The sequence below is a fragment of the Bidens hawaiensis genome, unplaced genomic scaffold, assembly GCF_021521415.1.
Source record: "Bidens hawaiensis isolate Kalapana, Puna unplaced genomic scaffold, B.hawaiensis_p1.1 tig00007125_1, whole genome shotgun sequence".
NCBI classification, from domain to species: Eukaryota; Viridiplantae; Streptophyta; class Magnoliopsida; order Asterales; family Asteraceae; genus Bidens; species Bidens hawaiensis.
This window is the reverse complement of record NW_027491489.1, coordinates 638,442-699,389: the sequence shown is the minus strand read 5'-3', so window position 1 is coordinate 699,389 and position 60,948 is coordinate 638,442. Positions and strand designations below refer to the sequence as shown.

The following is a 60,948-nucleotide window of genomic DNA, read 5'->3' as shown; positions in this document are numbered from 1 at the left end:
CTCTTCTTTTGAGCAATTGGCTCTACAGACTTGAAGGTGTTGAGAGAATGTTGCGCCAGGTCTCGCGGAACTCCAGTCATATCAGAATGTTGCCACGCGAAGACCGACATATACGTTGTGAGCAATCTTTTCATTCTCAACCTTGTGTCGTCTGATATCGTAGCTCCAATTGTGATTGTTTGCTCTGGGAATTTTGGGTTGAGAATCCATTCCTCTGGCGCGTTATTTGCCATTGGAAGTTTCATTCTCCCTTCCCTCGGTATACTTGTCACTACGCACAAATGATCTCGGTACACAAATGTTACACCTGTTGGTGTTGGGAACCCCAGCGCGCCGTGCGCTGGTGATGGTATGGCGTTGAATTGAGCAATCGTTCCTCTACCCAAGATCATATTGTGGCATGAAGTGGTGGGCAAGACCAAGAAGTTGACAATTTCGGCTCGCTTGTGTTTCTCATCCCCCATGGTTAGTTCAAATTGTATCTGACCTAGGGGGTGAATGATTTCATTTGAAACACCCGAGATTGGTGCATTCACAATTTCGAGCCTTGCTTGGTCTGCTGGATCCAACTTTCTGAAACATTGCTCATACAAGATGTCTGATTCACTGCCAGTGTCCACCAGGACTTTTGACACTTCATAATGAGCAATGTGTGTAGTGATGACTAGAGGACTGCTGATAGACGGGCCTCCCCTGATTCTTGGGAAGATTACTTGTTGCTCGCGCCAATCTCCTTGGACTTGCGCGCTTCTCTTTCTCGATTTTTGCCCTTGCCTTCCTCCCTCGGCTACACAGATTCTTTTGAACTTTTTGCTGGCTGAGGCTCCATCTGGTTGTTCATTCTCTGGCCTTGGGTTTTTCACCAGGTGAGCCAACTTGCCTGATTTCACATCTCTTTCAATCGCATCCTTCAAATGGTGGCATGCATCGGTGTTGTGCCCTGTGGACTTGTGAAACTCACAATACTTGCCACTGTTTGATGGTCCCTTGTGGAGTAATGGCTTGGGGCTTTTAAACTGGACATTCTCTGTGCTTAACACTTGTGAAGGCGTTTTAGTGAGGGGAGTCCATATTCTTGGTAGAGGTCTGTTAGGCTCTCTGCCGCCTTCCATCTTGTCACTTTCTCCGCGATTACGAATGTCTTTTTGGGGCTGGGGTGAGCTTGGTTGTGCTTGCATTTCTGCGGGAGAAAAACTGGTTTGTTGCAACCTGGACCATACGGAGTTCTGTTTGCCCCTCCTTCCATTGTTGCGCGGTGCTTCTGTTTGATGCCCTCTATCTCTTGCTCTATCTTGGGCAATTTGTTTTTCATTTCGCGCGAAGACTCGCGATGCTTCCATTAGCTTGGCCCAAGTGGTTGGCATGCCATCTCTGCTCACGAGAGCTCTGCGGAGTTGATCACTGCGCGCACCTTGAATAAAGGCCACGCACAAGAGTTGTTCAGTGATACCTCCTATTGCCAGAGATTCCTGATTGAAACGGGTTATGTAGTCTTCAATGGTTTCATCATTCTTGCGCACGCAGTGCATGATGTAATCGGGGTCGCGCGTGTGTCTGCGCTGCTGTACGAAGTGAGCCTGGAACTTCTCCAATAGCTCTTCGAACCCATCGATTTGTCCAGTCGGCAAGCTTTCGAACCAGACACGCGCTGCGCCCGTGAGGCAGCGAGCAAACATGTGACACCATGTTGGCATCGTCCAGCTTTCTAGGTTTCCAGTGTTGTAAAAACCTTGTAGGAAATCGTCTGGATCAGTTGTGCCGTCGTACTTGCCCAAACCACTTGGCATCTTGGTTTTGTGCTGAATGGGAGCCTTCGCGATGCGCTCAGTGAATTTTGAATGCTTCACCAAGATGACTGGCCTGTATGGTGTGGTTACGTCAACTTGCCCTCTCGCTGGTGGGTTGTACGGTGTGTACAGATCCATATCGGCTTTGGCCCCAGGAGCTATGTTCATGTGCGCGCGGAGCTGTGAGCCTCCTGCATGAGTATCTCACGTCTTCCTCATGCTGTGCACTTCTTCATCACTAAAATCAGCGTGTTCAGTGTGAACAGAGTGACCATCTTCCGGCGCGCGCCCTTTTTGTTGTTCCTTGAATGGTTTGCTTATCAAACGCGAGCCTTTGTGTTAAATCGGCTAACTTTTTATGTTTGACCAGCTCATTGTATTTGTCCATTAAACGTCGTTGTTCGTTTATGAGCCATTCTTTAGGGTCATTGGTTTCAACCTCTGGACCCATTGGTCCTTTTTGTTTCGCGCCAGTCAGATTTTGGAACGTGAGATCGTCTGGAGGAGTTTCAGTCTGGCTATGAGGAGTTGTGATGAAGGGATGGTTACTGGTGGTGCGCGCAGAATCACGCGGCACCCTCAGAAACTGTTGTCCCTCATTAACATCCTCAAGCTCAATATCCTCCAGAACTTGATCGCTGTTTCGAACACCAGAAACCATGGTGAAGTTTTTCAGAGAGAACTGATGAGATGGTGATTTTGTTGCCGTTGTAACAGGTGATGGCGCCAATGAAGAAACGTGGATCGGCTCACTAGTAGACGATCAACTTTCCTCGGGTATGAGTATGCTATTTCACCGATGGTTCTCCGGAGTATGAATTCTTCCACCTACAAAACGAGCAGCACCGTGAACTTACCCCTCAGAAAGGGACAGAGGGGTCCTCTTTGGGGTAACCCTCCGGTGTGAGAATAAGAGATTGTAGGAGAAGATAATAATAACCTGAGAGTGAGTAAGGAATTGGAATGTATTTTCTTGCTTACCTCCCCTTGTGGAGGTGGTGTGGTATTTATAGTGTTAAGGTTTCCAATGATTGGGCTCAGATCCCATTAGGGCCTTTTTGGCCTTCTCCTATTGCTTTGCGCCACGTGTCCTTAGGACACCTGGTGCTTTTTCATTGATTATTCTCTGACCCAGGTATTTCACCTGACCCATGTGCAATCACGTGGTAGCACATGGGTTTTGCTGAGTTGTCCACCTTTCATTGGCAGCTGTCAACATCAGCATATTCTTATTCCTTAAAGGATACCTTCTGGAAGGTTGTCTGACGAGCACAATCAAGGTTGTCCTTATCCTGATTTGGATAAGGACGAGGTTGATTATGTGCATGTGTGATATGCGCCTATCCTGAGGATGCGCGAGGTCTTCTCTTTATTCTCACGCGCAGATGTTTCATGCGCAGATGTGATATGCGCAAGCATATGTAATATGCGCCACGCGCAGATGTGATATGCGTGAGCATATATGATGCGTGAGCATGTGATATGCGCCACACGCAGATGCGCCACGCGCAGATGTGATATGCGTGAGCATATATGGTGCGTGAGCATGTGATACGCGTGAGCATATGTGATATGCGTGAGCATATGTGATATGCGCCATGCGCATAGGTTTTGGCTTTGTGCCTTCATGATATCTTGATTTCAAGCCTCTTGTCTATATCTTGTGGGTTGACCCGCCCCGCTCGATGTTAAGGCGGGTACATACCTCTTCACCTACCTCTGCGGTATATCATCCTAACTTTTATATATATATAGATATATAGATAACAGAAGACAATAATGATATTGCCCTCTCTTCTGTTGGACCCTTTGATCTTTACTGGCCCTGATCATATACTTCGAGTTTGTGGACACCATAATCAATCACCAATTATAACAACAATATTGGAATAAGATATTAAACAAACAAGAACTTGATTAATTAAATACAACGTATGTTGATGTTGTGATTACAAAACTTCCTGAATGTTCTCCCTATTTATACTAATGAACAGACGCGATTTTTCACATAACGGTTATGAGATAACTGTTTGTAATCGACATCCCTAGATACATGCATCTAATAGATAATATTGTTTTTTGGCTTGCAGCCCAAACAAACAATAAAATAGCCCACTACTGGACTATCTAAAACAGCCTTACCGGGCCTAACCAGTTCTGCCCAAACCTAAGGCGGTTTACGAACCGAGCCGAACCGAGCGAACTCGGCTCGAATTGAAACCGAGTGGCTCGGATCGGTTCGAATTTAAGTAAACAAAGACGAGATGACGAAACTTTAGGATGGAGAACGGCCTGTGATTAACCATTAGAAGCGATTCCGGCGAGAGATTATGATTCTCTGGACTCCGATTCAGCGACGTGCGGCGTCGATAAAGTGGAGTGGAGTGGAGTGGAGTGGAGTGGAGCCGTGGCATGGACTGTGACACTATGAATAGAGAGGGTGATGTCCTGATGATGGACCAGAATTGATTGTGGCGGCTGTGGATGAAGATGAAAGAAAGACTCATATTAAGAAATTAGGTTTTGTGTGTTTACCCCCACGTTATTTTCTATTTCTTTAATATTGCAAGTACACTAAATATAATTAAATTAAATTTCTATTCAATATTCCAATATCATTATTCAATATACTTATAAAAATAATTACATCTTTGTACAAATGTAATAATATGTGTATATATATATTATTATATGTACATATATATAATAAAACAAATTAAAAATATTCGAGCCGAACCGAATCGAGCGAACCGTTGCTCGTTGCTTAGCTCGTTTACAAACCAAACCGAGCAGAGCGGCTCGTTTACAATCGAGCGAAAAAACGAGCGAGCAGTTTTCGAGCAATTTCCGAGCGAGCGGCGAGCGAGTTCGAGCGACAAGCGGTTTGGACGGCCCTAGGCCAAACCCCAGACATAAAAACGAAAAACAAACAAGACTCGACAAATAACGAAAGTATTAATAAAACAATAGCAAACCCAAATGAATTAAGGATTACATTTCCCCCCTAGTTCATTTGTCCTTCAAGTTCTTTATTCGTTTGGATCTTCATCACTGAATGTGGGGTATTCTTCACTCGGCTCCTCGTCTTCCAAACCCGGCTCACTTTTAACTTGAACTTGGACATTCCTTGACCCACTTGGTCCGTAACCTGGTGGAAAATCTTCAATTGCACTTGTAATAATTTCCTTCCATACATAGTCCATCACTTGGTTTGCATCTTTCTATCTATTATTTGTTTCCCCAAACTTTGTATCACTCTTAACAATGTGATAATACCAATCTATCAGATCGAGATATTTCACATAGGCCAACTGCAAAGTATTTCCATCCCCAAACTCATATTCCAACGAATAGCCATAAGATCCCATGTATGTTCTTCACATACGTGATCATAACCACCTTCAACATTTACTAGAACATATACATTTAAAAGATCAATCTTCTTACCGTTTGCCAATATCAGTAGACATTCTTCAAACTTTTCAATCTCCAAATATTCCTTCACTAACCAACTTACTATCTATCGAATTATTCTTGAAATACTCCTTCATTCTTAATGAGTCTCTCATGTATCTTCACCAAATCTAGAAAGTCTATTATACTTTCCCGCGAGATGTCTTCATCAAACTCTTCAATAGATAAATCTGGATCGTTTGAGGCAAATTTCCAAACATCGTCTCTAAGGATATAATGTGTAATATGAGGTTTCCCTTTGATGGCCTCCAAATACCTTAACAAGGCCTTCTTTTCCTTTACAAAATAAATATATTCCTTCTTTACGGATTCTTCTTCCGGTTCAATCTAAACTTCATTTGCATGAAACGAACCAAGTTCCTTCATTATCTCATCGAAATTCCGGTTATATGTTTCGGTTACAGATTCGTTACTTGAATCAATACCTTTTTGATTATTAACCTAACACATATAATCCCTTTCTAATTCAGATTCATTTCTACTACCGAAAGAATCTACCACCCTGTTATTCCTCCCGAACATCCTTCTTAACATACATCGATCATCAAGAATCACCGTCTCTATTCCTTGAGACAACAACTAATTCATACTTAAGAGTCCTTATCCGCTTCCGGGTTATAACTAACACATGAGATTTTCTTTAGCCTTCCATCAACCGGTACTTTTACTTCCCAAAGACCATGAGAAAAACACATACTTGCCTGATTTCTCTTGAACTTGAATTCCAAAAATTCGTTTAAACTTTAAAAACAAATATTTATTACTGGTAAAATGAATTTTGGCATGAGGATCAACATGCCAAATTTCACTCAGGTTTTTACCATTCGTTCCAATAACGGAAAAATTTATCTCGGGTGGTACTACACAATCATCAACATACTTACTTGGGCAGAAAGCAATGATATGACCGGTTGGCAACAGAGATATGTTGCCTCTGGTTTCCTTGGTCTTCCCACTCATCGTATTTTACTATTACCTACCCTCCATGATTGAACTCGAACATCTCTCTTTCCCAACCCTAGCATTCTCGTGACTGGTCTCTTCGCTTTAAACCCTAATGACTTGACTTCCGCGACATTGGCAACACCCTTGCCTTTCTTCGCGACCTCTACCCTTGTAATACCCAGTTTAGCCCCAAAGAACCCTCAACCGAATCCATAATTAACGGTTGAACACCCAACGGCCTCTTGCCACCACTTGGCCGCCTTGTTGGAAACTTTACAATCAGAGAGCCAATTAGCTCTGATACCACTGTTGGACCCCTCAATCTTTTCTGGCCCCTAATCATACTTCGAGTTTGTGGACACCATAATTCACCAATTATAACAACAATATTTGAATAATGTATTGAACAAACAAGAACTTGATTGATTAAATACAACGTAAGTTGATGTTGTGATTACAAAACTTCCTGAATGTTCTCCCTATTTATACTAATGACAGACGTGATGTTTCACAAAACGGTTATGAGAAAAACGTTTGTAACTGACATCGCTAGATACATGCATCTATTAGATAACACTGTTTATTGGCTTGCAGCCCAAACAAACAATAAACAAGCCCACTACTGGACTATCTAAAACAGCCCTAACCAGTTCTGCCCAAAACGGGTCCAGACACAAATACGAAAAACAAACAAAGTTTAAACGTACAGACTCGATAAATAACGGAAGACATTAGAAAAACACCAGCAAAACCAAATGAATTAAGGATTACATCTTCAAACTCAAAAGTAAGAGCATTCAAATCAAAAAGCATGTAAAAGGCATATGTGTATTGTTGTGTTGCCTTTTTTTCAGGTTAATTGTTTGCCATTTTTGGTATTGAAATTGAGTGTTATTGCAAAATAAAGATATTGCCAATTTTTTCAATTGACTTTTTTTCGAGTTAACTGCTGTGTGCACCATGTAAATGTTCAACATTTGGTATGTGCACTCTGGTGTAAATAACATTTATTTGCAAAAGAATGTTAGTGCTATAAATAGCCTTACAACATTTGGATGTAAATGCTTAACGTTTAAACTTTGTTTATTTTCATATCTTTGTTTATTTAAGAAACCAACTTTATCGTTTGTACAAGTGTTGACCAGTCAACTCAGGCTCAACAGTTGTTATTGTCAAATGAGCCAAAGTTTGAATATGTTATTTTTAATTGGGGAACAAGTTTAGTTGGGTTCCAAATCGATTTACCCAAACACGAACTCGATACTAGATTTATATAAATCACTATATTTGTTTATCAAATTCAGTACTATACCTACCGAACCGATAGCAGTACCGCTACCCAACCGGTATTTTCAGTACCAGTACCAAATATTTTCGAATTTCGGGATCGGTACCGGTACCATCCAGAGATCTCCCTAGCTTGGCTCATTTACAAATCGAGCCAAGCCGATCGGCTGAAAATCAAACCGAGCCAAAATCAAGCAAGCGTTTTTTGAGCATTTTTCTAGTGGTGTCGAGCGAGATTCTGAGCATTATTTTTTCCCTACAATTTTTTTATATAAAAAACAAGTTAGAATTTGAATATAATATACATGAAAATAAATTAATAGCTTTTAGAAAACTAGTAGTAGCTTGCAAATTTTTATTAAACTGAAGTTTTAAGTTGGATATAATGAATATAAAACAATTAATAGTTAAAATTAAATTATTATATATTATATTTGTACAAATATATAATTTTTTTTACAATTATCTTAAATATTGAATGCTAAATATAATTACTTTTACTTATTAATTATTTAAAGTACTTGAAAATACTTAATAACTAAGAAAATAATTATATTTAATATTTATTTTTTAATATTTTAATACTTAAAATAATTATAAAAACAAATTATATGTGCATATATCTTTATATATAAAATAAATTAAATATATTCGAGCCGAACCAAACCAACCAAGCAGAATCTTGCTCTTCGGTTGGCTCATTTACCAATCAAATCGAGCGGAGTCGCTAGTTTACAATCGAGCGAAAAAACGAGCGGACATTTTCTGAGCAACTTCCAAGAGAGCGATGAGCGATTTGAACAACCCGGTAACGGCTTTGCTTTTTATTTCATTTATTCTTAGCTTACAATTACATGATTTTAATGTAACGCAATTAACAAAAGATATCAATGGAGATTTTAAATTTGAAAGATAAGTTGTGGATAAAGTTGGTTACTATTCTATGAGATATTCTCTTGAATAAATCACGATTACTTACCCCCGTCGCAACGACTTTGTCAGAACTCCTTGAACAATTCATTGTTTACTTCTTGCAACATGTATAACAGATCTCAACCACCCCAACGATCCTTGACACGTCCAAACCTCGGAACCAAAATAATACTTTTTAAAGCGCTCCATTTAACCCAATAACAATTTAACTCCGCCCATTTTTTTGGACTTATTTGTTTTGACCAGTTACAGGCTCAGCTAACCCGTTCGTTTAACCAACCTTTTTAGACACCTGACATGAAACTTATCAAAAGTATTGAATTTGAGACAAGAGATAAAAGTTTTAAAAAGTCATATTTAATACTTCCTATGTACTATTATAAGTGTCCAGGTTTGAAAAACACAAAGTTTAAGGTGGATTGAATAATCATTTTTTTTCTTACCAAATGACAATAAGGCTCTTGAAAAGTGGGTCCATTAGTATTGTTTATTTCCAGAGAATAATAAAGAAAAGAAAAAGTTGTGACTAGTTTTTATAAAGGATAATGTCATAAAAAACCAACTTACTTTTTGTATTTGCTCATAAAAGTCCCTCTACATTTTTTTGCATATAAAGTCCCTACACTTGATTTATTTGAACAAAAATGTAAAATGTCCTGCAATAGCCCGTTATAATAATTAGATTAAAAGAAATTTATGGTTTTAATTTATCATCTCTATCTCCGGTAAATTACACCACACAACCATTAACCACGATACTCCGTTAGATAGGTTAATAATGGAATGAATGTAAAGTTTTGACTAGAATGCCGGATCTCTGTACATTTGAATGCTCTATATAAAAGTATTGTCCCTATCGTAATAGAGAATGAAGGAATCTAGAAATGTATTTGAGTGGCAGAGGGGTGGAAAGAGTTGGGTAAAGAGGTTGAACAACAGTGGAATTATAGCCTTATAGGCATAGTCAGAAATATGTATTCCTCCGCCATCAATAGACAAAAAAACAGATTTTGTTTCAATATTTCTTCATTGGTTTAACACCTCCATTGTCAGCCGCCGCGTCTGGCGTAAGTGAAATTCCCGGTGAAACCTGTTTAGGTTTCCAAAACATTTGTTGTCGATGCTTAGCTCCTGCAGAAATTCCAACCGATTGACGATTGCAAATCAAAGAAAACCATTTTTTTCCCTAATTAGTTCTTACTTTCTTCAAATAGCCCCAATTTTTCACAAGCAACCATATTCAACTCAGAACCCTAGTTAATATGTATAAACAGTTGGCTATTTATACATTCAACTTCCAGAGAAATATATCTTTGAATCCTTTTGCCAAATAGTATCAACATAATCTTAACACATACTCGATTTCAATGATTGAGTCACTCCGACGAAGAATCAAATCTAAACATAAAAATGGCAAGCAAAGGATTTTGCTATTAATTATAAAAAAATGACAATTTGAAGACAAAAGGGAATGCTAGAACACTATGACCAGAGAAAGGGGCATGGTGGTGAAGTAGAGAGACTTGAGGTATGATGGTGATGGTAACCGGAGACAGAGATAAACTTCTTTTAATATAATTATTATCAAGTGTAGGGGCTTTAATATGCAAAAAATTGTAAGAGGGACTTTTATGAGCAAATACAAAAAGTAAGTTGGTTTTTTATGACATTTTCCCTTTTTATAATCAAGGATAAATAGTTAAACCAGATTTAAATTTAATTAGTTGAGGAAAGAGGTATGAATAGAAATCTATAAAATTGGTTAAAAATATATATACAACATTTAACATCTTGAAATTTCTTCCGGTCTCTTCAAATCCAAAGTTGAAAGTACTTGTGGCATTGACATGCCACCAGATACCACAATTTCTGCAACCAAAACAAAAGCACAGTTCAGTATTTCATTACAGAAAACACACAACCATCCGTTGGTATTTGCTATACACTATTATGAGTTCACTTACCAATTCCTTCCCGAACAGATAAATTTGGCCTGATAACGTCTTTTGCATTCACTAAAAATATATCCCCAATGTAAAGATGGTTTGTCGGGACATATACCGTATATAGCTCCTCGTCCCCCGAAAAATTCTACGTTACAAACATTTCCATCAAAATCCTCAACAATGATGCAAAAACATAATATATATATAGATACATGTATGGAGTTTGGATGTCTTCAAAACTCCAAATAATTTAAGAACTCAAGAACTCTTAACAACCAATCATTATATTTCTTTTAAACATTTAATATTATTTGACGGTAATTTTTGTCATTCGTTATATGTAATTTGGTGATTACATAAAAAATATATAACAAAATTACTATTAGATAATAATAAAGATATAAAATAAATAAATAATATGATTGGTTGTTTAAGAGTTCTTAAGTTATTTGGAAGTTTTAAAATGATCCAAATCCTATATATATAGATACTAGCTTTTGAACCCGTGTATTATACGGGATTTGTCAAATAACCTCAATTTAGGTATTTAATCATATGTAATTTAGGGGGTTTCTTTTGAATTTATAGATTAGTTTTAATATTATCACACACTTTAAATGTTACATATTTAAATTATATATTTTTTTAATATTGAAATAATGTTTCTAGTATGACATAAAATCAATTATTGGTACATAAATATATTCAAGATGTTTTATATGATCAATACGAATGTAAGTGTTTTACAAATTGTAAGATTATATATATTGTATTTATTCAACGAAATTTGATGTACACACATAACTAAATATCTATTACACGATAATGTTTCGTAAATCATTATTTAACTACTTTAACAATTAACTGTTTGATTTTAAACTTATTATATATATTCAATGGTTTATTGTTTATATGTTTTTTTCAAAAAAATGATGGAAAACTTTATATATCTAGTAGTAAAATTAGATTTAATAGGTTAGTAAAGTTATTGTGAATTAAATTACATTAAATACCTTTTTTTCATATGGGTTACAACTAATGGGTCATACCAATTAAACACATGACCCATGGATAGCTTGGATTAAGGAGAATGAAGATTAGAAAATATTGAATGTGGTTAGGACACATCATTATTATTATTATTTTTGTTTATTAGTATAGGTAGATAAGGGTATGCAGTTTTCACAATTCTATACTTAAGATTGGTTTACATATGTATGTATATGCATAGTATGCACCTGTAGAGTGACCGATGAAGTAATAAACCCAAACGCATATTCACCAATACGAGGATGGCGAATTATCGCGACTTCCTTAAAAGCTTGCGTGTTCTGATCTGCATTTTTAATAAATAGACAATCATATTCATAAAACTAATTAGTTCAAAATCTCTAAACTAAGCATGAATTAACTAATTACCGGGATTAATTGCTGCACTGATCTGCTTAGACGCGTTATAAATATGACCCATAAATGGCAATCTTTTGATAACCCATTCTCCAAGACTCAAAACAGAAGCACCCAACCATGATGACATAAAGACCCCGACCAAAAATATAAATGTTACCGAGGTTATAAACCCCAAACCTGTAAAGGTAAGAGTTTTAGTCAAATATTAATTTGAAATAGAAAAGAATAGACGTTTCTGTTACCAAATATATTTATGCCAAGTTGATCGTATACTGGCGAGAAAAACCCGTCAACAAAATGTATGAACCACCATGTAATGTAGAAAGTAATAGCCATTGGTAATAATATGACACTGTAAAAAGTGTGAAAAAAAATTGAATCAAATAAATGAATAAATATATAAGAATTAATAGAAGTTTTTTTTGCTTACCATCCTGTCATGAACTTTTTAGAAGCCCAACTTCTGATAACTTTGACAAAAGTCTAGATGAAAATAATAAGATTGAGTTTATAGTATTTCGTGACTTGTCTAATTAGAAATTGAAAAGAGTAAAATGAACCTGAGGGGCAGCGGGATGATGAGAAGCAGACGAGGGTGGTTTTGAAGAAGCTCCATTAGCCGCCACAGGAATAATAAGAAGCTCCCGATCTTTCTCTCTACTAATCGGCACTTTTTCATCCATTATTACTATTATTATTACCCTAGAAAGAAACTTTACTTTTGCTTCAAATCAATCTCAAATGCACAATCCACCTGCGAAGCTTTCGAGGATTGGATTGATTAAAGATTAAGAAATTCTTGTTTTTTTAAACCCTCAAATCTATATACCATAGATTCTGAATATTATTATTATTTAATTGGTGCTGTTATCAGGGATGGTTGTTAATGAGCTGTGTCTAATCATAGTATGCCAGCTCTTACCTCCTTTTTTATAAAACCTACCCCGACATTTATGTTAAACGCCAGATTTGGTCCCTAAATTTTTAACTTTTCCATCATATCCAAAGACACTATATATATCAGGTTTTAACCTGTGTTTTCAAACCCGGAGCGGACCAACTTACGTTGAAGCTTAGATCCTATATTGTAGAGGTAGGGTACCAAACGCACCAATAAACATAATATATATAGGTTAATCACACCACACAACCATGAACACTATTAAGTGACAATATTTTCATTATTTAATTGATGATTTAAATAACAAGCCTGACAGGACAGGTGGCCATACCCTCTCTCTACTCACCAACGACTATTAATACCAACCCTTCTCCAAATGGTAAAGGATTGAGACTTTGACATACTCTTACTCTCTAAAAAGTATTATACATTTACCGATACTGATTCTCACGTCGGAGGGGGGTTACGAGAGGACCCCCACCCCATTTCCCTCGTAACGAGCTTACAATTTTCTGTTTTGTAGGTGTACTACTCATTTGCGCTAAGGAGAAATCTAACCCATCGTGGAGAATACTTAATCATCACCCTTAGACTAAGCAATTAGACTAAAGTGTGATTTCGTGTTTCTTCATTGGCGCCATCTGTGCATTTTGCTAGAACAACTTTTAATCAATTTCTTGGTTCAAATGAGTGTAAAAACACCCACTAAAGCGGTTGGTCAATCGTCAAACGCTAACCAGGATGAAAACCTGGATACATGCGTTGTGATGGGAAGCACCGAAGGCATCACTAACGCATCCACCCTTCATGGTAGCGGCTACAACCAAATCACGATCACGGTCACAATCGCAAACACTCCTACCACCATGAGTCTTGACTTGGTGGGAAGGGGAACAAGAGAAACTCATTGCTAGAATGCAAGAAAAGTTATCGTCTATTGTTCAACCTGGAAACTTGTTCGGCGGAGCCGCTAGCATTAATAGGGTAGATGAAGAAGATGAATCAACTCCTTTTGTGCGGAACACAAGAGAATAACCATAAGAGAAAACACGAGGTGGCCAGGCCAATAGCCAAATGGGATAGCGTAGCAAAGCACAGCGCTCGCGCCATACGGCTAACTCGCATATGGATGATCCAGACTATTAACAACGTTGGAAAGATCCTGATGCATCCATCAAAAAACTCATCAAATATCATCTAGACGTGAACGAAGATTTCTCAAAGCCATATAGGCCAATCGCCTCGGCCGGAAAGTCTAAGTTCCCCAGAAGGATCGCGGAGGCGGATTTACCAGAAAATCCAAAGATTCCACCAACAGTAGGCCAGTACGATGGTCTGTCCGATCCAGATGACCATCTACAGACTTACATTGCCGCAGGTCTAGTCTCGAGATGGAAAATTCCACTCTAGTGCCATATATTCACTCTAACGCTCGTAGGAGCATCAAGAGCCTGGGTTGAGCGCCTACCAGAAGGACAAATCGTCAATTGGGATGACTTGGCGAACAAATTCACCCAACAGTGGCGTCACATCAGTGACCCATCAGATATTCTCACTGTCACCCACAAAGATAATGAAACAATAGAAGATTTCATTACCAGGTTTAATAAAGAAGTGCTCAATATTGGTGGAGTAGGCGAAGAGCTCACGTGCGCAGCTTTATGCCAAAACGTCCAATATGATGTCCCTCATTCGCACCCTTACTGGGCATGATGGCATGCCTCAAAGTTGGGGATGCTATTATGACAGTGACGAAGCGGTATTCGCGGATAGAAAAAAACTTAGAAAAAGAACTTCCGCACTCTGACGCAAGGAATGATATCAATCGAGCCCGCCAAGGTAAAAAAGTCAGCTCAGTTTGGTCATGAATAAACCAAGAGCCTCAATCGAAAGAGACCACCTCGAACGAGGCGCATAAAAACAAGCAGAATGAGCATCCACATATATACAACAGATGGACGCCTCTAAGTAAAATCTCAGCACGGATCATGTATTCAGAGGGCATTGAGCTACAAAAGCCACCACCATACAAACCATGGCCGAACACTGATACAACAAGGTACCGCGACTATCATGAGCAGCAAGGTCACACTACAAATCAGTGTTCCAACCTGAAAGATGCCATCGAGGAATATGTGAGGAATGGAAAGTTGGAACACCTGGTAAAGAACATTCGTGGAGGCAGAAAAAGAACCACATGCCTTGAAGGCAGAAGACAACGAAAGAAAATCAAAGACCTCCACGCCAACATGATCCTGGTTGGCGCAAAGAACAAAAAGTGCCAGTAGACAGAAAATATCGTATAGAAAGAAGAACATGTCATCTTCCCAAAGGTGAAATGTGGCGTTAACAAAAAGGCACCACTGGTGATCACTGCCGTTTTTGGCCACTATAGGACTATCGTTTTTTCATCGACGCGGGAGCAACGTCCAACATAATGTACCAACAGTGTTTCGACCTCTTGGAGGAAGATGACAAGTGCCTCATCATCCCAGCCAATGCACCACTAACAGGCTTTAACCAGAACTTTGAATACCTGTTAGGCCAGTTGACATTTCCAGTCACTCTCAGTGACGGAAAACATTCAAGAACGGAGGATGTAGATTTCCTCGTCATGGAAACCCCGCACCCATATTGTGATATCATATTGGGAAGAGAAGCGATAGGAGACTTTAATGGTAACCCGTCCACAACGCATGGGATATTGGGAGTACCAACTCCCACACGGATAGTAATGATCCACGCCAATCGGGAATGCCATGTGGCAGGCACGAGCATTCCATTAAAGAAAACGATGAAGGCGACAGGTCAGGGAGAACCTGAAAAGTGAGTGCTCAATGGTAAATTTCCAGAGCAAAACATCACCATTGGGCCCACACTCTCAAATCCCACTCGTTTGGCTCTCAAAATGTAACACCCCGGCTAAAGCGGAATACGCCCGGGTGCGACGTACAGATTGTTCAAAACACATGTGACACTATTAAGTGACAATATTATCATTATTTCATTGATGATTCAAATAACAAGTTCTTTTTCAAATAAGAGAATTGCAAGAAAATAAAACATGTTAAACATTTTATTAATAACCCTATGTCTAGTGTCTTCTTTTGTTTCATCCTCTAATAAGCATACCTGTAATATTTGTATAAAATAGTGTCAACTAACTTAATAGTTGGTGAGTTCACACAGTTTGATATAATACATAAAAACCATACAATTCCATGAAAACTTGTGTAAAGCAAATAAAGTCCTTTCCCGATGGTAAAAACCAACGTACTCGGATAATGAGGCCCTTTTCCACTTATAACAACAAGGTCTTGAGCGCAAAGGGGGGCGTATGATTATACTATCTTGAAGTAATCCATGAGCAAGTAACAAGTAAACACACAAGTTCATGCAACGAATTGTAGTTTGTAAGCGAAATCATAAGTAATTGAATTTTGTAGGATACATATGTTACTCCCAAAAGTAATAAAAAGAGTAAAAATAGGGTGTGAGAAAGTTACCTTAGAACTTGGATGACAACTTGGAAATGAAACGAAAAACGCCTTATATGAAACTAAAGGATCGAATCTCACGAGCTAAAATAATAAACACGAGAATTGCCAACTAAATAATGGAAATAAATATTGGTTTTAAAGTTCATACGTTATTTTATATATATATATATATATATATATATATATATATATATACACACACACTAGTATTTGTACTCGCGCGTTGCCGCGGATCACATTTTCTACACCGAACAAAGCAAAGTGTTGGAGACAATCAATTCTAGAAGTAGTTTCAAAGAGATGAGACTCATGAAATCAATGTCCACAAAATCTTCATGTGGAGCAGCAACAATTTTTTCATGTATGTTAAGAACAAAATTAACAAAAAGCGGATTTAACATAATCCGCATATTAAAGGAAACTAGCATGTTTGTGTCTCTTTCACTAAAATAAGAATTCACAACATTCATCAACATCATCAAAACTCATAAACATATTACAATGACACCCATTACAACATTTTTGTTCATTGCATTAGTTTCCTTTAATATGGTTCAAGTAGCGGTCTCTACTGACCCTGACATCCTACTACCCTGAAAAGTTTACAGTTGTAAAAGCTACACAAAATGAGTTCCCAGGTCTACTTGGTTAAAGTGTTTCCTATGTTATTCTTGAGTTCCCCATGGGGTCTATTAACCGGCTTCACATCCACCCTCGTGCTAGCGAGCTTTTATTTGTGATTTCTAGATAACTACAAGTCGGTTTTGTTGACACAACCAACACGCTTTTCCCTAGAGGACGTATGCACTTTCAGCATAACGCTAATAGTACTGAACCAACAAAATTGCCTAAAATGACTATTGTTTAATTCCAGATTCACAATAACACAATCAACAAAAGAATAAACACATACCTGATAAAAATTGTCGGTTGTGTCTGCCAAGAATTGAAGAGAACCCAAACAAGCCATATTCAACACATACCTGCGAAAAATGAAGAGAATTGAAGAGAATGAAAGTTTGTAATAACTCAAACAAACCGTATTCAAAAGCATACATGGGAAAATTAAATAAATTTAGAAGAATTGAAAGGGAATAGGTATTATAATGAGCCAGAAAATGAAAGTGCAAAGCAAATACCAACATCTTGCAAATTACAAATTTGACTCTAAATAAACAAATAGTGGTTGACATATATCATACTTATAAATAAATAGTTAAAAAATAAGATATACGAAGAGTAGGAGCCGTTAGATTTGCAACATGGACGTTTTATAAAGGCTGTTAATTTAAATTGTTAATGAGCTAATTATAAAAATCATCAAAGTTAAATAAATAAACATAAGCCTAATACCGTGCAAAGCTTTAACTGTTTCTTTAAACAATTGAGTAGTGGAAATATGAGGCCCTCCACTTGTAACCAAATTAACAACGGTTGCACAATCATTGGTTGAAAGGAATTTAATTGCCACTTCTCAAAACATGTAGCAATTAACATACACAAAAGGTATATATGGATATAAAAGGCTGTTAATTTGAATTGTTTTAATGAGCTAGTTATATAAATCATCAAAGTTAAATTAATAAAAGAACTTGAAAATTTGGAATCAAACCTCCGAATCGGAAATAACACCCTTAGAATCTACAACAAACAAAATCAATTGAAAGCACGTGAAATATAGGCTGCTATACAGAGATGCTTTCATTACAAGAGATAACTATTGTCAACTGATTTTACTCAGACAACTTTGGCTGCAGAACCATTAAGTTATAATTTTTGACCTATGGTCATAACCTACCCAACTAAACCACAAAAATTGAATATAAAATAAGTAACCACCTCCTACGCCTGATGACAATATCAAATGTATAAATAATTAGTATTCTCGTACGAGGTGAAGTGAATCAAATATCATGAACATGGAATATGATGGCCCAACAAAATCAACACAATAAAGAAGACGACTAAATAATTAATCATACTATCTGAACCAAAAATTAGTTTTGTACTAATGGTACATCTTCAATTTTTGGAAACTTGCATATATTTAACTGTTGTTGAATTGACCATATTTGGATACATCAGACATGGAATGGTGAGCCTGTGGATAGCCCAAATGTCAAATATCAAAACATCTTAGGAAACCTCATTTCACAAATTTCAAGTTCCCATATCAGAATATCAAATGTGGACGATCGATATCACCTATTAAAAAAACATAACGATTAGTCTGAAAACACACAAAATAATTGTCATTCATTATACATTGTAAACATCTACAAGTGGGACCTTTATGGAATACTCCATTGAAAGTTGAACCTATGTTTAAACAATATTTCAAAAAGATTAAAAAGCAATTAACTTTTAATTTCAAATTATAGATAAATGTAGAGGTGGACATTTTGACCCATCTATTTACAGGACTCAACTTTGTGAGTGAACCCAATCAGAACCGGCCCATTTCAAGTATGCTTTTATGATCAGTTTTAACATGTGTTGTTGTGAAGAATATTATAAACCCACCCATCAAACTACCTCTATAACTTAGTTAAAAACAATGATGCAACCTTCACTAACAACTTCAACCACCTTTATAATGGAAAATATTGACACATGATACTTGAAAGATTATCTTACCTCTCAGAAACAATGATGCCATACGGTAAAGATTCATCAGATACAATGATGCAGTCGTCACTAAAAGATTCAATCACCTTTAAAATGGAAACAAAATAATAAGATTTCAAGAGAACTTTAAGAGATTATAAGAAGCGAACTATGACCAACCTTTCCAGTGAAATTGATATTGCCTTTGAATTAGTAAATGGAGGCACATAGCTTGTCCAATACCTCAAGTTATTCTTCCCTGCTGGAAGTACGCAGCCTTAAACTTCCTTGTGGCTTCATCTTCCATCATACTTGCACTCCACACAACATACTTAGCATATCGCAACCCATGAACAAGATACCAAAATTTACAATGTCAAAATAATATTTTTAAACTATGTATCAAGTAACATATTGTAGAATTAAAAGACCATAACATACATTTTCAATAAGCTCCCATTGCTTCCTTTCATGTTTCACCATCAGCATAACTCACATAACCAATCAAGTTACTAAACTTGTCAACACCCACGAGAATAACGTGGACCTATAGGTTAGATGGCAAAATCAAAATCATATATTGTTCAACAATAGCAGATGACAATTCCCCTAGATACATGAATAATCACACATGAAGATCATGTTATCATTTTGAGAATTGCTCTTTCATATATTGCTCATTTTAAAAATGCTAATAAAAAACAAAAACATATATTGTTCATATTTTGATATCATACCTATATAAAAAAAACAAAAAGCAAAAAAAATTAAAAAAAACATATGGCAAAATTGAAGTCACATATTGTTTCAATCTTAACATATGAATAATCACACTAACATAGTATAGATGCAGACCACGTAATTGAAGATGTAATAGAATTATAGTCGTCGTTTTCAATCATATGCATTCAATGTTGTCCACCTTCAATAGCGTAACCGCCGTTCATATTGATAACAGACAGTTGAGTCGGTTTCAACTCTTCAAGTGATTACACCATAACTGCATAATCGTTCAATTAACTGCAGAAATGAGGTGATTCCATAAGTGATTGCACACATTGATTGGAACTAGCAGGTGCCGGAGAATTTATTACAACGCCGGAATGATGAAGGTGGCATTTACTTTTACGGCGTATGAGGGAAAGATGAAGCGTACACCACTGCATAGCCTAACATCGATGTGAGGAAGCACGGGGTACCGATGCTACTTATATATTCCTTACGCTGGGGATTAGGGGTTTAGAGCGAGAGAGATGAGGCGAAGAATCATGGTTATGGTGGGGATAAAACAGAGATGACCCTTTATATCAATAAGAAATCAATACACTGCATTCAATAGGAAATTAATTAATACCCTAACCTTCAATCGCAACCTTGAAAACGATTCCTCTTCAACACAATTAGCTATTGATTATAGAAATTAAGGTGGTCTGTCACATAATATAGATAACGGATGGTTCCTTGATCGCATCGGATATATGACCGGAAACTTGCCGGAGACTTTGATGGGCAATGAATATTGTGGCGTCTCATGAGACAGAATGTAGTGCAGGGATGCGAAAGGGTGCCTATCTCTATTATAATATTATAATGTAATAAGATATATATATATATATATATATATACACTTTTACACCTTTTAAAGTATATTAATATTTAAGTCTAACGAATTTTAACGATTTGTTATTATAATATTACTTATGAAATTAATATTAAATTTAAATATAATAATGCTTACGAGATTTTATCGTTACCAGTATATTTTATTTTAGTATAAACGTTTTCGTTTGGAATTTATATATTTTACGATTAGATTGCGTGTGTATGTATATATATATATATATTACGAGTTTTAACGAACGTTTCGGGCTTGTAAAAGTTTGTTTTCTGGATGAAAGGCTAAAAACAATCTAAAACAAATTTTTTTAACTTAAAATGATTTCATTTGATTTATAAAAATTTTTATAAATTTTATTGGATTTTTATTAATAAAAGAAAAGTTTTTAAAAAATATAAATCCAACATGCCCTGACCCGGGTCCCTTGGACCACACTAACCGACATAACCACTAGACCAGACTTGATTTGTGTTTAGAAGATGGAAACATTTAAATATAAACAAACTTTCGACTTCATCTTCTTCCTAACAAACCCTAGATTCAATCTCTTAATCCGTTCCATGTTTACTCAAATTAGGTTAGAGGTTTTATTAGGCGGCTTGAAATGATTAGATTACATATAATACTTACTTGATTTGATGCCAGAATGACGGAGAAAAAAACTCGCCGGAAAAGTAAACTTTGATGATCAAACAAGATATTTAGAGAGTTTGTTTGTGTAATTTTATGTTTGCAACAAGTTTAGACGAAGATTAGCGTACTATTTATAGTTTCAATTGGATCGTTTGATTTTTAATTCGAGTTATTAGAGTTGTTATAATAATTCGACATGTTAGAGATTAATTAGAGTTAATTTGGGCTGTTAATGACGAAATTAATCGTATGTTAATGTTTATTGTAATTGGAGAAGTCATTTAGGGTGGATTAATGGATTGAGCAACGATTAAATGTGATGTTTGGGTTTCTCCGGCGCCGGTTTCCGGCCGCCGGAGGTGTCACCAGAAAAAAAGTGGATAGGGGACGGGAGGGAAGGGCTGGGTGGTTTTTTTTTTAATTATTTTATTTAAATAATTTACATATTAGCCCCTCAATTTTGAATAAGTTTATAATTGGTTTTTAAACTTTATTTACTCTTTGAACCTTGAACTTTATTACTTGATTAAAACTTCATGAACTTTAATATCTTTGGATTTTTTACGTTTATACTCGTATAGTTTGAAACCTGATTATTTTATAAACTTTTATGGCTTGGAGATTTGTTAATTGAACAATACGAATAGAAAATGAACGGATACAGACTTTAAATCAATTGAAACTGATATAAGTTAATAAGTTACAAAAACAAATACATTGAAACGAAAAAACGGGTCGGTTTAACGAATACAAATACAAATACAAATACAAATACGAATACGAAAAATTGACAAATGTCACAACATTCCCTACTTTTGATAATTTCGTCCCAAAATTATGTAGAAGAATCCGTAACAAAAAGATGAGGATACTTTGTTCGCATTTGATCTTCTCGTTCCCAAGTGAATTCAACACCACGCTTGGATTCCCAACGAACCTTTACCAAAGGTATACAACTACGTTTAGTCTCATTGTCTTTGCGATCCATGATTTCCACCGGGTTTTCGACAAAATGCATTGTTTCATCAATGCGCACTTCGTTGAGTGGTATGTGGAGATTTCTCTCAGCAAGACATTTCTTCAAATTTGAAACATGAAACGTCGGATGGACGTTAGAAAGTTATTGTGGAATTTCGAGAGTGTAAGCAACACTACCAACATGTGCAAGAATCTTGAAAGGTCCAACGAAACGAGGAGATAGTTTGCCTTTCTTGCCAAAACGAACAACACCTTTCCAAGGGGATACCTTGAGAAGGACATGGTCGCCAACATTAAACTCAAGAATTTATCCTCGGTTATCAACATAACTCACGGCTACGAGAGTTTAAGAGATTTTGTCGGATTTGAGCAATTAAATTAGTAGTCTCTTGAACAAGTTCTGGACCGATGATTTGGGTTTCACCAATTTCATTCCAACAGATAGGAGAATGACATTTACGATCATAAACGATGCCATACTGATACACGAATGAAAACTGTTATTGTACGAGAACTCAATCAATTGAAGGTGAGATTCTGTGAGAATCCCAGTTTCCACCGAAATCCATGACACATGACCTAAGCATGTCTTCGAGTGTTTGAATCGTGTGCTCAGATTGCCCATCGTTTTGAGGATGATAGGCTGTGCTAAGGTACAATCGAGTTCCCGACGTGGTTTGAAGCGATGACCAGAAATGAGAAGTAAAACAACTATCACGATCGGAAATGATACGCAAAGGTATACTATGACAACAAACGATATGCTGAACATAAATATGAGTGAGTTGATCAACCGAAAACTTTTTGTTAATCGGGATGAAATGAGCAGATTTAGTCAAATGGTCGACTATAACCCAGATACCGCCGTGACGGTTTCGAGTAGTCAAAAGCTTGAACACAAAATCCATAGAGATATCCTCCCATTTCCAAACTGGGATGTGTGGTTGAACGAGTAACCAGGAGGTCGTTGATGCTCGGCCTTAAACTTAGCGCAAGTAAGACATTTTACTACATTTAACGCAATGTCCTTTTTCATACCGAGTCACCAAAACATAGACCCTAGATCGAAATACATCTTATCCGCACCGGGATGAATGGAATATCGAGACTTATGAGCTTTGTCCATGATGAATGTGCTAAGATCGTCACGATTAGGAACCCACAAATGATTAAAATAATACAACAAATCATCGCGCTTAGTTTCAAGTTGATTCTCGGCACCACATGACATTTCATCATACATATTACCCTCGGTGACAGAGACATGTTGGGCTTTAAAGATACGAAGTTAGAGATCGATTTGAACGGTCACGCTAAGAAGCAAAATTGATTTCACATGGGTCATTCGACTAAGGGCGTCGGCTACAACATTCGCTTTACCAAGGTGATAACGAATTTCGCAGTTGTAGTCACTAAGTAGTTCGGCCCATCGTCATTGCCCCATGTTTAGATCTTTCTAGTCAAGAATATGTTTAAGACTCTTGTGGTCGGTGAATACCACACACTTGATGCCACAGAGGTAATGTCTCCAAATTTTCAACGCGAATAAAATGACATCGAGTTCGAGATCGTGCGTTGTATAATTCCTTTCATTAACCTTAAGTTGTCATGAAGCGTATGCGATAACTTTACCTCGTTGCATTAGGAAAAAACAAAGGCCTTGGTTGGAAGCATCACAATAGACAACAAAATCCTCATTACCCTCATGGAGTGCAAGGATCGGTGCATCGCAAAGCATGCGCTTAAAGCTTCATATTACTTTGGCCCCAATTCATAAGGTTTATCCTTGTGAGTTAAATCGATTAGGGGCATAACGATCTTGGAAAAATTAAGAATGAAGCAACGATAGTAACCTGCAAGAACAAGAAATGAATGAACTTCGGTAGGAGTGGTTGGAGTTTTCCAATTCTTAATGGCTTCGATTTTGGCTAGGTCAATGTGGATACCCTTTTCGTTTACTATATGCCCTAAGAATGGAATTTCTTTCAACTAGAACTTACACTTTGAGAACCTAGCATAAAGTTGTTCATTCCTTAAGAGATCAAGGATGGAATGAAGATGTTTCTCGTGCTCGGCTTTGGACTTGGAATAAATAAGAATGTCGTCAATAAAAGCAATTACGAATTTATCTAAGTAAGGTTTGCATACACGTTTCATGAGGTCCATAAACACCACAGGTGCATAGGTTAGCCCAAAATGCATAACCCTAAATTCATAATGCCCATAACAATTCTGAAAAGCGGTTTTTGGTATGTCATCTTCATGCACGCGTAGTTGATGATAACCCGAACGAAGATCAATCTTAGAGAAGCAAGAAGCTCCTTGGAGTTGATCAAAAATATCGTCAATATGAGTCAAAGGATAACGATTCTTGATTGTGAGCTTGCTGAGCTCGCGGTAATCGATGCACATACGGAAGGATCCATCTTTCTTCTTGACGAAAAGAATGGGTGCGCCCCATGAAGATGGACTAGGGTGAGTGAACCCTTTGTCCAAAAGTTCTTGGAGCTGATTAGACAATTCTTGTATCTCGGAGGGTGAGGGTGCAAGACGATAAGGAGCCCTAGCAATTGGGGTTGCACCAGACACGAGATTGATTCGTAATTCAACTTCACGAATTGGAGGAAGACCAAAAACATCATCGGGAAACACTTTAGGATACTCGCGAACAACATGCATATCATCAACTTTCTGTTCCTTCTTTTCCACCACGTGAGCTATGAATGCTACATACTTCTTGCGTAAGTACGTTTGAGCTTGAAAACAATTGATAAGATTTAGGCTCGAGGGAGAAGGCTTTTCACCAGAGACACATAGGATTTGACTATCGGCCAACGAAATACGAATGAACTTCTCGAAGCAAACAATTTGAGCACAATGAACAGATAACCAGTCCATGCCTACTACGATGTCGAAACTTCCCAATTGCATAGGAATAAAACGAGATCGATTGAGAACTTATGGCTATTTAGATCTAACATGCAATTTTGAATAACCTAGTCAACTGATACAGATTTACCATTAGCTACTTCAACTGAATACGAGTTTTTAAGCTTAGTTCGGGGTTTAGCAAGCAAATGTTCAAATTCACAAGACACAAAGCTCATATCGGCACCAATATCAAATAAAATGGATGCAAAGTGGTCGTTTACAAGGAATGTACCGTTCACCACATTGCCATTTTACTGAGCTTGATTGGCGTTAATCATTAAAGCACACCTACTATTTTCTTGAGGAGCTTGGGAAGTAGGAATGATTTGACCATCTTGTGGTGCATGAGCTTGAATGGCTGGACGCGGCTGCACTTGAGCTTCGTTAGCCAACAATGGTGGAACTTGCGGCTGATAAGCTGGTTGGGTTTGATAAGTTTGCACTTGATATTGCGGAGCTGGAGCAAGATGAAGCGAGTTCACAGTTGCGAGTCGTGGACACGTGTTGAGAAAGTGGTTAGGATCACCACAATGGTAGCAAGCTCGCACTTGATTCAATGTTTGGGCATAAGGCACAGGATGAGGGTTTGGTTGAGCCAACCTTGGAGGAGCAATGATAGAGGTCTCCCGGAAGGTGGCACTAAGGTGCCCAAAATGGTTACAATGAGTGCACTGATGACAAACGGAAAAGGCGGGATGGTCTTGTTGACAGGCGCTGCACAATGGACGAGGTCCATTGTACGGTTTCCGAAGAGGTGGTGCAAGGTTGGGTTGGGGTTGGGGTTGAGGTGCGGTTTGTTGGATTAGCGCGTAGTTCTTGCGCTTCTTTTTGGGGTAGTTTGAGGAAGAGGCAGGCTTTGATAACTCGGGTTTGGATTCTTTGGGCTCGGTAGAGGGTTTATCAGCATGCTTCTTCGATCCCTTCAATGTTAAAGTCCTGGCTTTAACATGATTATCAGTTAAAGTTGTAGCAAGGTTAATCGCGTCACCAAGTTCTTTGGGAGCACTACTCAAAAAACTATCTTGGATTTGTCTTGGTAGTCCCCGAATGTACTTATCGATGGCACACGAGGATGGGGTAAAAAGGTGAGGTACCAACACACTGAGTACATTGAAACTAGAGGTGTAAGCTGCGTGCTCACCACTCTCTTGTTTGAGGTTCCAGAACTCAACTTCCAAATTCATGAGCTCATTTGAAGGGTAGAACTGCTTGGTCATTAGTTCTTTCAATTCATCCTACGGCAAAGCCATGGCAACTTCGGCACCACAGGTTGAATTTTCTTTCAACCACCAGGTAAGTGCCCCTTTTTCAAAGACACTTGTAGAAAAACGGGTTCGCTTGTCATCGGGACACTCAATGTGGAGGAATATGCTCTCCATCTTTTCGTACCACTGAAGTAGAGCAGTGCACCTTGAGTCCCGTCAAACTTTGAGGTCTTGGTACTGGTGAAGGTCTTAAATGAACAGTAACATGCTTTAGGCTCGCTAGAAGGAGAGGTGATACTAGCAGAAAGGTTCTGGTGAATTTGGGTCATCATATCGGGAATGACCGTGACAAGTTGTTTAGTGATCTGAGCAGTTAACTTGCGGCTGGAGGTTTCAGAAGAACGATACTTGTTGAAACGGAGGGAAATTCTACGAAACAATGAAAACGAAAATCGTGAGACTTGGAATTGGGTGTGGTATAAAAATCCTTGTTAAAGTTTGCTTTAAAAGAAATGAATAAATAAATACATAAATAAAATAAAATCCTAACAATGATAATAAATCTTGTGTGGAACTTTAGAGTTTTCGTGAACCACATGGACTCTTATTTTCCAAAAATCAAAGAAACTCAAAATCAAATCGAACCGAAAGCTGGGTATTCGTGTATCACCACGACTTGACAGACTTCCAGTTAAAACACATTGTAAAACATTGAGGGTCAGAGTCACACGTCGCATGAACCACCATGACTTGCGTGACATCTTTAGGAGTGTAACCCTATTCTTTTCACAAAGAGAATATGGTCACATTTGGAAGCTTAAAGTTGCGATTCATATGGCGTTGAAAGTGATATGCTTTGGCTTAATAGAGTTCATGCCCTTTCCTAACTCTCCAGGTAAGCAACCAGGTCCCGCTTCTGATTGGGATTTATGCGCATTGCTTATCCTTACGTTTCAATAACCTTGGTGTCAAGAGTTTCGGAAAACAAGCACGCCCCCTTACAGTTACTACATACTCGCCATATAAAACCATCTTTAAGAAGAAGAATTATCGGAACACCATAAAAAAAAACCGACTATTAAAAATGTTTGAAACATCTTTGTTTTTAGGCATAAGCCTTGGACATGTGTGTGCTTATGTAATTGAAGTAATTGAATCATAAGTAGAATAGTAACAAGTAAGTGCTTTGAACAATCACATAAGGCTCACATAATTTCTAATTATGCAACATAAACAATTAAGCAATATAAATTATAACTACTAGAACACTAAGTCTAATGTCCTATCTTATAATCACGACTTTGATACCAATCTGTAACCCCTCGGCTAAAGCGGAATACGCCCGGGTGCGACGTATAGATTGTTCAGAACACATGTAACACTATTAAGTGACAATATTTTCATTATTTAATTGATGATTTAAATAACAAGTTCTTTTGCAAATAAGAGAATTACAAGAAAATAAAACATGTCAAACACTTTATTAATAACCCTATGTCTATTGTTTTTTCTTGTTTCATCCTCTAATAAGCATACGTGTAACATATGTATAAAATAATATCAACTAACTTAATAGTTGGTGAGTTCACACAGTTTTACACCTTTTGAAGTATATTAATATTTAAGTCTAACGAATTTTAACGATTTATTATTATAATATTACTTATGAGATTAATATTAAATTTGAATATAATAATGCTTACGAGATTTTATCGTGACCGATATATTTTATTTTAGTATAAACGTTGTCGTTTGAAATTTATAAATTTTATGGCGAGATTGTATATATATATATATATATATATATATATATATATATATATATTCTACGAGTTTTAATGAACGTTTTGGGTTTGTAAAAGTTTGTTTTTTTGGATGAAAAGGCTAAAAACAATCTAAAACAACTTTTATTTAACTTAAAATAGTTTTATTTTATTTATAATAATTTTTTTTAAATTTTATGGGATTTTTAATAATAAAAGACAATGTTTAAAAAAAAATATAAATCCAACATGCGTTGACCTGGGTCCCTTGGACCACACTAACCAGACACAACCACTAGACCAGACTTGATTTGTGTTTATAAGATGGAAACATTTAAATATAAACAAACTTTCAACTTCTTCTTCTTCTTGACAAACCCTAGATTCAATTCTCTTAATTCGTTCCACGTTTGCTCAAGTTAGGTTAGGGGTTTTATTAGACGGCTTGAAATGAGTAGATTACATATAATACATACTTGATTTGATGTCGGAATGAAGGAGAACAAGACTTGCCGAAAAAGTAAACTTTGATGATCAAACGAGATATTTAGAGAGTTTGTTTGTATAATTTTATGTTTGCAACAAGTATAGACAAAGATTAGCATCCTATTTATTGTTTCAATTGGATCGTTTGGTTTTTAATTTGAGTTATTAGAGTTGTTATAATAATCCGACAGGTTAGATATTAATTAGAGTTTTGGGTTGTTAATGACGAAATTAATCGTTTGTTATTGTTTATTGTCAATGGAGAAGTCGTTTAGGGTGGATTAACGAATCGAGCATCGATTAAATGTGGTGTTTGTGTTTATCCGGCGCCGGTTTCCGGCCCACGGAGGTGTCACCGGAAAAACGCGGATAGGGGACTGGAGGGAAGGGCTGGGTGGATTTTTTTATTACTTTATTTAAATAATTTACATATTAGCCCCTCAATTTTGAGCAAGTTTATAATTGGTTTTTAAAATTTATTTACTCTTTTAACCTTTGAGCTTTGTAACCTGATTAAAACTTCATATACTTTAATATCTTTGGATTGTTTATGTTTCATACTCGTATAGTTGAAACTTGATTATTTTATAAACTTTTATGGTTCGGAGATTCGGTAATTGGAAAATACGAATAGAAAATGAACGGATACGAACTTTAAGTCATTGAAATTGATATAAGTTAATAAGTTACAAAAACAAATACATTGAAATGATAAAATGGGACGGTTTAACGATTACATATAAAAATACGAATACGGAAAATTGACAAATGTCACACAAAAGTTTCTTCATTAACAACATCGATGTATTCGCTTGGACACCCGCAGATATTACAAGAGTACCAAAGTCTAAAGTGGAACATCAACTGAAAGTCAACTCAGCTTTTGTTCCTGTAGTATAGAAGTGAAGGAAAATGGGACCAGAACAAGCGAAAGCTTGCAATAAACCAATGGAACAACTCTTGGACGCAAGGATTATCTGCACAATCCACTATCAAACATGGTAGCCAATCCCATCATGGTACCCAAAGCAAATGGGCGGTGGAGGATGTGCATCGATTTCAAAGATCTGAATAAAGCATGTCCCAAGGATTGTTGCCATTTAACTGAGATTGACTTTAAGGTGGACGCACTAGTACCATTTTATTACAAGTGTTTCCTCGACGCTTATAAAGGGTATCACCAGATTCACATGGCGGTAGAGGACCGAGAAAAACCACATTTTGAACTGATAATGGCACATATTGTTACGAAATGATGCCGCTTGGGCTGAAGAGTGCAGGGCCCACATATAAGCGCCTGATGGATCGATAATTCAAAAACAGATTGGGAGGAACTTGGAAGTCTACATGGATGACCTTGTCATTAAAAGTGGCGCCGAATCAACGCTTCTAAAAGACATTGAAGAAACTTTCAAAACACTCCGAAGGATTAGCATGACACTCAACCCGGGTAAGAGCTATTTCGGAATGGAGGAAGGAAAATTTCTTGGTGTTATTGTCGCTACAAATATCTTCAAGGAAAACCCAAAAAAGGTGGTTGCTATTATCAAAATGCCCTCTCCCACCAAGATCAAACATGTGCAAACGCCAAAAGGACAGCTAGTAGCGCTGAATAGGTTCTTGGCAAACCATGCAGATAGATCCATGCCGTTCGTTTCGATGTTAAGGAATTGCCTCAAGAAAACACAGTTCTGATGGACAGCGGAGGCCAAAAGTGCGTTCCAGGAAATTAAATCGCATCTTGCAGAACCTCCAACACTCACAGCCCCGACACCAAAAGAAACACTAACAATGTATCTGGCCGCATCCAATAGAGCAGTTGGCGCAATGCTTGCTTGTAGATAGAGACAAGTTCAAATGCCTATCTACTACGTTAGTCGCACATTAACAGACGCGGAGACCAGATACTCCACCTTATAAAAACCGGTCTTTGCATTGGTTCAAGCGGCGCGACGCTTGCAGAGGTATTTCCAAGGGTACCCGATCTATGTTCTCACCAATTACCGGTTACAGAACGTACTTTGTAAGCCGGAGCTCTCAGGCAGACTAGCCGAATGGGCTATCGAATTGGGAGAACATGCAATAGAATACAAACTAAGGCCCACGATCAAAGGGAAAGTCCTGGCAGACTTCATAGCTGAGGTACCTGCGGCGCGGGAAGAAGAGTGCTAAAGGGTATTGGAACCTCCCGCAGACCTGCAGAAAGAACACCTCTGGCAGTTGTACACAGACGGTGCGTCAAATGACGAAGGATCGGACACAGGGTTGAAACTAATAGACCCAGAAGGCCACAAGTTCACATACGCTATTCGCCTGGACTTTAAAATTACAAATAACGATGCGAAATACGATGCACTCCTAGAAGGTCTCAGAATAGCAAACAAGTTCGGAGCCAAACACCTAGAAGCCCACATGGATTCAATACTGTTGGCAAATCAAATTGAAGGCGCGTATGAAATAAAAGATGACAAGATGGCTTCATACCTCATGCAAGCTAAGGAGTTGATGCTAAACTTCACAACATGCAAAGTGAAACATATAAAGAGAAGTGAAAACAAACCTGTAAATGCACTTAGTGAATTGGCATTAGTAAAATTTGACCATTTGGCAAAGTTTATCCGAGTGGAGGTCCTTGATAATCATTTTGTCCCTGCCAACGAAGTTTGTGTTATTTGTACAAGCACCACTAGTTGGATGACACCGATCATCAACCTTTTATCCACGTGTGCTTTATAAGTTAACAAGGAAGAAGCAAGGAAGATACACCAGAACTCTGTATAGGCGATCTTACCTAGGACCACTTCTTCGGTGTGTAGATCCGCAAGATGCAAAGTATCTATTATAAGAAATCCATGAAGGTATTTTTGGATTCCATGCAGGCCCAAGAATGGTGATTGTAAAGATTGTGAACGCAGGATACTACTGGCCAGGCATGCACGTGGATGTATAAAAGCAAATACGCAAGTGCAACGCATGACAACGACATGCACCAAACACCCTCAGGCCAAAAAACATGATGATACCAGTGACGTCAGCATGGCCATTCCAGAAATGGACCGTTGACATCACAGGTCCATTCCCAGAAGCGCCAGAGAGGGTGAAGTTCTTAATAGTCACCATAGATTACTTCACCAAGTGGATTGAGGCAAAACCTTTAGCAACCATCGATGCCGCCAGTGTCAAAAATTTCATCTGGGAATTCATCATCTGCCGTTTTGGTTAACCAATGAACATAGTCAGCGATAACATAATACAATTCATGGACCAACACATTAAAGCCTGGCTTTCAAAATTGAACATAAGTCAGACGTTCACTTCTGTAACACATCCAGAAGGAAACAGAGAAGTGGAGCGCGCTAATCACAGCATCGTTGATGGTATAAAGCGGACACTTGACGGATACAGATCAGGGTGGATAGACGAAGTCGCCCACGTACTTTGGGTCATCTGCACACAAAAGAATACATGCAACGCGGAAACACCGGTTAGCCTTACTTATGGGACTGAAGCGATGGTCAAGTCGGAAATAGGCCTTTCCTCACCCCGAGTCTTGGCAGTGAATGAAGATAATGACAATTAAAGGCGCTAAGAATTAATGCTTCTGAAAGAAAGGCGAGATTTAGCTGCAATACACGAGCATAATTACAAACGCCTCCTTCAGAAATATTACGATGCAAGAGTCAAAATTTGCGAGTTCAACGCAGGAGATTACGTCCTTCCAACAACGAGGCATCAAGAGCGCATGCGTCAGGAAAGTTGTCACTAACTTGGGAAGGGCCTTATTAGATAGGAAAGGTCCTAGGAAAATGTGCATACATGCTGTTTCAACTCGATGGCTCGCCAGCCCCAAGAAATTGGAACGCGGCGCAACTACGAAGGTGCTATATGTAAACCGAGTTGATAACTTTGTAAAAGCGGGCCAAGGGCCATGTCTAATTAATGAAAATGATACTATGCAATTGACAATGTTTGACTAGCAAAAACAAAGTAAATAATTCAAAATATATGGGAAGTACTTCAAACAAAAATTTCCATCAATACAAAGATATATTTACAAAAAGCGGATACCAACATCCGCTAAACAAAGTACAATGGTGTATACAACTGCCCTAGACTTACTTCAAAACTAATCCAAGAGGGGAGAAGCCTCATTATCAACTATGTCTTCTGCATTTTCCTCTGTCGGATTTTGCTGCGCTATAACATCATCGCCCTCCGCAGAAGAAGGACCCGCTTGGGATGGTTCTAACAAATCCTTCAGCTTCTTCACGCCATTCTCTTCCTTGGTGTATTGCACAATGACAGACAAGAAGGGAAACGACAAGACATCATATTCAGCCTCAACAGCTTGATACTCCGCTTCCACATCAATGCCACGAAGCACGTAGGTTTCAGGGGGGAAGTTGGTCACGCAAAGGCGTCACGGTCTCTTGAAATCCAGCCTTGTGCCTCAGTTGCTGCACAGCCGTCACAAGCCGCCCAACGCTCTTGGTCATTGCATCATCTGTTATGATGTGTTGGGCAACCTACAAGGAAAAATATACGTAAAAAGAAACACAAAAGAAAACAGAATAAATAGATAAGTAAAAGGGATATACCTTGCGGATGGCCTGCTTTAGCAACCAATCGCGGTCACTGGCAGTGATCGCACAATGAGTAGTTAATGACTTAATGGTCTGCTCGCGAATGGAAATCGTATCAGCCAACTTGTCCGCATCCGCCTTCCTAACCGCTGCTTTAGCTTCTAGTTCCCCAACTTGCTTACGTAGGTTGGCATTCTGTTGCTCATGCTTGGTGACAACCTCTTTTGCAGCTAGAGTTCGGCTGGATGCATCAACAAGATCTTCGTTGGATTTCTCGCACACAGCCTGAAACTCTTTGTAGTGCTCAACGCGCTCACGGACAGACTCCGCCAAGTCTGCCTCAGCCTTCGCTAACCTCCCTTCAGCAGCAGCCAGAGCATGCGCTGCTCCGCCGCTTCACGGCCCGCATTCCAAGCGGCCTCCTCACAATTCTTCACAGCAAGCTCCATCTCTCTCATGGAGGTGAAATTTCGACATGCAGAGCTCGAATATCACGGACAATGTCATATATGGCGTCAGATACCAAACTGTCGCGAGGCTGGAACTTGCGAGCAATATGGTCCCCAGGTGGAAACGCATGCTCCAAAAATTCAGTACATACAGCGGGATCTTCAAAATTGGCACCGCGGGTAATGTTCCACTTAGGCTGATAAGCCTGATTTGCTTCATTGGAATATCGGGGGTTCATATTTACATCCACTGTAACAGCGCCGACACCACCACCACTGCTACTTCTAAGATAAAAAAATTTGCCTCTCACGAACACCCCAATATCAAAAGGGGCAGTTGAACATCCTCATCACTGTCAAGGACAGAAGTCTTAGGCAGTGAAGACTCCTTAGACTTCAAAAGTCAGCATACGACGTGGGACCAGATGTCCCGCTCACTGAGTTCCCAAATGGATCCTCAGGAAACTTGTCTAAGGTTTCCTTCTCAGGTTCAAAAATGGAAGCTAGAGTTTGGACCTCTGGCGAAACAACCAACTCCACCGTCATAGGCACCGACGTCACAATGGTTTTGGCCTCAAACAGGCCAACCACACCCGCCATCATCGGCAAAGTCACTGATTGGATACTAGGAAACGCCTCAGACAAGTTTCCCACACTCGTCATCACAGGCAAACAAACAACTGTCGCGTTGGCCGCCAAAGATACACCGGCCGGCGCCACAACTTCATTTTGTCCTTTCTTCTCCGCATATGCCTTCCGCGCCTCTGTAAAATACAAATAAAAGTTAAGGCAGGAAATTAGTAAAAAAACGAAGGGGTTTTAGTTTAGTTACCCGGAGATTTAACCAGACCACTTAGCTTCGCAAACCCGCTAAGCCGGGGCTTCTTGAAGAGATGAACTTCCTCCTCTTCTTTATCATTGGCCGCCGCTGTGAACCCCGCTTGGTGTGGGACAGTGAACGCTCCAACACACATGATGGAACCAACCGAGAATCCATGGGACACCATGGTATCCACAATAGTTCCAGGCTGAAAGACTGAAGGCAACACAATGCCTTCAACAACCTGGCTGCTGGCGGTTGGGAGTAAATATGTGTCCGCAACAGTTCTGCTTATCCAGTAATGTCGTCGACAACATGATAGGCGGGCCAAATGGCACATCGGAGATGACGATGTCATCGTCATCATCCTCCGCAAGGAGCCTCTTCTTAGTGCCCTTAGAAAAGGCAGCCGTCTTCCCGCCACCACCATGTGCCTCTTCCCGCCACATTTAGGAAGACGCATAATATGAGACCGTTTACCTGCAGAAAGTTAATCATGCACATCAGTATGTTACAAAGTTCAAGTAATAGAAATATAATGGTAATAGCTTACCCTCTCTTGGGTTAAGAAAACTTGGGGGTGGTAGCGGCCGAGGTGGCAATGTTTGGTTCATAGGAAGGGGAAAAACAAGGTTATGAGCCATCCTAGATAGGATCGGATCCTTCTGAGGACCCAGCTCCCGTCGATAGAAGATCTTCGTACCCTCAGGCGAAGGTTGCAACAACAACAACCGATCATCCACCTCTGTAATACAATGATAATTGTCAAAAAAAGAAGAAGCTGTCAGGTCCCTTGATTTCAGCTGGATCTTACTTAATCATGTCATAACTCACACAGATTGATGTGTTGACAAGGGAGTTAATGACGGGTTGCTATATTTAGAAAGATATCTGTTTGTTAAAGGCGGAATCAATAACAAACATACGGTTGCTTAATAAGTATTCAATGATAGATAACACAAACAAGATTCACTCAAAAGATTTCCATTTATATAATATCAATCATACATAGTGGATAATCGATTTAGGGTTTCTTGAAGGTTTATCCGTACTAAGACAGCCGTCATACACAATATTCTCTCTTAATAAATTCCTTTTTTTCGTGTGTTGTGTGTGTGTGTCTGTTCTTAGGCCTCTCTTCTTCCGTAGGCGGCGTGCCCTAAATCATTCTATTTATAGGCCTGCCAACCTAGGACAGTTGTCATTCCTTATAGAAACCCCAAACATACATACATATTCAAATTACATAATCAAAAAATATTCTAAGTGTAAAACAGTCTTCCAGGTAGGCTCTGGATAAGTAAACTTCTCCGAGTAGACTATGTGCTCTGCTTGCCTTAGAGTTGGTAACATGGAAGTGTGCTCGGGATCAATTTCCGGGTAGACTTTACTTGAAGAGTATTTTACCAAGTAAAATACTCACCGGGTAGACTTCAGTCTTCTTGACTTTGCCAGACTTTGCCCGACAAATCCTTACGAGCAACCTTGTTCTTCGATGGTCCATTCAACTCCTTGCTATACAATAACTTATTAGCAAAGTGTACTCAGCAGTACTGTTCATTGCTTGAGTTGAACCTTGCCTGATGTTACTTAGAGATATTCCATTTATACATCAAGCTTGCTCGGACCATAATTATTAAAGAATACCTTGCCCGGTCTTCCAATCACTTGGCCTCATGGACTTGGTTAGCCAAAAGCTTACTTGGAAGAGAACCTTACTTGACTATGAAGAACAGACTTTCTTGATAAAGTGAACCTTGCTCGGATTTACATAAACTAGTGAACCTTGCCCGTCAATGCACTAATTTGCAAACCTTGCTCGGATATCCACTAAAGAAGACTACTTGAAGTAAACCTTGCCCGATAGACAAAATATCGTACCCGACTAAGTAAAAGCTTGCTCAAAAGTCTAAGGTGTACCCGGATCCATACTTAGCGAATTCTGAGGAGGTTGAGAAGATTCCAATCTTCCATGTACTTCATTTTGGTCAAATTTTTAACTCAACAATCTCCCCCTTAGGTCAGTTTCTTGACCCAACAATCTCCCCCTAGATTGGAACACCTCAGCTGACCCAAAACATTTCTACGGTTACTTACACTTACTCAAAATACAAATCAAATCAAAAGTCAAATTACATATTCAAATAACAAATTACATATTCAAAAACTGTCCAAAGACATTACATAAGAAAGCCTATTCTAGGAGTTTTGTCTTTTCCATTCATTGTAGGCAGCTTGTCTTCTCATTGCTATTACAGATGCAGCTCTTTCCCTAAAGATATTGAGAATTTGGTAGTGAATGTGCCCTTTTGGAATCACCAAATCTCTTATATCCATCAAGTCTTCATTATGCAAGTAGGTCAAATCTGCATCTTTCTTGATTATGGCCAGAACTTTTCCATCAGAATTTTTCAGTACATAGTGACTGGCATTTTCTTTGTATTCTAGTTCAGCAATGATACCATTCCTTTGCACTGTGTAGTTGGGCCGTGTCATTCTTCTTTCAAGACTAATGCATGTGTTCATATTTGATAGGGGATTCCTATCTTTGATATTCATCACAAAGTCTCTTTCAGCAATGTCCATTCTCTTCAATTTTTCTGTCCTCTTTGACTTGTGAAGCTGAATCATTCTCCAGCTTCTCTTTTCTTTTAAGAATGGGAACCCTTTGTCAGCTTCTTCATACAAGAATTTTGACATATCATTCATCTGTCTACCTGCCAATTTGTTTATGTTCCGATAATCATACAATCTAAGAGTCACCATCATTTTCAGTTGTTCTTCACTGTATTCACGGAAGTCACTCCTAACAACAATCTCTCTCAATTGCCTGCTTTCCATAATCACCTTCAATTACTCAGTAACAAAATCAAAGTACAGTTCTCTTGGTAGATCCACATCAGATTGTGGTCTGGTTCTTTGTTGTGCAGAACTGCTTGATTCACCTTTTCCTCCTTGACCTCTTCCACCTTGTGGAAATCTTCTTGAAATTGGAGGCCTGAAAGGAATAGACTTCTTTGGTTTCCCAGGCCTTAAGTTGAAAAAATTTATGTAGATGGCCTCTACCATTTCAGTTGGAAGATTGGCAAGTTCACAACATCTACTCCATGTTCTTTAAGTTCTAATAACATTTTTGTCATTCCAGGAGTTTTTGCCAACCCAGCAGGCACAAATCTTCCATCTGCATAGTATCTTGGGTTCTCACCTTCTCTTAAAGCTTTTTCCCATTCAGTCTTTTGAAGATAGAAAAGGTTTTTCAGATCCTCCTTTTCCAAGACATTAAAGTCTGCTTCACTCATTCCCCTTTGATTGATCATTATGTTCTTCAGAATGTTGATCATCTCTTCATTCTCCCAAGGAACAAATGGTTCATCCTCAGGTTCAGGCTTTACTTCTTGAGTAGGGGTTTCAACTGATCTGACTTGTTCTTTGTCTTCTCCCTCAAAGTTTGAATTCTTCTTTTCTTAGCATGAGGTTCATCAGTTTCTTCAGCCTGTTTGGTAGACCTTTCTGTTTGAGCTCTTTTCAGCTTTTCTTTTCTCTTGAATATATTATACTGGTCTACCACTGATTCTCTTGACAGATGCTCAACAATTTCAGGCTTCATACCTCTCTCCAGCAGGTATCCACACATTCCTCCAAACTTTTTCTTCAAAGCTTCTGTCTTTTCAAGTTTCTCATTCTCTTTTATACATTTTTCAATGACCTTTTCTCTCTCACTGTTGTATAAATCTTGAAGTTGGTCAAAGTTAAAATAAGATAGATCTTTTTAAGGATAGTTGTGCCTTCTAAGAAAATCTCTGAATTTTTGACTCTCTGTTTTTCTCTTCCATCTTTTTCTTCAGGGCATCTCTCTTTTTATCAAGTCTTTTATGCAATTGATCATCATCAAGATCAGCCAATGAGTCAAAACTTATTCCATATTTTCTCAATTTTACAACCAAAGGATGACTCTTCTTAGCCTCTCTCATACTCAACTCAATGTTTGCCCTCTGTTCATCAGTCATCATAACTTGTGGGGACACAACATTGGTAGCTTTGACACTCTTCCCTTGATCATTCTCAGGATCATCATTATCATCATCAGAATCCTCAGACTCATCATCTCTTTCAGTTAAGTCATTCATAGCATCAATCTTTGGTTCATTAGAGGGTGGATGGTCTGGTTCACTTCTAACTGGCACATTAGTAACACCTGGAATTTGTTGTCCTGGTTGTAGTGTCTGCAATGGGATTGCCCTGATAGGGCTAGCTTTATTATCGCCTTCATCATCAGGAGTCTCAACATAACATTTGTTCTTTTCGTCCCATTTCCCTCTCTTTGTTTTTCTCTCATCATCCCTTTTCTGTTCATCAAATTTTCTTTTTCTTGTATATACTTGCTCAAACATTTTGGCTATTTCCATCCTGATTCTGGTGATATTAGCCATCATTTCTTCTACTGATTCACCAGTTGGCCTTTCATGTTCCTTTTGAGGCATTTCTTCAGATTCATTCTCAGGTAGGCTCTGTGGTTGAAACATGCTAACCACCAAAGCCAAAGAGTTGTCAGCTTCCTCAACTCTGCTCAAATTAATCAATGTTTCAATTGCTTCTTGATCAGCCACATCATCAATAATCTCTTTTGAAAGTTTGGTTTGTTTGATCAAGATCTCCTGTTCTGCCATTTCTTCAGGAGTTAGGGAATGAGCCAGTATCTCCCTATCCCTTGTTTCTCTCAAGATATTCTCTTGTTCTCTTAAGGCATCAGCAGCAGCAATAGTATCATCTTTAAATAGTACATCCTTTTCAGGATATGCCTTGACAGGCTCTTCTTCAGTGACTTTTGCTTTTCCCTTATCAATTCTTCTCCTTACATCCTCTTCATCTTCAGACTGTACATAGTCATCAATCTCTTTTTCTAGTGCCTCTAACTCAGGGTCATACTCTAACCTCTTGGAGCTTTCAGGTTGTTCAGTATGAGTGTTGGGCTCCTCAGTAGCAGTATTCCCTTCATTAGTCACTTCAGTCTCTACACCAGTCTGAAAATCAGTTAAGACATCACTAGCTGTATCAGTAGCAGCTACATTTTCCTCAACATTTGTCTTTTGAATCTCATTCACTTTCTCAACATTTTCTTCATCAATTCTTTCTTCATTGTAATCATAATCTTTTTCACCAACATCTGATATGTCACCATCATATTCATCATCATCAATCCTCCTCTCTTCACTACTTTCCTCTCCATCATCATAATCAATCATAATCAACTTCAAACTATCAGCAGTCTCCACAACTGTTGCAGTATCTTTAATATTCACACCTGAGACAGTTGGCATAGATTCATTCTCCCCCTGTTTTGGGGCAGCTGAGGTCTTCTCAACCTCCTGCACCAGGGCTTGAATTCTCATACTAGCTTGTACCAATTTCTCTATCAGCATAACATTTTCATTAGTCACATCTTCATTTCTTCTTCTCAACTCAGCATTTTCTTTTAACAAGGTTAGAAGGTTAGTGTCAGTGGGTGGTGTTTAAGGTGGTGATGTGGTGAAATGTTCAAACTCAGGTTGTTCTGTGGTGTGAGTTTGGAAAATGGATGGTGGTGGTGATTGTGGTGTTGGTGGTATAATTGGTTGGTCAAGGTGTGGTGGTGACTGTGGTGGTGTTGGAATAGGCTGATCAATTTGCTCAAGTTGCTCCCCCTGATCAGGTGCAACAATGTCCATAGCTACCCCAGCTCCTCCATCATCTCCATTCACATCATCATCTCCATCATTAGAGTCATTATCATCACTCTCAACATCATCAACTTCTTCCTCCTCTGAGCTTAACTCAGGCACAGGCATCACATCCAAATTATGATCTAATAACCATGGTACAAAAGGAACTTCAGCATTGAATCAATTGGCCACACCCGGATTCTTAATTCTCTTGTAAGTGTCAGGGTTCTGGAGTAGGTGGGTTATGCCAATAGTGGGTAGATCTTGCAATTCCTGATTAAAAATTATTTGTAGAAACCTTGGATACTGCAGAAATCTATCTACCTCAGCCTTCTTTAAATTTCCCACCATGCCCTCAAATATCATCTTTGAAAAGTTAAAAGGCAGATCATATACAATACCAACAATGGCATTAGCTAGATCACGACTCATCAAAGTCCATGAACCCTTCCGTGGAGCAAACCCTTGTATCACATGGTGTATCAAAAATCTATACAACATAGGGAACATTCCCTTTTGAAATTGCCCCTCATGTATTGTCCCCTGTTATCCCATCGTCTGTTCAAAAATTCTCATCAGGTGATCAGTATTAAAGTTTATATGGTTATGATCATCATCGCGCAACTGCAAGCAACGTCTAATCATTCTTTCAGTGACTTGTATCTCTTGTCTTGCAACTGTTTCTTCAATTCTCCGACCATTAACATCATCAACTAGTCTTGTAGATCTCCAGAAATCCAATGAATGATTTCTGTAGATAATAGGACTTTCAATGAAAGCAAAGCTGACATTTGATCGAGCATCCAGGTTATCATTGGTGCCACTGGCTCGTTGTCAGGTGTGACTTGTAAAAGTGCACACATATTGTGTTTCTTCTCAAAAGCATACTTAGGTTGAACTTCTTCTTCTTCTGCCATATCTGAACAATACAATCAAACATATTCAAAATGAAATTAGTCATAAAGTTTAGTACTTTAGATAATTTCAATGTATAAAAATGAAGAAGAAAGTGAGAAATTTCATCAAGAACCTGTTCTTCGACAAATTTATAACCTAAACATATAAACAGAGTATTAGTAATCAAATACATAATCAAAGCCCATAATAGTATAATCGTGGTCGGAAAACACATTAATGTTGCTTACTGAGTCGGAATTAGAGGGCTGATACAAGTTAGGGTTTGGATTGAAGCAAAATGCGAAAAGTTGGTTAGGTTTCTTTGCGAGTAAGCAGTTTGCAGTGGAAGGAGAGAGAGGGAAAAGTAATGTTGAAAATTTTGCCTAACTCCCTCTTATATACCTTTTGAAAGTGAGTTTTAAATGCTCTTTGTCTTTTTGTGAATTATTAGCTGTCATACAGTAACATTATCCACTTGATATATTAAAAACAATATTTATCTTTTGAGGTAGTAAAACCTTACTCGGAATTATTCTTTTCAAAGTCTACTCGGTATACATCCACTTACAAAGCTTACCCGGTCAAACTTTGCTTGGAAAATTTTCATTTTTGAATATACATAGTTTGCCCGAATCCTTCTATTTATAAACCTTGCTCGATCATGCTAATTAATTTAAAGTTAAGACATAATGAAGAAAGCTTACCCGAAATACTAGATTTCTTGAGAACTTAATCACAAGATAAATAATCAAGTATAAACATCAAACAAACATCCTTACTAGGAATCAATCAAGACACCCATATAGATTTCTCAATTTCAAATTAAAAACTTAATCTAGCACAAACCCTATCAGAATAAGAAACATATTCAATCAAGCATATAAAAAACATATTTAATCAAGTATACTTGGAAACATAGTGTGCCCGAGCAACCATTCAAGAGAATAGTGTGCCCGAACATCTTTCTAATACAAAGTATACCCGAATAACCTTCATATAATACAAAGTGTGCCCGGAAAAGGATTTCTAGCAGACAGTGTACTCGAAAAGTTAAGTTTTGAAATTACCAATTATATTGAGGGAACAAAAGTGTACCCGAAATATAAAGTGTGCCCGAAAAACAAAGTTTGCCCGAAAACACTTGTAATTTCAAAGAAATCATAAACACACATATCACAGAGCATGCTCGGAATGAAATTAAAACACATAAACATTTAAGTGTGCTACAGTCTAAAATTTCAAAGAGCTTGCCCGAAAATCCTATGTTAGCACTAAGCTTGCTAGGATAAACACATGCAATCATCAGGTATGCCCTTACTCGAGGGAATTTCAACATGTCAAACCATACCCGAAAATGACAAACTTAAATAATAATATCTAAGTGTAAATGGAAAGATTAACAAACCTTTCCTAACAACATATTCACATAAATCACAAAGCTTACTCAGTGTACTAACTTAAGTTCACAAAGTTTGCTTGAACTCACAATCAATATATAAAATGCAAAGCTTGCCCGAAACAAGAATATCTTGTTAAAAACTCGCTATACCACATAATCATCTTAAGACTTCAAGCTTGCTCGGGAAATGAGTACAACAGTGTACTCTACCCCGAAAGTGTAAACACTTCAAAGCATGCCCGAAAATCATAAACTTAGTCAAAAATGACTAAGCTTACCCGGAAAGGTCATAAATCATCAAACCTTACCCGAAGTAACATATTCAAACATATTCATCTGTTTTGTGCCCGGAAAGGTTATAAAACATGAAACCTTACCCGAACTTACATATTCAGCCAATTAAAAGCAAAATGTAACACTTTTTGACTTAAACCACTTGTCAAAATATATTTTTCATTAAAGATTATAGTTTAAGAGCAAATGGTACATTTAGAGATTAAATTTCAGTTATATATCTCTTCAAAACAGTTCTTCCATTTTCTGAAAAGATCTCAAGAATGGGATCATATTGACTAAGTAGCTTTCTCAATACTTCATTCTCAGCATTATTATGACAACATAGATAGGTTAACAGCAGGTATAAACTTAGCATGAATTTCATTTCTTTGGTGATATTATTAAGGTTCAATTTAAGCATAATGCATTAATGGTCAACACTGTGCTATGATGCCTCATATCTCTTCTCAAAGTTTATTTGGCTTTCCCCAGATCACCCCAATTTGACTCCAACCTCCTGTATTTGGTCAAAAATTGTTTTTTGTATGACAGAACTTATTGGATCTTTTGTATTTTTTTTTATTTTGAGATTCAAACATATATAGAGGTTGAACGTTGGACTTACTGTTAATAACATGCCTTTCATTCAAGATGAGACTGATTTTGTCAACATCTTTGTAGTTCTTAGTTGTAACCCTCTTGTTTGATAAAATATTTAAAACACTTATCAACTTTTGGTTGATTTATTCATACTTCCCCTTGTTTTTGATATTTTCTCAAATTTTCTTAAACTTTGTTCTTTGTCATATTTAAAGATGCTTCATTTTTGGTTGACCAAATAACAACAGGCTCGTGTATGACTGGGTAATCACTTTTCTGCCTATCATTCGGAGAGATTTATCTTGAGACATGCAAAGACAACTATGTATCTCCACATAAAGATTAGCATATTCATTATGTTTATATCACCTTAGATTTTACATCATCATGGGAAAGCAACCATACATGTTAATGACTATACTATGGTCCTTTTAGTCTATTAAATCCATATGATTGGCTAAGCAGTCAATGTACTATCATTTCCTATATAAAAACAGTTTAATATTCAATCACCCCAATATCTCTTTATTGTCAGGTTAATGGCTATCCTGTTTGACCAACAGTGGTCAACATGACCAAACATACATGTGAATATATATGTCCTTTCAAAGTTAGAGCTATTGACATAGTTTTAAGTGAAGGAATAAGAAACAAGTCATAATTGCCCCAAATGCATTCAGTTTTCAGGTCAATGGCTATCCTTTGAATCTGTAGAGATTTAAGGACCAAACATACACAAGTGCATGTCCTTCCAACTGGGCAAATGACATAATTTTCAGCAAAAACAACTTCTTGAGACTTCTCTTTAAAAATCCTTCTTTTAAGCTTCTTTTAAAGCTTGAATTGAATAATCTTATCATATCTCTTCACCATTAACAACATGCTCATGTTTTGATCAAAATAGAGTATTTATGTAAAATTCATTGGAAAATCTTCATTTCATCATTTAATTTTGACATAAAACACATTTTGACACAAACAGTTGTAACAAATTCAATTCTTAATCAAACATGAAATCATCAAGACAAGTAGATAGTACTAACAATCAAATTCCAACTTATCTTAATAACACCAGAAGATCAGATAAAGCACATATTCAAGCAATTAAGCAATGATATCAGATAAGCTTACATCAACAAGTAATTCATAACAAGAACACTTATCCTGACATCACAAATGCACATTAACTGATAAACATGCAAACATATAAATCCATTTAATCATGTTAAATTTTTCACACATAATCAGTCAAAGCACATAACAGTTAACATATTTAGTAGCATACTCAAGTAACATAATTAAGCAACATAATCAAGCATATCCACTAAACATTCAATATGTGTAATCTCTAACAACATAATCAGTTAACCCAGAGAGACACACAGCTAGGTACACATCCTTAATCAGATTTCATCAGAGTTGATCATTCCCAGGGCTTTTAGAAGAAAGTTAAACCTGGTTCTATCAAGTGGTTTGGTGAATAGGTCAGCCAAATTGTCACTTGTATCAACTCTTTGCATTTCAATCAAAGCTTTTTCACTGCAATCTCTGATGAAGTGATGTCTGATTTCAATGTGCTTAGTTTTAGAATGTTGAACTGGATTCTTAACAGTAAAATATGCAGCAGTATTGTCAATAAGAATAGGGGTGTTCAGAAAATTCAAACCATAGTCCAGCAACTGATTTTGAATCCATAGAACTTGTGCACAGCAGGTAAATGCAGCAACATATTCAGCTTCAGCAGTAGAGATTGAGACTGTAGTCTGCTTTTTGCATTGCCATGACACTAGCCTTTCACCCAAAAATTGACATCCTCCTGAGGTTGACTTTCTGCTCATGTTGCAGCCATCATAGTCACTGTCAGTGTAGGTAATTAGATCAAAAGATTGGTTCTTTGGATACCAAATCCCTAAGTCTGGTCTTCCTTTCAAATATCTAAATATTCTTTTAACAGCATTAATGTGGGAGACTTTTGGACTTGATTGGAATCTTGCACACACACATATAGCAAACATGATATCTGGTCTTGTTGCAGTCAGATACATCAGAGATCCAATTTTGGCTCTATATTCATGTTCATCTACTGGCTCCCCCTTTTCATCTGCAATCATCTTTTCTTTGGTGTCCATTGGAGTTGAAGCAGTCTTGTACTCATGACAGTTGAACTTGTTCAAGATGTCCTGCACATATTTGTTTTGGTGAATGAAGATCCCTTCAGCTTTCTGTTGAACTTGCAATCCAAGAAAGAAGTTCATTTCTCCCATAGAACTCATGCTGTATTTGGACTTCATTACCCCTTCAAACTCCATGCACATTTGTTCATTTGTAGATCCAAAGATGATGTCATCCACATACACTTGTAACAGAAGCAAGTCTGATCCCTTTCTTTTGTAGAAGAGTGTCTTGTCAATGGCTCCTCTTTTGAAACCATTTTCAAGAAGATGATTTGATATCTCATCATACCATGCTCTAGGGGCCTGATGCAATCCATAAAGGGCTTTGTTTAGCTTATACACCCTGTTTGGATACATTGGATCCTCAAAACATGGAGGTTGAGCTACATACACCTCTTCATCAATCTTTCCATTAAGAATGCAGACTTAACATCAAGCTGGAACACTCTAATGTTCTTTGAGGCAGCATATGCAAGAAAAATCCTGATAGCTTCAAGTCTTGCAATAGGAGCAAAGACTTCCTCAAAGTCTATTCCTTCTTCTTGAAGACATCCCAGTGCTACAAGTCTAGAATTGTTCTTAATCACCAAACCCCTTTTATCCCTTTTGTTTCTAAAAACCCATTTGGTTCCTATTGCATATCTGTCTATTAGCCTATCAACAAGATCCCACACATGTAGGTCTCTGAACTGTGCCAGTTCCTCTTGCATTGCTTCTACCCAACTATTGTCTTTTAGTGCTTGAGCAATGTTCTTTGGCTCTATTTGGGATAGAAAGCAGGAGTAAAGACATATGTTTGCAATTTCAGAATGACTTCTTGTAACTCTTTCATACAAATCACCAATGATGTTTTTCAGAAGGATGATTCTTTTCCACATAAGGAGTTTGTATAATCATATTTGTAGACAAATTTGTGTCAAGATTTGTTTCATTGAGCTCTGGTTCTTCAATGATCAAATCAGTTTCTGCATCATGAAATTCTGGTGCTTCATCGTTATGTTGTCCTGAAGTAGATGCACCATTGTTTTCTAAGTTCAATCTTTGAAATAGATCTTGAAATCTTGCTGTAGATGCAGCTTCTTCTCCACTTGCTTGGTTGCTTGTGTCACCCTCATTCTGAACTTGATCATTTTGTGCATCTTGATTGTCTTGATTGTTCTCAGTATGATCATGTTCAACATCGTGATTGTTTTCTTGATCAGGTTCACCAATATCACATGAGGAATTCTACACAAAAGTATACTCCTTTTCTTTTCTAGCAACCTTTTTTCATAATTCTTCCAAGTCCAATGATTTCTTCTTTTCTCTTCAATTTCACTTGTCTTGTAGAAAGATTCATCAAAGTCTTCAGGATAAATCTTGAAAGACCTTATTAACTTTTCATGATCTAACAGCCATGATGCACCATCAACTGTATTGAATTGATTCTCATTAAGATAATATCAGATGATTCTATAACACTCAAGTGGTCTTTCACATAAACTCTGTAAGCCTTTGAATGTGTAGAATATCCAACAAAGAAACAATCCAGGGACTTTGTTTGAAACTTGTTCAAATAGTCTCTTGTGTTCAGTAGAAAACATTTGCATCCAAAGGGCTTGAAAACTTAATGTATGGCTTTCTGTTGTGAAATATTTTATATGGAGTTTTATTATGCCTTTTGTTGACAAGTACCCTGTTCTGAACATAGCAGGCTGTATTTATGGCTTCAGCCCAAAAAGTGACAAGAAAATTTGCTTCAGCTAACATGGTTCTTGCAGCTTCAATCTAGGTTCTATTTCTTCTTTCTGCTACACCATTTTGTTCAGGAGTTCTAGGAGCTGAGAATTGTTGTAGTATACCCTTTTCTGCACAGAATTCTGGCATAACTCCATTCTTGAACTCAGTGCCATTGTCACTTCTCATCATCTTGACTTTCTTATTCAACCTGTTCTCAATCATTGTTACAAAACCTTTAATCAACTCTGCAGTCTCATCCTTGGTACTTAGGAAATAAACCCAAGTGTATCTTGAATAGTATCAATGATCACAAGACAATATCTTTTCTTCCCTATACTTGGTACACTTACAGGACCAAAAAGATCCATGTGAAGTAATTCAAGTACTTGATCAATTGATTTGATTAGCTTTGGCTTATGAGTAGATTTGTGTTGTTTTCCTTTTTGGCATGAACTACAGTGATCTTCCAATTTGAATTCTCTTGTGGGTAAGCCTATGACATGCTCACCTTTAACAAGTCTGTTCATGTTCTTCAAGTTCACATGACACATTTTCCTATGCCACAATTTTGAATCATTTTCAGTGGCGTTGGAAACAAAACATGCACCTCCTCTTGAAATCGCTTCTTTCATATTCAATTCATACAAGTTACCATTTCTTGGTGCCATCATCATAATCATTTCAGGTGGAATCACAAACTCAGGTTTTAGAATGAAACAGTTTGAATAATCAAAACTGACTTTGTATCCCTTATCACACATTTGTGATATACTCAGCAGATTGTACTGAAGACCTTCAACATGAAATACATTATCAAATGAGACTTTCCCATTTGTTAAGATTCCTTTTCCAACAATCTTTCCACCATTCTCATCACTCCCAAAAGCTACTGGACCTTCATACTTTTCTTCATAATTGACAAGAGATCTCTTGTCACATGTCATGTGCCTAGAACATCCACTATCCATGTACCATATGTCATTCAGAGGAGTGGACTGTTCCTGCACATACAAAGAAAGTTTGATTAGTTGAGTGATGAAGTGCAAGCCTTATCAACTTGCAACTCATCAGATTCAGTTTTAGACACAACTTGGGAAGTGAGTGTAGTTGGTTCCGGATCTTCATGAGTGATTTCTAGATTGTCTGAATTGTCTGTTTCATAACCACACTCTCTTGGAGTTTTAACTAGTGATGTTGAGTTCTGGTACTCAACTGAGTCAGTGTCACACTCTTTTATCACATAGTTCTTCTTTTCAGAGTAGTCTCTTACATCAGCAACTATCTCAACCTTAATCTCAGGCTTAGGTTTCCAAAGAAAACCTTGTGGTTCATATCCATACTTTTGCTCGGTGCGGAAGCGTGAATAATCATTATTAAACAACGGTGTGGAGCTCGGGTCTAGGGTTAGAATCGAATCTAACTCGTATTCACTCTTGAAAGATTTCTGGACGGATGAGGTGTATTGGAGAGAGCCTTATTTGATTAACAATCAACAATAAAGTAGGATGAACAATTGTAATCAAAACACAAAAGATAGAAATGGTAGTATGATAATATTAGCCGAATGATTCTCATAAAGAAGAACCACTCATACATACATACATACATTCATACATACAATCGATTAAGAAATATCAGCCGCCACCAGGAGAGCTCATCCTGGAGGCGGAGACTCTCTCAAAGGGATAAAACCTAAATCTCACACATACACAATACAGTCACTCGTACTAGACAAATGAATAAAAACATCTATTTATACTAGTCTAGCATGACTTGGTCTTCAAGCCATCCACCCTTGGTTGAGACCAAAATAATATATTTTTCACCCACAAATTAATTCGATGCATCGGTCTAAAATATAAGTCCCAACAATCTCCCCCTTAGACCGATGCCATCGAATTTCTTCCATGAACACCTCATAACTCGTTGTCTTTCATTGAAATTCTCCCCCTCATGTTAAGCTTCTCCCATTGTTCATTTCGAATCATCACTCTTATACCACTTTTGGATATAGTTGTATGGGCATATGAACGAGGATTTGAACTTCAAAAGATCAACTTCAAGTAACAAGGTTATCACAAAAAGAAATAAACTTATTATGATCATCAAATAATCTTCCATTCTTCAAATCTGTTTCTTCCACTGTAAATTATCTTCAAACCATTCCCTGAATTAAGATAGCATTCAAGTTCAACCATAAACCGTTCTTGACTGTTCAAGTGACTATTTCATAGGAGGTTGAACTCTACTGATCATCCTTTAAACATTGTTGCTTGAGATGACTCTATCTTCTCATCCGTACTAGGAAATCTGAAAACTGACAAATGATGAAACATCTTTGAAAAACCTTGGATTATTAATCTTGATCAACTTTTCCTTAACTCGAGTCTTTTACTTGATTTGAAGCATGCCATTTGCAATGAAATTCAAAGATTTTTACTCCCCCAATTTCGTTGCAATTGTCTTTAATAAATGTGTCTTCAAATCAAGTGTGGGTGAAGCAATCTTGATCATCCTTATCAAGATTGTAAAACTCTGAAAATAAACATATTCATATGTTGGTTGACACTAAAAGTGATTAAATCATTAAGCTTGGTCAACACTTGTTCTTGTAAAGCATTTGATGAAGTCGTGAAATTGGATGAGGTTTGAATTCCATAAGCTTGTTGATGATTGGAGAAAAATTACTAAAATACCCCTGGTATATATCTTCCGTAGAGAACAGCTTGGTCAAACGGTCAACGGTACTAAAAATCTCAAAAGTATCTTCAAAACTTTGAAATATTTCACACACTCTGTTTCCTAGCACAAAGTGTGCTAAGGATCACTTTCCTAGCACAAAGTGTGCTTGGGAACACTTTCCTAGCACAAAGTGTACTCGGAATAACTTTCCTAGCACAAAGTGTACTCGGAGTAACTTTCCTAGCACAAAGTGTACCCGAAAAGCAAAACACTTATGATTTTTCAATTTTAGCACTAGCACAAAGTTTACCCGGAAGCACTTTCCTAGCACAAAGTGTACCCGGAAATCAAAACACTTGTGATTTTTCAATTTTCAATTAGCACAAAGTGTGCTCGGAAGTACAAGTGTGCTCGGATTACTTAGTGCTCGGAAACAAAAGTGTGCTCGGATTACTTAGTGCCTTTTCTTTTTCCACCAAACATGCTCGGGAGCAAAAGTGTGCTCGGGAGCAAGGGTGTGCTCGACACAAACTTGAGTTTTCTATTCACAAGCATAATTGTTCATGACAAAACAAAATATGCTCGAAAAAGAGTCTGCTCGAATAAATAACAAAGTGTGCTCGAGACTTAAAGAAGATAGTTTTCTTGAGAAGACAAAGGATATGCTCTGGGTTTCACAAAGTGTGCTCGAATTTGATGTGCTCGATATAAGATGTGCTCGAAATAACCTGTGCTTGAGCCAAGCAAAGATGTTCTTGGGCAAAACACCTCCTGTGCTCGAAGCAACACTTAGTCATTTTCCATACTTTAACAGAAACTTCTCATCGCCAGTGAGTTCTGTTGGTTTCCTTTTAGATACCACATGTCTTTTTGTATTCTCACTGCTTGATGATCTTTGAGAACTATCAGATTTGACAGACTGATTATCCCTTTTTAGGATTGTTCTCAATGGATGATAGTCCTTCTTAACAGTTTTCACATGCTTCACTGGAGATTTAACCTTGTTAACAGGTTTGATCACATGTTTCTTGACTTTTAGTGAATGCCTTTGGCTCTCTTTTTCCAGAACTTCCTCTGCACAATCCTTTCCCATACCCAAATATTTTTCATACTTCATTTTATAGGCCACAAAGTCTTGTCCATATTTTGTTTCATCTGGGACATGAAAAGGCTTGAATTTAAGTCTTTCATTACAGGAGTCTGTATGATGACCATATTCATCACACTTCTTGCACCAAACCTTTCCTTTGAATACTTTATGTTCTTTTGGTTTCTTGAACCTTTCACTTGGTCTTGGTGAATCAACTCCAATTGTCTTTTTAGATTTTAAACAGTCAAAATCAATTGAGAAGGGAACAAATTCAGCTATCCTTATGTCACTTCTTTCCACTTTCCCTTTAACAAAAACAATTTCTCTTATACTTAATGGTTCTTCCTCTATGCTTTCCCTTTTTCTTGATTTCCTCTTTTCATATTCCTCCATTGTTTCTACTTCTCCAATGTCAAAGTCTTCAACACTTGAGAAAATAGGGTAAACAGGAATAAAATTTTCACATGCAACTGTTTCAACTTCTTTCAATTTTTTATTCTGTTTAATTCTATCCAATAGAGCTTTGCTTGGAGGTCTCACTACATTATAACTTGGTTTTGATCCTTCACAGATATCAAACGACACATGTCCTCTCTTGGTTATTTCATTTTGTTTCTTCATTCTTGATGTGACAGGTGGATACTTTGGAAGTTTGTCAATGGATTCTGGTTTCTTGAATCGTCTTTCTCCTTCAGCAGCTTTAATTTCCTCCTTAGTAATTTGATCACTTAAATCACTCAAGTCATCTTGATTCAAGTCAATTGACTCAAGGTCATCTTCAGAGACTTGAACTCCAATTGACTTTTCTTCTTTCAGTTCTTTCTTTACAACAAACTCTCCTTCTTCACTCACCTCAACATTCTTATACAAATCCACAAGTTCTTCTTTATCTTGAAAGACATCTTTGAATTGTTGTAGATATGCATTTCTTTTCTCTTTATCAACTTTTGGCATAAAGTTGTTGTTGAATGGTGGTGGTACTGCTTTGTATTTGTCTTCTTTCTTGACTTGATTCAGAATTCCACAGATGTTTCCAGCGGATACCAAGTTCTTCAAGAATTCATTTTCAGTTTGCAGTTTTGTGTTCAGTACCTTTTCTTCTATAATCATTTTCTTCAACCCATCAATCTCAGTTGTAAATCTTTTCTGAGCTCTGTAACTGTTCATGCAGTCATCTTCCAAACTTTTCATCCTTTCTTCACTTATCAGTTCACTAGCTTCATATGCATTGATGATACTTTGTTTCTTAAAACACTCATTTCCAGCTTGCATACCTTCGTTTTCAAATCATTGATAAGTTCATTTAAATCAATAGTAGGAGCAGAGTGTACCTGAGAAGTTGATCCAGTTTCTTTCTCTATTATGGCCATGAATGCTACATTTTCCCTCTTGATATCGTCTGCAATGTCTTCTTCATGATTGCTCCAATCAAAGTTACCTTCATGTTGTGTAGTCACTGCCACATTTCCTTGATTTCTTGGTTGACTGGAACAGTGTTGTTTGGAACATTTTGAACTGCTTGAAGGTTTTGATTGTTCTTCATTTGAAAACCTTGATTCTGTTGCATACTTTGATTAAGATTATTCATTTGAGGCTGAAAAGTTGTTGAAGTTGGGATTGTAGTTGTTGTTGGGATTGAAGTTGTTGTTGGGATTGAAGTTGTTGTTGAAGTTTTGGTTGTTATTTCTTTGCTGATTTTGCTGGTATTGCTGCTGACCTCTTGGTTGTTGATTCTGGAATTGATTCATCTGATAGTTCCTTGGAAGATTTCATTCTCTTGCACAATGTCCTGGCTGTTGGCAATTGTAGCAGATTGCCTTTGACTTGTCAAATCCAATCCTTTCATTAGGACAAGAAACCAGAGATCTACCAGTTCTATTATACAACCTCTTACTTCTCAATGCTAACATGGCAGCTTGCCACTTCAAATCCATGTCTTCCAAATCATCAGCATCTATCTGCTCAAGATCATCTTGCACTACACTTGTGTGGATTAAATTCTTTGCAACAAATGCATTATATGACTCAGTGAACATTGAAAGAAAAGCCTGTGTATCACTTCTTTGACCATGTCCACCACCAGTGTGAGGAACATTCCCATTTGCCATAGAGGCAGAATTAGTGTCATCAATCAGCTGCACATTGAATCTTTGCTGATTTCCTTGATTACTTGTGCTAACACCAACAAATGATTTTGGAGTATCAGAATTGAGTTCAACAGGTTCTTCAATTATAGGAATCTGCTGTTGATTCTTGGTAGTCAAATTACCCATAGGTGCAATCAATGCATTTGAAACATTGAAGCAAGGTCTTTCCTCGTTAATCATTTCATTTTCTATCATCTCTATTTCTGCAGCTTAAAGAAAACACACTACATCATCTACTTTTAGCTCATTGAAGTTGTGCTTTGTAAGAATGAACTTACAGGCAGTATACCATTCCTTTGGCATAGAGTTCAGCAGCTTGGTGTTGAGATCAAAATCAGTCATGACATAGTCTGTGGTTCTGAGCTCATTCACAATTCCCAGAAACCTTTCTCCTTCTTTATACTTGAATCTTTCTAACTGCTGCTTCAATCTTTGCTTCTTGATGTTCTTGAGTTCAACATTTCCCTCAAACATTTCAAGTATTGCATCATACATTACCTTGGCATTGGGTTGATGTGCAACTTTGGTGAGTATTTCCCAAGACAGACCTAGCTTCAACATAGCTAAAGCCTTGTCATCAACCTTTCTCATTCTTTCTCTTACAGCAGCAGTTGCAGCTGCATTTGCACCTTCTGCCACTTCTCCGTGTGGACCATTCTTGATGGAGTTTCACATATCAACATCATTGTAGCAAACGGCTGCTTCAAACAAAACCTTCCATTTTGTGAAATTTTCATGTCCATTCAATCTAGGAATCTTGTTAGTAGACACTTCTTGTTCCTCGTAACCAGACATTTTTGTGAAAATAAAAGTAATTTCTTAATAAAAACAGAGTTTCAAAAATATTCAAATCTGAGACTCGATTGTTCAGATCTGAGGTGTCTGATTCGATAAGAACAAGATAAAAATATAAAGATTAAAACTTTAAATAAAATAAGGAAGAGAAAACACCAAATGATTGTAGATCTGGAAGAAAAATGAAGAACAAAGCTGTTGACGTCACAAATCAATGGAACACTGGTCTGCTTACGTCATTCTTCTTCAAATCTTCAATCAGCAACAATCTTTCTAAAATAGCAGTAATCGGTTCTGATACCAATTGACAGGTCCGAGCCCCGGTGCGGAAGCGTGAATAATCATTATTAAACAACGGTGTGGAGCTCGGGTCTTGGGTTAGGATCGAATCTAACTCGTATTCACTCTTGAAAGATGTCTGGACGGATGAGGTGTATTGGAGAGTGCCTTATTTGATTAACAATCAACAATAAAGTAGGATGAACAATTTTAATCAAAACACAAAAGATAGAAATGGTAGTATGATAATATTAGCCGAATGATTCTCATAAAGAAGAACCACTCATACATACATACATACATTCATACATACAACCGATTAAGAAATATCAGCCGCCACCAGGAGAGCTCATCCTGGAGGCGGAGACTCTCTCAAAGGGATAAAACCCTAAATCTCACACATACACAATACCGTCACTCATACTAGACAAATGAATAAAAACATCTATTTATACTAGTCTAGCATGACTTGGTCTTCAATCCATCCACCCTTGGTTAAGACCAAAATAATATATTTTTCACCCACAAATTAATTCGATGCATCGGTCTAAAATATAAGTCCTAACAGAAGCATATACACTGCTTATCACCTTGGCCACCATTCTGGATGTAGGATACCATCAAAGAATTGCCCCAGATGCAACTTATCCCAAACAGCACTAGTGCACGCTCCGGTCATGGACGGAGAGGAGAAAGGCTGGCCTTCCAAGTATTATACCATTCCACACCAGAATATGGAACTGGTTTAGGTTATGAAAGCACTTTGCCTTTAGCAAAGTGCATCGTATGAGGAACCACACGCTCAGTAACGTAGAAGAAGATACTCTTCCACTCATGTAGGCTCTTGGGCGCGTCAAGAGAGATGGCTTTGGCGCCAAACCAGGTAAACAAATTATAACAGCCATGAGAGTTGTGCCACTGGTAGAAAGCCACCAACTTGTCAGCCGACGAGGTTATACCCAGACAGTGACAAGTGAACTCGAAATGGCGGAGGTGCGCCATTCCGAGAGGGTGCATTTGGGTCAGATGCATCCCAAAAAGATCCAGAACCTCTAGCAGGAAACGAGTGATGGGCGACCGGAAGTTTCCAAGGAAGAAATACTCCCTATACAAGGAAATCTTGCCGGTAGGAGCCTGCATCACCGTTTTTCCTGGAGTCGAAAACTCCGGCTCAAACATAGGGTCAATAAAGAAAGTCTTGACCTCTTCGTAAAAGTCGGAGTGTGACATCCTACGAACTCCATGGTATGATCCTTCTTGGAACTCTTCTCCTTATCTGGCTGAGAAGAGCCAGCCATATGCGAAGAAAAATGGGAAATATCTGAAAAGATCGCCTAAGAAAAGATAGTGTAATACGAAAAGCGAAGGATAAAAAAGAAGATGAATAGAAGAGAAATGAAACCCAACACATTCTTTTATACCCATTGCAATTAATGCATGGGAGTAAAATCGAGGTGGACAAGGCGGGTACACGGCAGTAAAATGTGTTACAGCTGTGCGTGTCACCGGGATTCTCGCCCACGTGCCTGACACAGACGAAAAAACTGCTTGCTAGACGTAATCTTTGTCAAACCCGGTACATCAAACGCTCCTTTATCCTGACATTCATTTAATTCATCTTTTCCCGCCAAGGACACGTGTCATTTCCGATAGAATCACGATACTTGATGAAAATATTCAAACACAAGTATAACGAAAAAGGCTCCGTCTAAGGAAGGTTCACAATAACCTCCCGCCATAAAAGGCTCTGCCTAAGGAAGGTTCAGAATAACCTTCCCCCATAAAAGGCTCCGCCAAATAAAGGTTTACAACAATCTTCTGCCATAAAAGGCTCCGCCTAAGGGGGATTCACAATATCCTCCCACCATAAATGGCTCCACCTAAGGAGGGTCCACAATATGATCCTGCCATAAAAGGCTCTGCATAAGGAAGGTTCACAATAACCTTCCGCCATAAATGGTTCTCCTAAGGAGAATCCACAATAACCTCCCCATAAAAGGCTACGTCTAAAGAAGGCCCACAACAACATTCAAGGAATACCCGACAAACATCAAGTCAGTCCATAGCTCCCCTCATTTTAGAGCAACAATGAACTGGGGGGAATTGTATAGGTAGGGTACCAAACGCACCAATAAATATAATATATACTTCTGCCGGCTAATGGGTCGTACACCATGCAAAGGCCATGGCGCTAGATGATATATCTTCATGCACCAATGTTGGTGCATGATGTCAGTAGTTCAGTATCTAGTGTCTGTAATCGTGTTAGTTTTTTTTGTATTGATGTTTTAGATAACTTGTCTCACAAGTTCGCCTGATATAAGCGAACTTGTGGACAAGCGAAGTTATTGACAACTTCGCCTAGGCTGTTAGGCGAAGTTGTCGTAACTTATATATTCAGGTGTTACGGCTTATTTTGAGTGGTGGTTCAGTACGTGTATGTGATCGGTGAATCACGTGTTAAGGTTGCAATACAACGTGTCTTTTGAGTATTGTAACGTGTGTTTGTGCTTGGTATTAACGTATATCGCGTCTAACACTCGTATCGTCTTACGTAGGGATTCCGCACCTACGTAATACGAGATATTTCCGTGTAGATCCGGCTAAAAAGTTCGAGTTATTAAAGCCGCAGAAAGGAAAGCTCGTTGAAGATAAAGACAGAGGCATGAGAGCTGATGGCAAGCCTTGGATGATAATGAAGTATAAGCCGATCCGGTGTTTAAAAGAAGTGCCGATGAAACAGATGCCCAAGGATGTCCTAAAGAATCTAAAATGGTGGTATGTCGATAGTGAAACAGCTGAAGCGGTCATGGAGGATGAAGATGAACAAGAGTTGCTGAGAGTGTATGATCCAATGCACTTGGTGAACTTATCTCACGCTGATTTGCAGATGCTGAACGAGAAAAAGATATTTTATATTCCTGCTTGGAAAGAAGAAGCCAAGAAATATCAGCGAGTAGTTACGGTTTGTGTCAGAGAAGGCGTACATGCTTGAAGATGGGTGACGGGTGACTCGAATTTTGGGATTACAAGACACGTGATTGAAGATGAGATATGAAGCTACTGCCAAGGGGGAGTCTGTTGGTGCATGATGTCACTAGTTCAGTATCTAGTGTCTGTAATCGTGTTAGTTTGTTTTGTATTGATGTTTTAGATAACTTGTCACACAAGTTCGCCTGATATAAGCGAACTTGTGGACAAGCGAAGTTATTGACAACTTCGCCTAGGCTGTTAGGCGAAGTTGTCGTAACTTATATATTCAGGTGTTACAGCTTATTTTGAGTGGTGGTTCGGTACGTGTAATTGTGATCGGTGAATCACGTGTTAAGGTTGCAATACAACGTGTCTTTTGAGTATTGTAACGTGTGTTTGTGCTTGGTATTAAAGTATATCGCGTCTAACACTCGTATCGTCTTACGTAGGGATTCCGCACCTACGTAATACGAGATATTTCCGTGTAGATCCGGCTGGGAAACAACAATTGGTATCAGAGCTTTTGCTCGTGATTGTGTGGTTCGGGATTATCACACGAGTGTAGAAATCGTTCCGTTCAACTATTCGCGGAACGAGTTTACATTGAAATACCGAGTTTTTGTGTCCTACTCTCTCCCACTATCAAATATAACCCATTACACCTTCGCATACCTCACAATACGTCAAATTAAAACCTGCAAAAACCGCTTGTTCATCAGGCGAAGTTGCCGCCACTGTTTGTAGGGTTTAGGCGAAGATATAAGTTTAAGCGAAGTTATCTTTAACTTCGCCTATCTCACAAGTTCGCTTAAATAAGCGAAGTTGTCATCAAGCGAAGTTAACATCTGGCGAACTTAAGAAGAAAGCGAAGTTAAGAGTTTCAGCGAAGTTAAGTATTCAAGCGAAGTTAATCTTAAGCGAAGTTAAGAATAACTTCGCCTACTGGGCACTGTTCAAAATAATAAAAAATTATTTTATACTTTCCTCGTGTTTTGAGTTGTGTTTCTTTCAGCGATGACTTCGATAAACAATACGGAACTAATGAAAATGGAAGTTGAGGCCGGTTCAGCAACTAAGGCCCCAAAAATGCTTAAGGGTACCGATTTCGTGGCTTGGAAAGATCGGTTTGAGCAGTATGTTAAATATCAAGATGCTAAGATGTGGGTGTGCATTCAAGATGGATACATTCCACCAACGGATTTGTTTGAGGGTCGTGATCAGATTAAGAAGTACAATAAGATTGAAGAGGATGAAAAGATGTATGAGGCAGAGAGTAAGGCTCATGCAGCAATCACCATGGCTCTTCCACAAGAAATTCTACACACCTTCAAGAAATACAAAACTGCTAGAGAGCTTTGGGAAGCTCTAGAAAATCGATATGAAGGTAATGTGGGGATACGTGCATCCAAGATTAAGCTACTAAAAACCCAATTCTCGTGTTCAAATATTTGAAAAATGAATCACTTGATGATATCGTCACAAGATATTATCACCTGATGACCGAACTCAGCAATTACTCCATTGTGTACAAAGAAGAAGAGATAGTCGAGAAACTTCTTGATGCTCTTCCACCGAAATGGGAAATGTACACGGTTTTGATGAGAGAAGATAAAGAGTTTGCCGATATTGATTTGGAAACAGCAGTCAATAAATTACGAACTTTTGAACTAAACATGGTTCGGAAAGAGACACCAACTGATCAGGTTCAGGATCCGGGAATGTACGGTGCAAAAGTTAGTTCAAGTTTAAATTCAAGATCAGAATCATCTGCTTACTACTCAATGGGAGACTCAAGCTCAAACTCAACTCATGATGGTCATGTGACTCTCAACATGGATGGTGATGTATGTTTTGTAGCTGGAGGAAGTAATTCTTCAAAACCTCAAGCCACAACTGGTAACTTTTCATCAAACGCTCAAACCAACAAATACTCACAGATGCCCATGAGTGTTAAATCAGCTGAACAGCAGTTTGCCCTCTATGCATCTTTCATTGCATCTTATGAAAATTACATCAAAGGTAAAATAGTTGATCCCGCAACTCTGGATGAAGACTATGATCAGATTGATGCTGATGATCTGGAAGAGATGGATCTGCAGTGGCAGATGGCGATGATAGTAAGAAGAGTTAAAAGGTTCATGAAGAAAACGGGTAGAAAGTTCGTTGGTGAAAGACCAGGGTTTGACAAGTCAAAGGTTCGATGCTATAACTGTCAACAAAATGGTCACTTTGCCAAGGAATGTACAAATGAGAGAGTCGAACGCAGCCAGACCAAGCCTGCACAACAGAATGAGGGAGATAGTAAGAATAAGGCTATGGTATCTAGACACAATAGTGGGTATAACTGGAATCTACAGGTTGAGGAAGTCTTCGAACAGGCAAATTTGGTGAACATCGAAACTGCAGGAAGTGAGAAAGAGACAGGAGAAATTCAAGCTTACATGGCAGAAGTGAACGATCAGCTTTCTGAGGTAAGTCCTGAACTCCCATGTATGCAATGTGAAAATATGTCTGAACAATTGAAAACCGTAACTGACCAGTTTATTAGTTTGGACGCTCAATTTAAAACATTAAAAGAAGATCATCATTACACTAAAACTAGAGAAAACAGTTACAAGGTAAAAATAAAACCTAGTGAAAAAGATATCAGGAGTCTTAAAGCCAGTCTAGCTGAGAAAATACAAGTAATTGATTTTAGTTATGAAGTCGTAGAAGAGAAAACCAAACTAATTGCTGAGAGGGATAAACAGATAGCTGATTACCAGGTAAAAGTGGTGGAACTGAACAGAAGAATTGAACAATTTAGAAATTCCTCTGCAATGCTTGATCACATCGTAAGTGTTCAACGTTCCCCAGTTAAAAAAGGGGGAATTGGATATTCTGAAGTTCCACCACCATATAATCATAACTATACCTATAATCCTAGTAATGAGAAATCTGTTGATGATGAGATTAGTCAGACAGGTCCTGTCAAAGTTTCGATTAAAGAACCTGAAGTTAGTCAAAGCGAAACAAGTACGCCTGTTTTGGATGTTACGATTTCTGTTCCTAGTTCTGTCTCATCAAATTCGGACAAGACATCCGAATCTAGTGAGATAAAAGAAGAGGTAGTATTACTAAAACGAGGGTAGGAATATAAGCCAACTGAAAAGATTTCTCCCCTAAACCCGTTTGTCCCACCATATGTTAGACAAACGAATAGTAATGCAACCTCAACATCTGAAACAACTGTTGAGACGAAGGTTGAACACAGGAGTTGTTTCAGATGCAATCAAATCGGACACCTAATTGCTAATTGCCCTCTGAATCAGAGATTCAGAGGTATGAGGCCTCCGAAAACTGAGAAAAAAACTAATAGTAATTACTATAATGTTAAGAATGTTAACTCTCCAAAATTCAGACATTGGACTAATCCAAGATTTCAAAGAAATCGATCTCAGTTTTTCCCAGTAAACAACCGAACCAACAATTATAATTCAGTTAATTCACTAAGGTTTGGATGGCCTCATAGTCAATTCTCAAGTAGGTATCCTTACAGAACTTACAGAAATCATTCTCAAACTAACTTTGGACAACCAAGGAATGGGATGCCAGTTAACAGATTTAATCGACCCAAGACCAATAGGTCTTGGGTCCCCAGATTTTAATCCTTTGCTTTAATCGTGCAGGAACAGTTGAACAGGACTGTAAACAATCTGTGGGTTGTAGATAGTGGCTGTTCCTGGCACATGACTGGTAACAAGAATTTGTTACATGAATGGAAACCTGTTCAAGGAGGAAGAGTTAGTTTCGCTGGAGAGAGTGGAGGTAGAATTACTGGTAATGGAACCGTAACAAATGGAAAAATGAAATTGGAAAAGGTGAATTTTGTTGAGGAATTGAAGCATAATTTGTTGAGCGTATCTCAGATTTGTGACAAAGAGTACACAGTGCACTTTACCAAAAATGAAGCAATTGTTCTG

The 60,948-nt window shown here is 37.9% G+C and overlaps 1 protein-coding gene across 2 annotated transcripts; it reads right to left on the bottom strand.

Moving 5' to 3' along the window:
* Positions 1-10,122: 10,122 nt before the first annotated feature.
* Positions 10,123-12,584, bottom strand: LOC143634552 (protein CONTINUOUS VASCULAR RING 1-like). 2 transcript variants are annotated; one of them, XM_077102593.1, is made up of 7 exons: positions 12,343-12,584; positions 12,213-12,265; positions 12,025-12,134; positions 11,792-11,959; positions 11,611-11,708; positions 10,391-10,517; positions 10,123-10,295 (listed from the first exon to the last, which is right to left on the bottom strand). In XM_077102593.1, exons 1-7 carry the CDS (start codon positions 12,463-12,465, stop codon positions 10,210-10,212), a joined length of 765 nt encoding a protein of 254 aa, XP_076958708.1. In that variant the 5' UTR covers positions 12,466-12,584; the 3' UTR covers positions 10,123-10,209. The 2 variants fall into 2 exon arrangements, with proteins under 2 accessions (XP_076958708.1, XP_076958709.1); XM_077102594.1 differs by lacking the exon at positions 12,213-12,265 and having other exon boundaries at positions 12,343-12,438.
* Between the last annotated feature and the right edge of the window lie 48,364 nt (positions 12,585-60,948).

Excerpts from the sequence above, each read along its gene's own strand:
- LOC143634552 (XM_077102593.1), bottom strand. The coding sequence starts at position 12,465 with ATGGATGAAAAAGTGCCGATTAGTAGAGAGAAAGATCGGGAGCTTCTT. Across the intron at positions 11,960-12,024 it reads ACTTGGCATAAATATATTTG|GTTTGGGGTTTATAACCTCG; the intron begins GTAACAGAAACG and ends TTACCTTTACAG. Across the intron at positions 10,296-10,390 it reads ATCTGTTCGGGAAGGAATTG|AAATTGTGGTATCTGGTGGC; the intron begins GTAAGTGAACTC and ends TTTTGGTTGCAG.